We start from the raw sequence: 53,191 nt of genomic DNA on the forward strand, positions 1-53,191 counted from the left end.
AGGAGAGCATATCAATCATACAGAGTATAATGGCATTATTGAACATTTTCAGTATAATCTCAATGAAAATGAATGAAATAAATAAAAATACATGGTAACATCTTTATAAAGTAGTTAAATGTTGTAATTAGTTTAAGTCCACACACAAATTTAAGGAGATTAGGAATCAATCTATCCACAGCAGTGCATAAAATGATTCTCACCCTCGCTGTCTGTAAAGTGCTGAAATCACTGCTTTTCAGAAAAAGAAAACCAGAGACAGAGAAGGAGAGAGAGGAGAAGTGCAAGGAGGAGAAGCAGCGATTCAGAAGGACGTGTCTGCTGGGAGGAGGAGGAGGAGGATGAAGGGGAGGCTGAAACACAAAGAGTTAGTTTTTGGTAAGACTTCACAGACATTCAGGCAAATTAAAAACATTAGAAGTACCGCACGGCGGTGGTATGCCTCCGTGCCATTGGGTGTCTGTTTGTAGCAGAGGTAGAGGTTATGGGTGTTTTGTAGTGATAATGGCAATGTTTGAGAAGGTTAGTGTTGGGTGTTCACAAGCAAAACTTACACAAGATCACAGTGGCCTGACCTCTGATCTCCAATACATACTGACTTGATCTTTGACAAGCAGTGATAATGTGTGCAAAGTTTGAAGAACATTACTCAAAACATCACGCATAGAAGAATCTGGGACGGACAACCCTATACACTCCACTAGGTATGTTAAAGCGAGGACATTTGTTTGCAATTGTGTCCTAAAATTCTCTCAGATGATGACTGGGGGACACAATATTAATCCTACAGTATGTCTGTGCACCACTAATACATGTAGAGAGATGTCATACATAGGTGCAAGGTAACAAAAAAAAAAAAGCATCAATGCAACTTTCAGACAGTTTATAGTCAACTGTATTTTCATGCTCTCCTTCATTTCCGATCCTGTTTTTGTCACTTTTATTTTATTTCCTATGCGTTTCTTTACGCATAGAAAACCATGAGGGCCCCATGGCAATGGATGAAGCGAATATCAACGAGGGGGTGGAGGAGGACTCTCATCTAAAATCCACCAGAAGGCCGTCTGCAACACAAAAACACAACGGCAAAACAAAAGCAAAGTCAGAGGAAGACACAGAAAAAGATCATGTTTCCACCCAAAGCAGCAGCATCCAATCAGTGAGCTCACTCAGGTCCTCTGACGCTGCATCCCGGGCCAATCAGCGGAGCTCAGGGAGGTCTGCTGCCTCTTCCTGTGAGGGGGCAGTGCCCACCAGCGCCATGGGTCTGGCTTCAGCGCACGGCCGTCTGTCATCATGTTCAACCGTCATGGTAATAGACGAACAGCTGATGTTGAACCCAGTCAAGCCAGAGGTTGGTAGGAACCACGCACACGTAATGTACAGTAGTGTTTGAAGTACGTATTCGTATGTTCTGATGTTGTGTGAATGATAGTTTAAGATGACTGATCTATGTTAGTATTGCGAGATTACTAGTAAAGCCATGATACCATAGTTCTTCATTAGGGGTGGTGGGAAAAAAATGATTATTGATTAATCGTGTCACACAGGATTTTACCGCAAGGCGGAGCTGTCGACTAACATTCGTTACAAAACCACCTGTACCAGAACCAGCGAGCGAGCTTAGTATGCTAGTGAGACGAGAGGCGCGTGACATGGACGAAAACAAAAAACAAAACCAACCAGTCCATCCAGCGCCATCTGGGATAAAAGCGAGCGTGTGGATGCATTCTGGTTTTCATGGCAGGAGTTTTAAACGCGTCGACAGGACGGACGTGTGCAAACTTTACCACACTAAGCTAAAGTACTGTGGCAACATGAGGGCTCCGGGTTCGAACCCCGGTCTGAGCTCTTCTGCGCGGAGTTTGCATGTTCTCCCTGTGCCTGCGTGGGTTTTCTCCGGGTACCCCGACTTCCTCCCACAATCAAAAAACATGCACATTAGGTTAACTGGCTACTTTACATTGTCCCTGGGTGAGAGTGTGCGTGTGTGGTTATCTGTCTTTGCGTGTGTGCCCTGCTACTGACTGGCGACCAGTCCAGGGTGTACCCCGCCTCTCGGCCGTAGTCAGCTGGAATTGGCTGCAGCTCCGCCGCGACATAAAAGTATCTGCATTACATGATAATGTCAGTCACTGTGTATATGTTCCTGTGTGTGTGTTTTAGTTCTCTATGCCCAGAAAGAGTAAGAAGGAGGAGGAGGAGGAGGCTGCAGCTCTGCGTCTGGCTCAGCGAGCAGAGAGACGGAGGCAGGAGGTGGAGAGGAAGAGGAGGGAGCGAGAGGAAGAGGAAAGGAAGCAGCAGGAGAGGGAGCAGACGGAGGAGAAGATGAAGAGCGAGCTGGAGGGGGAGAGGAGGAAGAGAGCCGAGGAGCTCAGGTCCTACTTTCCTTCAAGGATACGAGATTAGAAAGATCAACTCCATCAAGAAAACTTAACAAATCTCAAATCAGATCCATTTTTATATTCCCTAGAATGGTCAAGCTCCCTAAAAGCCAAATCTGGACCATGATTCACCTTTCTACATAAAACCTGTTCACTGCCACATCATCAATATTCAGTCTCCCATCTCCAGATTGAAGAAGCTGGCAGAGGAGGAGGATAGGAGGAAGCACGAGGAGGAGGAACAGGAGCGTGTGAGACGGGAACAGGCTCAAAGAGAGAGGGAGAGGAGGAGGCAGGAGGAGAGGAGAAGGCAAATGGAGCGACTCCAAAAGATGAGAGAGGAGGAGGAACAAAGGAGGAAAGGTAAGAGGACAGAGGAAATAAAGAAGAAAGCAAGGGAAGGACGAGAATGGAGGGTTAAGATCTGCCCACAGTAAAAATGAGGCAGCATGTGGTAAAACTGGTCTCTGGTCTATCATTACAGTCACAAAGTAAACAAACATTTGATCAGGGTCATGACAGAGACCTTGTTTTGCCATTGGGTTGATTGTGTTAAATCGATTTTGTGTGTATGATGTAAAACTTATGTTTGAGCCACACTACATGTTTGATAAATGTTGACACCACGTTGGACTTTTGACTTTTAGTTTTGATGGCACAGTTGCACTTTTATTGCACCAATCCAGATTAGAAAAAAAAACCTATTATCCAGTTTTGCTAGTAGTAATATTATTTCTTGGAAAATTTGTTTTGTCCCCTCCAGCTGAACTGGAGCGTTTGCAGCTGGAGGAGCAAAGAAGGCAGGAGGAGGAGAACAGGAAGCTACAGGAGATGGATGAGAGTGAAAGGATAGAGTATCTCCGTAGGAAGGAGCAGGAGGAAGAGGACAGGAGGAACAAAGAGGAGGAGTGTAAGAGGAGAGAAGAGGAGGCCGCCTCGTGGGCTGCAGAGGAGGCCAGGCTGCAGGCGGAGCTGCTCACCAGGTATAAATGAGTGTCTGTCTACTTGATATGGGGCTATTCTAAATCCACATGCATTCAGATGTTACCAAAGTCTTATTGTTCTACTCCGATATTTTAGCATGTCCTGACAGAGGTTTCTATATTCCCTCCGATTAACATTTCTGGAGGAGGGAAGACTAGTTAAAATAAATTAGAAATTGTTTTCCATTTCACAGCTATTCTCTCTCTTTGTCCTCCCTGCAGAGAGATGGCACTGTTGCAGCAGCAGTTGGCCTTTAAAAGAGGTCTCGTTTTGGAGGCTGGAGGTCTGGAGAAAACTCAGGGTATCTCCAGACCGTGGATCTATTCTTATTTCACTTTGTTACAGCTACTGGGTCTAAATCCATCTAAAGCTGAAAGCACGGCCTGATGGATGAGTGGGGAAACATTTTCATTGGTGAAATGACTTATTGTGGGACCATCATTAAATCACCTGGAGCATAGTTTTCTCCATTTGTCATATCTGTTCAATTTTGTTTAAATTAAATATGCTACAAGAGAAGTTTAAAATCATATTGATCTTGTATTTTTTTTCATGTGAAGAGAGACCACAGGACAACCTCATCTCTGTATCATATTATCATTATTTTGTATTATGAGCAAAAGTTTAGAAAAAAACATACAGCATAAGTATGTGTAAGACCTGGGACCTGTACCATGAAGCCAGTTCAGCTTAGTCTGGCTTTCTCTGGGTGACACGGCCTAACACCGATGATCCTGAATAACCAGTATCCTGACGTGGGTTATGAACTGGGAAAGTCAGAGTTAACGGAGCCAGTTCATAACCCGCGACAGGATACTGGTTACTGAGGATCATCAATGTTAGGCCAAGTGATCATGTCACTTGTAATTAACACCACAGCTTCTTTCACGATCACAACCATGAACACCATTCTTAATATGACAGTGAAAGGTGTTATTGACTGAATGTGATTAAATAAATCTGTGGAACTGACTTATTTGGATCCAGTAATTTCAGTAGCATTGGGTGATACACATAAGCCCAGGGATGATGTAAGTTAACTGTAATATGTGTCATTAAGTCCTCTAATGTTACCTCCCTAGTGTGTCACCTCTACAGTGGTGAAGAGGCCTCAGGGAACAGGGCACAGCCACATTTCACACAGCTAATTACTGCATGACTCAGTGGCTACTGTGTGTCGGTCTATTGGGATGCTCCTCAAAGAAAACACCTCACACAATTGTAAGATAACCAAAAAAAAAAAAAATCTAAATGTCACAGTATTATACCGTTTCAGTCTTTTTCCCATCAGCTGTGATGACTTTTTCATTGCATCTAAATGGCAAAACATAACTGTTGTTTTTGAGAGGTTACTCGAATGTGCACTAGTCACAGTAGAATTGGTAAATGTGTTGTTACCTTCATTATCCTATGAGAGCAATTAACTCGACTCTACCACTAACCTGACTCTTTTGACTGTCAAGAGAGTCTATGGTTTTTAATTCCACCTGTACTTTTCCTGCTTTGACAAGTCAAAATGTCAGTGAAAAAGGTTTATAGTGGTGTTGCTAGAGTGTACAGCACATGAAGCAACTGGCAGATTAGTAAGTCAGAAAATGTCAGTCATTAAAGGATAAGTCTGGTGGTATTTAATAATTTGCTCCGCAAATTGCATGAAAAGACCAAAAACAGCAATAAAACTACTGCTTTAACAAGAAGCCTATTACTGCTGTGGCCCGATGTAGCTTATCTTTGCAATGAATCTCCATTATTGTCAAAAAAAAATTATTAAAAACACATCAGTGAGGCACAGTGCTGTAAGGATGATATGTGTCTTTATGGCAAAGAAGATTTTACAGGATTATACAACCTTATTTAAAAATAAAACTTTATATTTGTGACAGAAGTTTAAAAGTCGAAGAGCAAGAGGAACTCATTTTATGACAGAGTGCTCCTCTTTCCTCACCTGACGAGCTTTGCGCTCCAGGTTTACTTTTGACCCCGGAAACACTTCACCGCTTTGCTGGGCTGGTAGAAAATGCACTAGTGTTGACAGGTTTTTTATTCCCAGTTTTATCTGAAAAGAAACGGATTTGACTAACCCTCTTTCTGTTATACTGTGTGCTCAATGACGGGGGTTTGTCTAATAGGAAAACAGGATTCAACTGTATTCAATCTTCAGTCAAAGTATAAGTTAACTTCAGGTAGCTAACTACAGCTTAGATGAGTGTGAGCGAAGCTAGGAGCTAAGTAGCAAGCAGAAAACCAGCTGTTAATCAGTGAACAAGCATAAACGGTGAGTGGCACGTTTTCTTTTTCATCCTCTTTCAGACATTAACGCGAATCATTCAGCACAGTCTGACCTCTAAAGAGGCTACGGACAGACAGAAAGACGCTACGATAACGTTAGCTTTATAAACAGCTTTACAGCTGATATTGATGGGTCCGGCAACACCGATGCGACGGCGCATGCGTCGAGCTCATACAGCAAAGCCCCGGGTCGGTGCGCGTATCGCTTTAAGGAAGTCACGTGACCGATACAGGAACTGTTTCGAACTGACACTGACGCGCCAAACTGTGTTTATAAGGAAGTACATATGTCAACGGGATGCATCTGCCAAAAGAATCTGATCTTTTGTGGTTCATCGTCAAATTCATCAAGAATTATGGAGCAGCCTCGAGCCAAAAGAAAGGTTTCCGCCGTGTGGGACCATTTTCATCTCATATCGGAGCCTCATTCTGTGCCTGCCCATTCTGGGTGTTTTCTACAGCTGGAGAAGTTGTATCAAAAAAGCGTAACTGACTCAATTTCAAAATGTAGGAAACACTTATTTTTAGGAATGAAAATTTATTTAAAAAAAAAAAAAAACCCACAAGCATCCTCATTCACAACACGTTCACTTAGATTTTCATGTTATGATACATGTTCACAATATTTATTGACTGGATCTAAAAATATCAAATATATATTAAATGAAGATATGACATAATACAATATAAAATCCAATGACTTAAATTATATTATTTTATATACTAGGTAATCAACTCTGTCAGTTGAGTCTTAAGGTCCAGCAGATGTCATTATTCAGTGGCACAGTATGGACACAGTATCTTTTTTTTGGCCCATTTTGAAGCCATACTAAGTTATAACTGGTTTTGGCCTATTTTGAAGCCTTACTATACCATGACCATTTTTATGACATTTTGTGGCCAAAAAAGTTTTTGACTTTTTTTAGCCGATTTTGATGCCTTACTATACTATGACATTTTGAGGCCAAAAATTTTTTTTGACTTTTTTGTCCAATTTTGACGCCTTACTATACTATGACCATTTTTATGACATTTTGAGGTCAAAAATTTTTTTGACTTTTTTTGACTGATTTTGACGGCTCACTATAGTATGACATTTTTTATGACATTTTGAGGTCAAAAAAAATTTTGACTTTTTTTTTTACTTATTTTGACGCCTTACTATACTATGACGTTTTTTTATGACATTTTGAGGCCAAATCGTCAAAATCGGACAAAGAAAGTCAAAAAATTTTTTGACCTCAAAATGTCATAAAAAACGTCATAGTATAGTAAGGCGTCAAAATATGACAAAAAAAGTCAAAAAAATTTTTGACCTCAAAATGTCATAAAAAACGTCATAGTATAGTAAGGCGTCAAAATCGGACAAAGTCAAAAAAAATTTTGACCTCAAAATGTCAAAAAACGTGATACTATACTAAGGTGTCAAAATCGGTCAAAACAAGTCAAAATTTTTTTTGACCTCAAAATGTCATCGAAAACGTCATAGTATAGTATGTCGTTTTTTTCGGACAAAAAAAGTCAAAAAAATTTTTGACCTCAAAATGTCATAAAAAACGTCATAGTATAGTATGTCGTTTTTTTCGGACAAAAGTCAAAAATTTTTTTTACCTCAAAATGTCATAAAAAACGTCATAGTATAGTATGTCGTTTTTTTCGGACAAAAAAAGTCAAAAAATTTTTTTACCTCAAAATGTCATAAAAAACGTCATAGTATAGTAAGGCGTCAAAATCGGACAAAAAAAGTCAAAAAATTTTTTGACCTCAAAATGTCATAAAAAACGTCATAGTATAGTAAGGCGTCAAAATCGGACAAAGAAAGTCAAAAAATTTTTTGACCTCAAAATGTCATAAAAAACGTCATAGTATAGTAAGGCGTCAAAATATGACAAAAAAAGTCAAAAAAATTTTTGACCTCAAAATGTCATAAAAAACGTCATAGTATAGTAAGGCGTCAAAATCGGACAAAGTCAAAAAAAATTTTGACCTCAAAATGTCAAAAAACGTGATACTATACTAAGGTGTCAAAATCGGTCAAAACAAGTCAAAATTTTTTTTGACCTCAAAATGTCATCGAAAACGTCATAGTATAGTATGTCGTTTTTTTCGGACAAAAAAAGTCAAAAAAATTTTTGACCTCAAAATGTCATAAAAAACGTCATAGTATAGTATGTCGTTTTTTTCGGACAAAAGTCAAAAATTTTTTTTACCTCAAAATGTCATAAAAAACGTCATAGTATAGTATGTCGTTTTTTCGGACAAAAAAAGTCAAAAATTTTTTTTACCTCAAAATGTCATAAAAAACGTCATAGTATAGTAAGGCGTCAAAATCGGACAAAAAAAGTCAAAATTTTTTTTGACCTCAAAATGTCATAAAAACGTCATAGTATAGTATGTCGTTTTTTCGGACAAAAAAAGTCAAAATTTTTTTTGACCTCAAAATGTCATAAAAAACGTCATAGTATAGTATGTCGTTTTTTTCGGACAAAAAAAGTCAAAAAAATTTTTAACCTCAAAATGTCATAAAAAACGTCATAATATAGTATGTCATTTTTTTCGGACAAAAAAAGTCAAAAATTTTTTTGACCTCAAAATGTCATAAAAAACGTCATAGTATAGTAAGGCGTCAAAATCGGACAAAAAAAGTCAAAAATTTTTTGGACCTCAAAATGTCATAAAAACGTCATAGTATAGTATGTCGTTTTTTCGGACAAAAAAAGTCAAAAAATTTTTTTACCTCAAAATGTCATTAAAAACGTCATAGTATAGTAAGGCGTCAAAATCGGACAAAAAAAGTCAAAAATTTTTTGGACCTCAAAATGTCATAAAAAACGTCATAGTATAGTATGTCGTTGTTTTCGGACAAAAAAAGTCAAAATTTTTTGACCTCAAAATGTCATAAAAAACGTCATAGTATAGTAGGTCGTTTTTTTCGGACAAAAAAAGTCAAAATTTTTTTTGACCTCAAAATATCATAAAAAACATCATAGTATAGTATGTCGTTTTTTCGGACAAAAAAAGTCAAAAAATTTTTTGACCTCAAAATGTCATAAAAAACGTCATAGTATAGTAAGGCGTCAAAATCGGACAAAAAAAGTCAAAAATTTTTTGGACCTCAAAATGTCAAAAAACGTCATAGTATAGTAAGGCGTCAAAATCGGTCAAAAAAAGTCAAAAAAATTTTTGACCTCAAAATGTCATAAAAAACGTCATAGTATAGTAAGGCGTCAAAATCGGACAAAAAAAGTCAAAAATTTTTTTGACCTCAAAATGTCATAAAAACGTCATAGTATAGTATGTCGTTTTTTTCGGACAAAAAAAGTCAAAAAATTGTTTGACCTCAAAATGTCATAAAAAAACGTCATAGTATAAGTATGTCGTTTTTTTCGGACAAAAAAAGTCAAAATTTTTTTTGACCTCAAAGTGTCATAAAAAACGTCATAGTATAGTAAGGCGTCAAAATCGGACAAAAAAGGTCAAAAAATTTTTTGACCTCAAAATGTCATAAAAAACGTCATAGTATAGTATGTTGTTTTTTTCGGACAAAAAAAGTCAAAAAAAATTTTGACCTCAAAATGTCATAAAAAACGTCATAGTATAGTAAGGCGTCAAAATCGGACAAAAAAAGTCACAAATTTTTTTGACCTCAAAATGTCATAAAAAACGTCATAGTATAGTATGTCGTTTTTTCGGACAAAAAAAGTCAAAATTTTTTTTGACCTCAAAATGTCATCAAAAACGTCATAGTATAGTAAGGCATCAAAATCGGACAAAAAAAGTCAAAAAAATTTTTGACCTCAAAATGTCATAAAAAACGTCATAGTATAGTAAGGCGTCAAAATCAGACAAAAAAAGTCAATTTTTTTTTACCTCAAAATGTCATAAAAAACGTCATAGTATAGTATGTTGTTTTTTTCGGACAAAAAAAGTCAAAAAATTTTTTGACTTCAAAATGTCATAAAAAACGTCATAGTATAGTATGTCGTTTTTTTCGGACAAAAAAAGTCAAAAATTTTTTTGACCTCAAAATGTCATAAAAAACATCATAGTATAGTATGTCGTTTTTTCGGACAAAAAAAGTCAAAATTTTTTTTGACCTCAAAATGTCATAAAAAACGTCATAGTATAGTAAGGCGTCAAAATCGGACAAAAAAAGTCAAAATTTTTTTTGACCTCAAAATGTCATAAAAAACGTCATAGTATAGTAAGGCGTCAAAATCGGACAAAAAAAGTCAAAAATTTTTTTGACCTCAAAATGTCATAAAAAACGTCATAGTATAGTATGTCGTTTTTTTCGGACAAAAAAAGCTCAAAATTTTTTTGACCTCAAAATGTCATAAAAAAAGTCATAGTATAGTATGTCGTTTTTTTCGGACAAAAGTCAAAATTTTTTTTTACCTCAAAATGTCATAAAAAACGTCATAGTATAGTATGTCGTTTTTTTCGGACAAAAAAAGTCAAAAAATTTTTTGACCTCAAAATGTCATAATAAACGTCATAGTATAGTATGTCGTTTTTTTCGGACAAAAAAAGTCACAATTTTTTTTTACCTCAAAATGTCATAAAAAACGTCAAAGTATAGTAAGGCGTCAAAATCGGACAAAAAAAGTCAAAAATTTTTTTTTACCTCAAAATGTCATCAAAAACGTCATAGTATAGTAAGGCGTCAAAATCGGACAAAAAAAGTCAAAAAATTTTTTGACCTCAAAATGTCATAAAAAACGTCATAGTATAGTATGTCGTTTTTTTCGGACAAAAAAAGTCAAAATTTTTTTTGACCTCAAAATGTCATAAAAAACATCATAGTATAGTAAGGCGTCAAAATCGGACAAAAAAAGTCAAAAATTTTTTTGACCTCAAAATGTCATAAAAAACGTCATAGTATAGTAAGGCGTCAAAATCGGACAAAAAAAGTCAAAAATTTTTTGGACCTCAAAATGTCATAAAAAACGTCATAGTATAGTAAGGCGTCAAAATCGGACAAAAAAAGTCAAAATTTTTTTTGACCTCAAAATGTCATAAAAAACATCATAGTATAGTATGTCGTTTTTTCGGACAAAAAAAGTCAAAAAATTTTTTGACCTCAAAATGTCATAAAAAACGTCATAGTATAGTAAGGCGTCAAAATCGGACAAAAAAAGTCAAAATTTTTTTTGACCTCAAAATGTCATAAAAAACGTCATAGTATAGTAAGGCGTCAAAATCGGACAAAAAAAGTCAAAAATTTTTTGGACCTCAAAATGTCATAAAAAACGTCATAGTATAGTAAGGCGTCAAAATCGGTCAAAAAAAGTCAAAAAATTTTTTGACCTCAAAATGTCATAAAAAACGTCATAGTATAGTAAGGCGTCAAAATCGGACAAAAAAAGTCAAAAAATTTTTTGACCTCAAAATGTCATAAAAAACGTCATAGTATAGTATGTCGTTTTTTTCGGACAAAAAAAGTCAAAAAATTTTTTGACCTCAAAATGTCATAAAAAAACGTCATAGTATAGTATGTCGTTTTTTTCGGACAAAAGTCAAAATTTTTTTTTACCTCAAAATGTCATAAAAAACGTCATAGTATAGTATGTCGTTTTTTTCGGACAAAAAAAGTCAAAATTTTTTTTGACCTCAAAATGTCATAAAAAACGTCATAGTATAGTAAGGCGTCCAAATCGGACAAAAAAAGTCAAAAATTTTTTTGACCTCAAAATGTCATAAAAAACGTCATAGTATAGTATGTCGTTTTTTTCGGACAAAAAAAGTCAAAATTTTTTTTGACCTCAAAGTGTCATAAAAAACGTCATAGTATAGTAAGGCGTCAAAATCGGACAAAAAAAGTCAAAAAAATTTTTGACCTCAAAATGTCATAAAAAACGTCATAGTATAGTAAGGCGTCAAAATCGGACAAAAAAAGTCACAAATTTTTTTGACCTCAAAATGTCATCAAAAACGTCATAGTATAGTATGTCGTTTTTTTCGGACAAAAAAAGTCAAAATTTTTTTTGACCTCAAAATGTCATCAAAAACGTCATAGTATAGTATGTCGTTTTTTTCGGACAAAAGTCAAAAATTTTTTTTACCTCAAAATGTCATAAAAAACGTCATAGTATAGTATGTCGTTTTTTTCGGAAAAAAAAAGTCAAAAATTTTTTTGACCTCAAAATATCATCAAAAACGTCATAGTATAGTATGTCGTTTTTTTCGGACAAAAAAAGTCAAAAATTTTTTTGACCTCAAAATGTCATCAAAAACGTTATAGTATAGTATGTCGTTTTTTTCGGACAAAAAAAGTCAAAAATTTTTTTGACCTCAAAATGTCATAAAAAACGTCATAGTATAGTAAGGCATCAAAATCGGACAAAAAAAGTCAAAAAAATTTTTGACCTCAAAATGTCATAAAAAACGTCATAGTATAGTAAGGCGTCAAAATCAGACAAAAAAAGTCAATTTTTTTTTACCTCAAAATGTCATAAAAAACGTCATAGTATAGTATGTCGTTTTTTTCGGACAAAAAAAGTCAAAATTTTTTTTGACCTCAAAGTGTCATAAAAAACGTCATAGTATAGTAAGGCGTCAAAATCGGACAAAAAAAGTCAAAAAATTTTTTGACCTCAAAATGTCATAAAAAACGTCATAGTATAGTAAGGCGTCAAAATCGGACAAAAAAAGTCAAAAAATTTTTTGACCTCAAAATGTCATAAAAAACGTCATAGTATAGTATGTCGTTTTTTTCGGACAAAAAAAGTCAAAATTTTTTTTGACCTCAAAATGTCATCAAAAACGTCATAGTATAGTAAGGCATCAAAATCGGACAAAAAAAGTCAAAAAAATTTTTGACCTCAAAATGTCATAAAAAACGTCATAGTATAGTAAGGCATCAAAATCGGACAAAAAAAGTCAAAATTTTTTTTGACCTCAAAATGTCATAAAAAACGTCATAGTATAGTAAGGCGTCAAAATCGGACAAAAAAAGTCAAAAAATTTTTTGACCTCAAAATGTCATAAAAAACGTCATAGTATAGTATGTCGTTTTTTTCGGACAAAAAAAGTCAAAAAATTTTTTGACCTCAAAATGTCATCAAAAACGTCATAGTATAGTATGTCGTTTTTTTCGGACAAAAAAAGTCAAAAATTTTTTTGACCTCAAAATGTCATAAAAAACGTCATAGTATAGTAAGGCATCAAAATCGGACAAAAAAAGTCAAAAAAATTTTTGACCTCAAAATGTCATAAAAAACGTCATAGTATAGTAAGGCGTCAAAATCAGACAAAAAAAGTCAAAAAAATTTTTGACCTCAAAATGTCATAAAAAACATCATAGTATAGTATGTCGTTTTTTTCGGACAAAAAAATCAAAAAATTTTTTGACCTCAAAATGTCATAAAAAATGTCATAGTATAGTAAGGCGTCAAAATCGGACAAAAAAAGTCAAAAAATTTTTTGACCTCAAAATGTCATAAAAAACGTCATAGTATAGTATGTCGTTTTTTTCGGACAAAAAAAGTCAAAAAATTGTTTGACCTCAAAATGTCATAAAAAACGTCATAGTATAGTATGTCGTTTTTTTCGGACAAAAAAAGTCAAAATTTTTTTTGACCTCAAAATGTCATAAAAAACGTCATAGTATAGTAAGGCGTCAAAATCGGACAAAAAAAGTCAAAAAATTTTTTGACCTCAAAATGTCATAAAAAACGTCATAGTATAGTATGTCGTTTTTTTCGGACAAAAAAAGTCAAAAAATTTTTTGACCTCAAAATGTCATAAAAAACGTCATAGTATAGTATGTCGTTTTTTTCGGACAAAAAAAGTCAAAAAATTTTTTGACCTCAAAATGTCATAAAAAACGTCATAGTATAGTAAGGCGTCAAAATCGGACAAAAAAAGTCAAAAAAATTTTTTGACCTCAAAAAGTCATAAAAAACGTCATAGTATAGTATGTCGTTTTTTTCGGACAAAAAAAGTCAAAATTTTTTTTGACCTCAAAATGTCATAAAAAACGTCATAGTATAGTAAGGCGTCAAAATCGGACAAAAAAAGTCAAAATTTTTTTTGACCTCAAAATGTCATAAAAAACGTCATAGTATAGTATGTCGTTTTTTTTGGACAAAAAAAGTCAAAAATTTTTTTGACCTCAAAATGTCATAAAAAACGTCATAGTATAGTAAGGCATCAAAATCGGACAAAAAAAGTCAAAATTTTTTTGACCTCAAAATGTCATAAAAAACGTCATAGTATAGTTAGTCGTCAAAATCGGACAAAAAAAGTCAAAAAATTTTTTGACCTCAAAATGTCATCAAAAACGTCATAGTATAGTATGTCGTTTTTTTCGGACAAAAAAAGTCAAAAAATTTTTTGACCTCAAAATGTCATCAAAAACGTCATAGTATAGTATGTCGTTTTTTTCGGACAAAAAAAGTCAAAAATTTTTTTGACCTCAAAATGTCATAAAAAACGTCATAGTATAGTAAGGCATCAAAATCGGACAAAAAAAGTCAAAAAAATTTTTGACCTCAAAATGTCATAAAAAACGTCATAGTATAGTAAGGCGTCAAAATCAGACAAAAAAAGTCAAAAAAATTTTTGACCTCAAAATGTCATAAAAAACATCATAGTATAGTATGTCGTTTTTTTCGGACAAAAAAATCAAAAAATTTTTTGACCTCAAAATGTCATAAAAAATGTCAGTATAGTAAGGCGTCAAAATCGGACAAAAAAAGTCAAAAAATTTTTTGACCTCAAAATGTCATAAAAAACGTCATAGTATAGTATGTCGTTTTTTTCGGACAAAAAAAGTCAAAAAATTGTTTGACCTCAAAATGTCATAAAAAACGTCATAGTATAGTATGTCGTTTTTTTCGGACAAAAAAGTCAAAATTTTTTTTGACCTCAAAATGTCATAAAAAACGTCATAGTATAGTAAGGCGTCAAAATCGGACAAAAAAAGTCAAAAAATTTTTTGACCTCAAAATGTCATAAAAAACGTCATAGTATAGTATGTCGTTTTTTTCGGACAAAAAAAGTCAAAAAATTTTTTGACCTCAAAATGTCATAAAAAACGTCATAGTATAGTAAGGCGTCAAAATCGGACAAAAAAAGTCAAAAAAATTTTTTGACCTCAAAATGTCATAAAAAACGTCATAGTATAGTATGTCGTTTTTTTCGGACAAAAAAAGTCAAAATTTTTTTTGACCTCAAAATGTCATAAAAAACGTCATAGTATAGTAAGGCGTCAAAATCGGACAAAAAAAGTCAAAATTTTTTTTGACCTCAAAATGTCATAAAAAACGTCATAGTATAGTATGTCGTTTTTTTTGGACAAAAAAAGTCAAAAATTTTTTTGACCTCAAAATGTCATAAAAAACGTCATAGTATAGTATGTCGTTTTTTTCGGACAAAAAAAGTCACAATTTTTTTTGACCTCAAAATATCATAAAAAACGTCATAGTATAGTATGTCGTTTTTTTCGGACAAAAAAAGTCAAAAATTTTTTTTACCTCAAAATGTCATAAAAAACGTTATAGTATAGTAAGGCGTCAAAATCGGACAAAAAAAGTCAAAAAATTTTTTGACCTCAAAATGTCATAAAAAACGTCATAGTATAGTATGTCATTTTTTTCGGACAAAAAAAGTCAAAAAATTTTTTGACTTCAAAATGTCATAAAAAACGTCATAGTATAGTATGTCGTTTTTTTCGGACAAAGAAAGTCAAAAAATTTTTTGACCTCAAAATGTCATCAAAAACGTCATAGTATAGTATGTCGTTTTTTTCGGACAAAAAAACTCAAAAATTTTTTTTACCTCAAAATGTCATAAAAAACGTTATAGTATAGTAAGGCGTCAAAATCGGACAAAAAAAGTCAAAATTTTTTTTGACCTCAAAATGTCATAAAAAACGTCATAGTATAGTATGTCGTTTTTTTCGGACAAAAAAAGTCAAAATTTTTTTTGACCTCAAAATGTCATCAAAAACGTCATAGTATAGTATGTCGTTTTTTTCGGACAAAAAAAGTCAAAAAAAATTTTGACCTCAAAATGTCATAAAAAACGTCATAGTATAGTAAGGCGTCAAAATCGGACAAAAAAAGTCAAAATTTTTTTTGACCTCAAAATGTCATAAAAAAACGTCATAGTATAGTATGTCGTTTTTTTCGGACAAAAAAAGTCAAAATTTTTTTTGACCTTAAAATGTCATAAAAAACGTCATAGTATAGTATGTCGTTTTTTTCGGACAAAGAAAGTCAAAAAAATTTTTGACCTCAAAATGTCATAAAAAACGCCATAGTATAGTAAGGCGTCAAAATCGGACAAAAAAAGTCAAAAATTTTTTTGACCTCAAAATGTCATAAAAAACGTCATAGTATAGTATGTCGTTTTTTTCGGACAAAAAAAGTCAAAAATTTTTTTGACCTCAAAATGTCATAAAAAACGTCATAGTATAGTAAGGCGTCAAAATCGGACAAAAAAAGTCAAAATTTTTTTGACCTCAAAATGTCATAAAAAACGTCATAGTATAGTATGTCGTTTTTTTCGGACAAAAAAAGTCAAAATTTTTTTTGACCTCAAAATGTCATAAAAAACGTCATAGTATAGTATGTCGTTTTTTTCGGACAAAAAAAGTCAAAATTTTTTTTGACCTCAAAATATCATAAAAAACGTCATAGTATAGTATGTCGTTTTTTTCGGACAAAAAAAGTCAAAAATTTTTTTGACCTCAAAATGTCATAAAAAACGTCATAGTATAGTAAGGCGTCAAAATCGGACAAAAAAAGTCAAAAAATTTTTTGACCTCAAAATGTCATAAAAAACGTCATAGTATAGTAAGGCGTCAAAATCGGACAAAAAAAGTCAAAAAAATTTTTTGACCTCAAAATGTCATAAAAAACGTCATAGTATAGTATGTCGTTTTTTTCGGACAAAAAAAGTCAAAAAATTTTTTGACCTCAAAATGTCATCAAAAACGTCATAGTATAGTATGTCGTTTTTTTCGGACAAAAAAAGTCAACATTTTTTTTGACCTCAAAATGTCATAAAAAACGTCATAGTATAGTAAGGCGTCAAAATCGGACAAAAAAAGTCAAAATCTTTTTTGACCTCAAAATGTCTTAAAAAATATCATAGTATAGTATGTCGTTTTTTTCGGACAAAAAAACTCAAAATTTTTTTTGACCTCAAAATGTCATAAAAAACGTCATAGTATAGTATGTCGTTTTTTTCGGACAAAAAAAGTCACAATTTTTTTTGACCTCAAAATGTCATAAAAAACGTCATAGTATAGTATGTCGTTTTTTTCGGACAAAAAAAGTCAAAAATTTTTTTTACCTCAAAATGTCATAAAAAACGTTATAGTATAGTAAGGCGTCAAAATCGGACAAAAAAAGTCAAAACATTTTTTGACCTCAAAATGTCATAAAAAACGTCATAGTATAGTATGTCATTTTTTTCGGACAAAAAAAGTCAAAAAATTTTTTGACTTCAAAATGTCATAAAAAACGTCATAGTATAGTATGTCGTTTTTTTCGGACAAAGAAAGTCAAAATTTTTTTTGACCTCAAAATGTCATCAAAAACGTCATAGTATGGTATGTCGTTTTTTTCGGACAAAAAAACTCAAAAATTTTTTTTACCTCAAAATGTCATAAAAAACGTTATAGTATAGTAAGGCGTCAAAATCGGACAAAAAAAGTCAAAAAAATTTTTTGACCTCAAAATGTCATAAAAAACGTCATAGTATAGTATGTCGTTTTTTTCGGACAAAAAAAGTCAAAAATTTTTTTGACCTCAAAATTTCATCAAAAACGTCATAGTATAGTATGTCGTTTTTTTCGGACAAAAAAAGTAAAAAAAATTTTTGACCTCAAAATGTCATAAAAAACGTCATAGTATAGTAAGGCGTCAAAATCAGACAAAAAAAGTCAAAAAAATTTTTGACCTCAAAATGTCATAAAAAACATCATAGTATAGTATGTCGTTTTTTTCGGACAAAGAAAGTCAAAATTTTTTTTGACCTCAAAATGTCATAAAAAACGTCATAGTATAGTATGTTGTTTTTTTCGGACAAAAAAAGTCACAATTTTTTTTGACCTCAAAATGTCATAAAAAACGTCATAGTATAGTATGTCGTTTTTTTCGGACAAAAAAAGTCAAAAAATTTTTTTACCTCAAAATGTCATAAAAAATGTCATAGTATAGTATGTCGTTTTTTTCGGACAAAAAAACTCAAATTTTTTTTTGACCTCAAAATGTCATAAAAAACGTCATAGTATAGTATGTCGTTTTTTTCGGACAAAAAAAGTCACAATTTTTTTTGACCTCAAAATGTCATAAAAAACGTCATAGTATAGTATGTCGTTTTTTTCGGACAAAAAAAGTCAAAAATTTTTTTTACCTCAAAATGTCATAAAAAACGTTATAGTATAGTAAGGCGTCAAAATCGGACAAAAAAAGTCAAAAAATTTTTTGACCTCAAAATGTCATAAAAAACGTCATGGTATAGTATGTCGTTTTTTTCGGACAAAAAAAGTCAAAAAAAATTTTGACCTCAAAATGTCATAAAAAACGTCATAGTATAGTATGTCGTTTTTTTCGGACAAAAAAAGTCACAATTTTTTTTGACCTCAAAATATCATAAAAAACGTCATAGTATAGTATGTCGTTTTTTTCGGACAAAAAAAGTCAAAAAATTTTTTTACCTCAAAATGTCATAAAAAACGTTATAGTATAGTATGTCATTTTTTTCGGACAAAAAAAGTCAAAATTTTTTTTGACCTCAAAATGTCATAAAAAACGTCATAGTATAGTAAGGCGTCAAAATCGGACAAAAAAAGTCAAAATCTTTTTTGACCTCAAAATGTCATAAAAAACGTCATAGTATAGTAAGGCGTCAAAATCGGACAAAAAAAGTCAAAATCTTTTTTGACCTCAAAATGTCATAAAAAATGTCATAGTATAGTAAGGCGTCAAAATCGGACAAAAAAAGTCAAAAAATTTTTTGACCTCAAAATGTCATAAAAAACATCATAGTATAGTATGTCGTTTTTTTCGGACAAAAAAAGTCAAAAAAAATTTTGACCTCAAAATGTCATAAAAAACGTCATAGTATAGTATGTCGTTTTTTTCGGACAAAAAAAGTCAAAATTTTTTTTGACCTCAAAATATCATAAAAAACGTCATAGTATAGTATGTCGTTTTTTTCGGACAAAAAAAGTCAAAAAATTTTTTTACCTCAAAATGTCATAAAAAACGTTATAGTATAGTAAGGCGTCAAAATCGGACAAAAAAAGTCAAAAATTTTTTTGACCTCAAAATGTCATAAAAAACGTCATAGTATAGTATGTCATTTTTTTCGGACAAAAAAAGTCAAAAAATTTTTTGACTTCAAAATGTCATAAAAAACGTCATAGTATAGTATGTCGTTTTTTTCGGACAAAGAAAGTCAAAAATTTTTTTGACCTCAAAATGTCATCAAAAACGTCATAGTATAGTATGTCGTTTTTTTCGGACAAAAAAACTCAAAAATTTTTTTTACCTCAAAATGTCATAAAAAAACGTCATAGTATAGTATGTCGTTTTTTTCGGACAAAAAAAGTCAAAAAATTTTTTGACCTCAAAATGTCATAAAAAACGTCATAGTATAGTATGTCGTTTTTTTCGGACAAAAAAAGTCAAAAAAAATTTTGACCTCAAAATGTCATAAAAAACGTCATAGTATAGTATGTCGTTTTTTTCGGACAAAAAAAGTCAAAATTTTTTTTGACCTCAAAATATCATAAAAAACGTCATAGTATAGTATGTCGTTTTTTTCGGACAAAAAAAGTCAAAAATTTTTTTTACCTCAAAATGTCATAAAAAACGTTATAGTATAGTAAGGCGTCAAAATCGGACAAAAAAAGTCAAAAATTTTTTTGACCTCAAAATGTCATAAAAAACGTCATAGTATAGTATGTCGTTTTTTTCGGACAAAAAAAGTCAAAAAATTTTTTGACTTCAAAATGTCATAAAAAACGTCATAGCATAGTATGTCGTTTTTTTCGGACAAAGAAAGTCAAAATTTTTTTTGACCTCAAAATGTCATCAAAAACGTCATAGTATAGTATGTCGTTTTTTTCGGACAAAAAAACTCAAAAATTTTTTTTACCTCAAAATGTCATAAAAAACGTTATAGTATAGTAAGGCGTCAAAATCGGACAAAAAAAGTCAAAACTTTTTTTGACCTCAAAATGTCATAAAAAACGTCATAGTATAGTATGTCGTTTTTTTCGGACAAAAAAAGTCAAAATTTTTTTTGACCTCAAAATTTCATGAAAAACGTCATAGTATAGTATGTCGTTTTTTTTCGGACAAAAAAAGTCAAAAAATTTTTTGACCTCAAAATGTCATAAAAAACGTCATAGTATAGTAAGGCGTCAAAATCGGACAAAAAAAGTCAAAATCTTTTTTGACCTCAAAATGTCATAAAAAACGTCATAGTATAGTAAGGCGTCAAAATCGGACAAAAAAAGTCAAAAAAATTTTTTGACCTCAAAATGTCATAAAAAACGTCATAGTATAGTATGTCGTTTTTTTCGGACAAAAAAAGTCAAAAAATTTTTTGACCTCAAAATGTCATAAAAAACGTCATAGTATAGTAAGGCGTCAAAATCGGACAAAAAAAGTCAAAAAAATTTTTGACCTCAAAATGTCATCAAAAACGTCATAGTATAGTATGTCGTTTTTTTTTCGGACAAAAAAGTCAAAATTTTTTTTGACCTCAAAATGTCATAAAAAACGTCATAGTATAGTATGTCGTTTTTTTCGGACAAAAAAAGTCAAAATTTTTTTTGACCTCAAAATGTCATAAAAAACGTCATAGTATAGTAAGGCGTCAAAATCGGACAAAAAAGTCAAAAAAAATTTTTGACCTCAAAATGTCATAAAAAACGTCATAGTATAGTATGTCGTTTTTTTCGGACAAAAAAAGTCAAAAAATTTTTTGACCTCAAAATGTCATAAAAAACGTCATAGTATAGTAAGGCGTCAAAATCGGACAAAAAAAGTCAAAAAATTTTTTGACCTCAAAATGTCATAAAAAACGTCATAGTATAGTATGTCGTTTTTTTCGGACAAAAAAAGTCAAAATTTTTTTTGACCTCAAAATGTCATAAAAAACGTCATAGTATAGTATGTCGTTTTTTTCGGACAAAAAAAGTCAAAAATTTTTTAACCTCAAAATGTCATAAAAAACGTCATAGTATAGTAAGGCGTCAAAATCGGACAAAAAAAGTCAAAAAAATTTTTGACCTCAAAATGTCATAAAAACGTCATAGTATAGTATGTCGTTTTTTTCGGACAAAAAAAGTCAAAATTTTTTTTGACCTCAAAATGTCATAAAAAACGTCAAAGTATAGTAAGGCGTCAAAATCGGACAAAAAAAGTCAAAAATTTTTTTGACCTCAAAATGTCATAAAAAACGTCTTAGTATAGTATGTCGTTTTTTTCGGACAAAAAAAGTCTAAAAAAATTTTTGACCTCAAAATGTCATAAAAAACGTCATAGTATAGTAAGGCGTCAAAATCGGACAAAAAAAGTCAAATTTTTTGACCTCAAAATGTCATAAAAAACGTCATAGTATAGTAAGGCGTCAAAATCGGACAAAAAAAGTCAAAATTTTTTTTGACCTCAAAATGTCTTAAAAAACGTCATAGTATAGTATGTCGTTTTTTTCGGACAAAAAAAGTCAAAATTTTTTTTGACCTCAAAATGTCATAAAAAACGTCATAGTATAGTATGTCGTTTTTTTCGGACAAAGAAAGTCAAAAATTTTTTTGACCTCAAAATGTCATAAAAAACGTCATAGTATAGTAAGGCGTCAAAATCGGACAAAAAAAGTCAAAAATTTTTTTGACCTCAAAATGTCATAAAAAACGTCATAGTATAGTATGTCGTTTTTTTCGGACAAAAAAAGTCAAAAAATTTTTTGACCTCAAAATGTCATAAAAAACGTCATAGTATAGTATGTCGTTTTTTTCAGACAAAAAAAGTCAAAAAAAATTTTGACCTCAAAATGTCATAAAAAACGTCATAGTATAGTATGTCGTTTTTTTCGGACAAAAAAAGTCACAATTTTTTTTGACCTCAAAATGTCATAAAAAACGTCATAGTATAGTATGTCGTTTTTTTCGGACAAAAAAAGTCAAAAATTTTTTTGACCTCAAAATGTCATAAAAAACGTTATAGTATAGTAAGGCGTCAAAATCGGACAAAAAAAGTCAAAAAATTTTTTGACCTCAAAATGTCATAAAAAACGTCATAGTATAGTATGTCATTTTTTTCGGACAAAAAAAGTCAAAAAATTTTTTGACTTCAAAATGTCATAAAAAACGTCATAGTATAGTATGTCGTTTTTTTCGGACAAAGAAAGTCAAAATTTTTTTTGACCTCAAAATGTCATCAAAAACGTCATAGTATAGTATGTCGTTTTTTTCGGACAAAAAAAGTCAAAAAATTTTTTGACCTCAAAATGTCATAAAAAACGTCATAGTATAGTAAGGCGTCAAAATCGGACAAAAAAAGTCAAAAAATTTTTTGACCTCAAAATGTCATCAAAAACGTCATAGTATAGTATGTCGTTTTTTTTCGGACAAAAAAAGTCAAAAATTTTTTTGACCTCAAAATGTCATAAAAAACGTCATAGTATAGTATGTCGTTTTTTTCGGACAAAAAAAGTCAAAATTTTTTTTGACCTCAAAATGTCATAAAAAACGTCATAGTATAGTAAGGCGTCAAAATCGGACAAAAAAAGTCAAAATCTTTTTTGACCTCAAAATGTCATAAAAAACGTCATAGTATAGTAAGGCGTCAAAATCGGACAAAAAAAGTCAAAATCTTTTTTGACCTCAAAATGTCATAAAAAATGTCATAGTATAGTAAGGCGTCAAAATCGGACAAAAAAAGTCAAAAAATTTTTTGACCTCAAAATGTCATAAAAAACGTCATAGTATAGTAAGGCGTCAAAATCGGACAAAAAAAGTCAAAATTTTTTTTGACCTCAAAATGTCATAAAAAACGTCATAGTATAGTATGTCGTTTTTTTCGGACAAAGAAAGTCAAAAAAATTTTTGACCTCAAAATGTCATAAAAAACGCCATAGTATAGTAAGGCGTCAAAATCGGACAAAAAAAGTCAAAAATTTTTTTGACCTCAAAATGTCATAAAAAACGTCATAGTATAGTATGTCGTTTTTTTCGGACAAAAAAAGTCAAAAATTTTTTTGACCTCAAAATGTCATAAAAAACGTCATAGTATAGTATGTCGTTTTTTTCGGACAAAAAAAGTCACAATTTTTTTTGACCTCAAAATATCATAAAAAACGTCATAGTATAGTATGTCGTTTTTTTCGGACAAAAAAAGTCAAAAAAAATTTTGACCTCAAAATGTCATAAAAAACGTCATAGTATAGTATGTCGTTTTTTTCGGACAAAAAAAGTCACAATTTTTTTTTACCTCAAAATATCATAAAAAAACGTCATAGTATAGTATGTCGTTTTTTTCGGACAAAAAAAGTCAAAAATTTTTTTTACCTCAAAATGTCATAAAAAACGTCATAGTATAGTATGTCGTTTTTTTCGGACAAAAAAAGTCAAAATTTTTTTTGACCTCAAAATGTCATAAAAAACGTCATAGTATAGTAAGGCGTCAAAATCGGACAAAAAAAGTCAAAATCTTTTTTGACCTCAAAATGTCATAAAAAACGTCATAGTATAGTAAGGCGTCAAAATCGGACAAAAAAAGTCAAAATCTTTTTTGACCTCAAAATGTCATAAAAAATGTCATAGTATAGTAAGGCGTCAAAATCGGACAAAAAAAGTCAAAAAATTTTTTGACCTCAAAATGTCATAAAAAACGTCATAGTATAGTAAGGCGTCAAAATCGGACAAAAAAAGTCAAAATTTTTTTTGACCTCAAAATGTCATAAAAAACGTCATAGTATAGTATGTCGTTTTTTTCGGACAAAGAAAGTCAAAAAAATTTTTGACCTCAAAATGTCATAAAAAACGCCATAGTATAGTAAGGCGTCAAAATCGGACAAAAAAAGTCAAAAATTTTTTTGACCTCAAAATGTCATAAAAAACGTCATAGTATAGTATGTCGTTTTTTTCGGACAAAAAAAGTCAAAAATTTTTTTGACCTCAAAATGTCATAAAAAACGTCATAGTATATTATGTCGTTTTTTTCGGACAAAAAAAGTCACAATTTTTTTTTACCTCAAAATATCATAAAAAAACGTCATAGTATAGTATGTCGTTTTTTTCGGACAAAAAAAGTCAAAAATTTTTTTTACCTCAAAATGTCATAAAAAACGTTATAGTATAGTAAGGCGTCAAAATCGGACAAAAAAAGTCAAAAATTTTTTTGACCTCAAAATGTCATAAAAAACGTCATAGTATAGTATGTCGTTTTTTTCGGACAAAAAAAGTCAAAAAAAATTTTTGACCTCAAAATGTCATAAAAAACGTCATAGTATAGTAAGGCGTCAAAATCGGACAAAAAAAAGTCAAAAAATTTTTTGACCTCAAAATGTCACAAAAAACGTCATAGTATAGTAAGGCGTCAAAATCGGACAAAAAAAGTCAAAATCTTTTTTGACCTCAAAATGTCATAAAAAACGTCATAGTATAGTAAGGCGTCAAAATCGGACAAAAAAAAGTCAAAAAAAATTTTTGACGCCTTACTGTACTGTGACATTTTAAGGTAAAAAAAAATTTGGACTTTGACCGATTTTGACACCTTACTATAGTATGACGTTTTTTATGATATTTTGAGGTCAAAAATTTTTTTGACTTTTTTCGGCCGATTTTCACGCCTTACTATACTATGATGTTTTTTATGATATTTTGAGGTCAAAAAAATTTTTGACTTTTTTTGACCGATTTTGACGCCTTACTATACTATGACGTTTTTTATGACATTTTGAGGTCAAAAATTTTTTTGACTTTTTTTGTCCGAAAAAAACGACCTACTATACTATGACGTTTTTTATGACATTTTGATGTCAAAAAAATTTTTGACTTTTTTTGTCCGATTTTGACGCCTTACTATACTATGACGTTTTTTATGACATTTTGATGTAAAAAAATGTTTTGACTCTTTTCCACCGATTTTGACGCCTTACTGTACTATGACGTTTTTTATGACATTTTGAGGCCATTCTACAGTATGACTTTTTTACTATTTAAGAAAATCATTACACATAATTTTGAAAAACTTTTTATTTTTCAGTTTCTACACTTTTTCATTCATACATGCATGGAAAACATGCAAAGTAAAAAGTAACATAACAAATGTAAGCAACAAAATGAACCAGAGCCAATTGTTTTCACTTCAAAATTAACAGTTTCAAGTCATTATATTAGGTTTACTGCAGCATTCCATTATATCACTCAGTAATTAGCTTTAGAAAAATCATCTTCTATGCTTTTTCAGGTGTCAAACAAGCTTGCTCCAGGCTAAGAGTTTCTCCAGCAGCAGAAAATGTGCGTTCTGAGGGTGTGGATATTGCTCGCATACTGAGATAACCTGCTGGCAAATCAGAAAGCATTGGCAGACAGCCCTCCATGCCTATACATATTTTACATCGTGCACTGTTAGCATCAGTGCTGCTAAAATGGATCCACGCTCTAGATCTTTTCCGCATTTTACACGGATTACGGTCGGAAGAATGCGCGCGACGCGACAGCTTCGCCTGAGCTAACAAACGTAGCTGACAGCATCGCCACAGCGGGAGCTCCGCCTGGATCTCACTTGAACGCACCACAGAGCAGAGTTTGCTCTGCTTTGAGCTGCATTACCATGACGTGTAATTGTATTTTTTAGTGCTGTGTAGACAGTTAAATTAAGCGATATAACTGTAGACAGTGAGCTGAATTACTAAATTGCACTTCTAAACTGCGTGCAGGTAAAACTCTGAAGAGCCTTCTCCAGCTGTTTTGGGATCACAGGTCTTTTTAAAATGGATGTCAGCATTGCTGTGTCACTGATTCGAGGCCAGATGGGCACCGTGGTTGAACGGGCCGTGAATGGAGCGGTGGAGACGGTTCTGGCGGAGATGCTCAAAGTGGTTGGAGTCAAATTTGAGGAACTGAAAGCCCAGGTGGCGCTGATGAAGAGGGACATCACGGCACTGCAGAGGGAGAAAGCCCTAAAAGAGAAGGAGAATGACAATATTAGAGCCAAGCTGCGTTACACCGAGCTGAAACTGAAGTACTACAGGCAGGGGGTGGAGGAGGAGCTGCAGCAGAGAGCCTCTGCTTCCACTCTGGTCCGCATCCACCCGTCCACCTTCTCCCAAACACAGAGAGGTGATGCAAGCCTTTCTCCTACTGAGACTTCGCCATCATACTCAGTTCAGACCAGGACCGCTGAGGGAGCACCGACGAGGAGCAGTCAAGGTAACAGCCTCTGAAATGACTGACCTCTACTTCCCTTCTGCTCCACTGAGTCTTACTTCTTTCTATGTTTGTACTCCCAGAATTAATCTCTTCACAAAGCACAACCTCGCGTACCATTAGAGTGCGCTGTCATTCAGATGTGGGATTTGCGAGCTCCGACTCATCTGACCTGCTGCTGCCTGTCTCACTCTCTGTGGACGCACCTTCAGAGTCTCTGGACAGCAGCACAGGTACAGAGCTAACGGGTTCAGGGGTGTGATGATTAATGTGTGCTGCATGCTTCACTACTTTTGTTTTTTCCCAGCACTTCTTTTATTTTCTTCTCCTGCCGTCCTCGTTAAATGAGATTTGAATAGTCTGGTCGTAGCCTAATGCAGGACGAAGGCAGAAATACATTTGAAATTAAATTAAATTAAATTTCCAAAGAGCTTACTACGGTAGCGTGGCGAGAAGAAAAACCATTAACCGGCAGCCAACCAGTCCATCCATCCATCTGGGCTAAAAGCCAGCGTGTGGATGCATTTTGGTTTTCAGGGCAGGAGTTTTAAACAAATCGACAGGACGTACGTTGTCTGCAAACTTTGCCACACTAAGCTAAAGTACTGTGGCAACATGAGGGCTCCACGGTCGAACCCCAGTCTGAGCTCTTCTGTGCGGAGTTTGCATGAGTTTTCATGCTTCCTGTGCCTGCGTGGGTTTTCTCCGGTTCTCCGGCTTCCTCCTACAATCCCAAAAAACATGCACATTAGGTTAACTGGCTACTTTACATTGTCCCTAGGTGAGTGTGTGCGTGTGTAGTTATCTGTCTTTGCGTGTCGGCCCTGCTACTGACTGGCGACCAGTCCAGGGTGTACCCCGCCTCTCGCCGTCGTCAGCTGGGATAGGCTCCAGCTCCGCCACGACCCTGACGGATCAAGCGGTATAGAAAACGGATGGATGGATGGATGAGGGCTCACATGTCGCGCTTCCATCCAGAGAGGCTGTGTGGGCTAAAAGAGAAGTTGAGTAATTCAGCAGCTGACTTGTTGTAATGGTGCATGGGAGTGAGGTGTATGTGCATTCACAAAGTATCAGTGCATATTGCACCGATAAAGGAGACTGAGCAAATGCCGTGTTTATGCAGTTCTGTTCTGTCTCACAGAGCGAGACACTGCAGAGAGCGTGGGCGCTGTTGTGGCCCCTCCTCCCATCCAGGCCCCGAGTCTGGATCCAGGGTCCCCAGATGTTTCCACACAGGCTGATAGCTCCACACTGCCCTCCTCTGCTGCACAGGTGACCACACACATGCACACCTCACTGGAGTAGACATCCCCCTTGAGGCAAATTTGTGATAATGTGTAATATAAATAAAATGTGACATGACCTGATTAAATCAAATCAACAGAGAACATACTGTACTGAAACAAAAAACACTAAAAGGTCACCTGAACAGTAAAATATAAAACTGATGCTTTGATGCCTCTCATCACAGTCCTGGTTGTCTGTCACCTGTTGTGATGCAGGTGAAGCAGGAGCAGCTGCAGCAGCAGGAGGAGGTGATCTGTATCAAGGAGGAGCCAGAGGAAGAGCAGGAGGTGATGGCCACCTTACTGTTGGACTGCCAGGTGAAGCAGGGTCATCTTTCAGAGTCAGAGGTGAGGCTAGAGCCGATTGTTTTTGATTTTATCAGCAGTAAAACGGCAGTCTGTGGTATCAGTAGCCTCTGAAAATAAGAGACAGTGTCTTTATTCAAGCTTTCCACAGTCAAACAGGGAAAAATATTTCTTCTCCCAGCTCTGCAGCCACAGGACAGAATGAGCTCTGATTTAGCAAAGAAAGGTATCCTGGAAAACTGAACTAACTGAATTAAAAACACTTCATGTCAAGATAACTCACCATAAGAATGCACTGAATATGACAGACTGTACAGAACAGTCTGTGCATGAGAGTGATACCTTTTGATTGTTCCTCCAGGCTCAGAGTTCAGTGACAGAGTGGTCAGATCTTCCAGCAAGCCAGAGAAATCACACTGCAACTCTCAGCTCAGCCGGGCCAAGCACCTGTGAGTGTGTGTGTGTGTGTGTGAGTGTGGGCAGATGTCCTGCACAATGATCTGGATTTATACTGCGTGGCAAAGGTCGAGAGCGAGGGAACATGCATTTGCAGTGTTTATGCAGAGATATGGTTCCCCTGCTTACTTAATATGTTTGTCAGCTTGTCATCTGTGTGTAATTTCATTTGTCAAAAAAGCCCTACATTTTTTTCTGTGTGTGTGTGCGCTCTCAGACTTGACGGTTCAGCCACCAGCCTCCCTGCCAGCGATGGGGAACTTACCGTCCGGCATCCCACCTCGTCAGGCAGTGCGGCCGTGGGCTAAAGACCTTAGCCTTTATGAGGAATACAAACTGCGCAGGAATGAACTCCGCCGGCGAAGTCTCAACAGACGCAGAGAGCTGGAGAAAACGTTGCCTCAGCCGCTGCTGGCTGACCTGGTAAGTCAAGCATACAGTGTTCAGGACTCCCTCCTTATGGAAATATTCTAAGTGCCTTCTTTCATTGATCTATATTTAATGTAAAATATGATGTTCATGTTGTGTTATAGGTGCGAGAGCGTCGAGAAAAGACCAGACTGAGGGTGGCCAGATGGAGGGCCAAAAGGAAACTCCAGGCCTGTCTGAACCAGGCTCAGGTCAGTAATGACTTTGTCTTTTTTTTTTTTTATCACAGCAAGGAGGACATATTGTGGAGTAAGACAGTGATTTTGTCCCTGACTCAAAGAAGTGTCCTATTTTAGTAGAAATTTCTCTGTAGGACATTTTCAGGTCTCATTCTGGTTGGACATATATGAAAATTATAAATTCTTTGTGAGATGTTATTATGGACTCACTCAACTTTAGCTGAGTGACTGCACTTAACTTCGTAAGTGATACCTTCACTAACACCACAGCAGCAGATCCTACTTAAGGTTTCATGGTTAATACATTACCTAATTGCACAGCGTGCACTACATGGCTCAGTTTTGAATAATTAACAGGTGAGCTGCTGCCCACAGACCTCGTTGTTACTCACTAATTAGGACTCTGTAGAAGTCTGAGTTACATTAAAGTATCATGTACACAGAGGGAACCTTCTGTCATCCCTATAATTTTCGTCTTGCTCATTTTAGGCTCAGAGTGGAGCTGCAGGTCTTTCTCAAACTGCCTTTCCCATCAGCAGCCAGCATCAGGAGCTCAGAGCATCATGTGGTAAGATTCAGCACCATTCACCAATTCACCATGTATCACACAGACAGAATACAGGAGCAATTAAACAATGTCAATGCCAAGAGAATAGTTTTAATTTTTTTTTTTTACCATCGCCTCTAATTTCTTGAATTTTCCAGGGAGGGAACTCTGTAAAGGCCTGTTTGATGGGAGGGCTTCGAACATTACTGGTGTATACAAGCCTTAAACTGCTTCAGAAAATAATATAAACTATATGTAGTTATTGTCTGGTGTTTGTCAGGTCAAACGGACACACTACTATTTTGGGAGCGATAGTAGATTCTTTTTTTGGATTAAACCTGCTAAACCTTGTAACTAGACACTTATTAAGACAGTGTGTAATTAAAGGGTATGGAAACTAAGTTAGTTTGTTGATTTAATGAAAAATGATGGGTGTACCTCCAACGTTGCCACTTATCACTTGCTTTGTTTTTACCCAGTAAATTTTCGTCATGTGTTTCAGCTTCCACCTCCACGCCTCAGCAGAGACAGAGCTCCACACTGCCTCAGTCCAGCAGCTTCCTCAGCAACATGTCAGCAGCAAACGGCATGTCCACCTCTCTCCCCTTCATAACCTCCTCCTCCTCCTCGCTGCTCCTGAGAGGTCCCAGCGTGACTTCACATCAGCGTACTGTGACATCAACGTCGTCCTCCTCCTACCCCCAGGTCAGCCTATCACAGCAGAGTATTTCTCTGACGGACGCAGATATCTTACAGTGAGATTTCAGAATTGTGAATTTGCACCGAGAGTTTAAGAATGTATTTGTCGAATGTGTCACAGCCTTGATGTTCATGAGGGCTCAGAACTAATCTGCAGAATGTTGTTGGCTTTAGAGTTTTGTTGATCAAAACTATGGCGAAAAATATCAGTTTACAACCTGTCTGAAGTTAAAGTAAACATAATCCGTGAAAACAAGAACTATGATAAAATGTATTTCGTTTTTGTTAAAAACTAAATAACGTGAAAAAGTAAGATAAGTAAGATAAATGATAACGTTAAGAAGCACATTGTATTCTGTGTCTGTCAGTAATCTTACCTGTTGTTCATGGAAGGAACACATTATCACCTACATTCATCCACAATCCACTGAGTATTAGATAAGAAGCAGCGACAAAACAGCCAGGAAACACATCCAGCCTAGCAGCTGTGCATCTATAAAAAGATAATGATAATGTAACTTCATCAATTTTCTTTCAGTCGTATTTTTCGTGTTGACGTCAGAAGCATTAAGTAAGTTCCAGCATTAATGTCGGCCATCGAGCGTCTGTAACTTCCTCTAGATGTTCGCTAAAGTATATCAGTATATTATTATGTTTCAGCGTCTCCTCTGGAGTTAAACCCAGACAATGAACAGTTTTAAAAACAGAGCCTTACACGCTAAAACTTAGGTCACTTCTTTACTGAGCATAGCATCAGTTACAGGTAACATCAGAAGACCAAAACAGTCACTGTAGACTCATACATAAAATGTAAATTATTCAAATACAAACATTTCAACAACATTCAGAATGTTATACAAACCTGTTCTTCTATAAACATAAATGATTGTAATTTGGCACTTTGGATTTAAATGTATATAAGTATGTGTGTGTGTATGTAGAAATCTTCAGTAAGGTTGTGTTATCTCTCCTGTACATGTTCAAGGTTGATGTACTTTACAACTAATTTTTTAATTTGATTTCAAAGTTCCTTTGTAGCACTACTACACTGTAAGAGGCAGGGGGTAAAATCCACAGTCCTCATTTTGGGTAAAAATGCAAACTGTTGTTCAGCTGAAGCAGTTGCTGTGAGTCAAATCAAGTCCATATTGTCATGGTTTTTATTAGCATGTGTCCCTGTGGTGGCTTAGCAGGGAAACACTGTCAATAAGTAAATTTTGTGGGGGAAAAAAAGATTCTAAATTTGGAAAAAAAAACAAAACAAACACTCAGCTCAGACAGCTGGAGTCTCACATTAGCTTTGGCTCAACAGAAAGCATTTTTGCACAGATGAGGACATTTCCTACTGTTTAGTGGCACAACAAGGGGATCTCCTCACAGCCAGTAGCCTGTCGAGAGGAGAAATGATTGCAGTGATCAATAACTCTTTCAACGAGTATGCAAGTATTATATTATACTTGAAAAAAACCTTAACCTACGCCTTAAAGGCTAAGTCTGGTGATATTCTACATTTTTGTTATTGTCAATATTTGGCGTTTTCCCTACGGCTCTCAGATTTTTGAACAACTGTTATTCAAACGAGTGAAAAGCTGCACTGGATGCATGTAGTCCAGGTAGGTGTGTGTGCGTGTGTGTGTGTTAGTTATCCATTGATTATCTTCTGAGAGATGGCTCCTGGCAGTGTGTAGAACAGCAGGGCGAGGAACAGCACTGTGATGAGCAGGACCAGGGCGATGATGATGTACTTCTTGTAGCTTCGCCACACCAGGTGGAAGAAACACTTGAATGGGTTGACAAACCACGAGAAGGAGGTGTCTGGACGGCTGGGGAGGGAGACAGTGACCTTTAAAAATCCTGTACCTGTCGGGTTCTACTTCAGACATGACATTGTCTTCTTATCGAACTGCTGCTGCTACAAATACAAATCATTTAACAAACCTACCCAAATGTCAGAGTATTCATTTAAAAGTCAAAATAACTTTGCATTTGTTTCAAGAGAATACTTACTTTGGTTTCGGAAGCGGCTCCGGCTCCTTGCGGGCTCGCCCAACGGGATTTTTCTCCGCCTCCTCGGCCGTCACAAGATGGAACTCCGCCTCCACTTTCCCCTGATGGATGCAGAGCACATGGCACACCTGTCAGTGCTGAGTCTGTCTGTGTCACTTGATTTGTACAGTCAGTGGTGGAATGTAATAAAGTATTTGTACTTCGTTACTGTACTTAAGTATTTCTTTACGTATCTGTACTTAAGTAAAAATAATAATGCATACTTTTGATTTAACTCCATTACATTTTGCAGCAGTTATCTGTACTTTATACTCCACTACATTTCTACAATTGATGCCGTTACTCGTTACATGTTATGAACGTAATTTCATCAAAATCTTGCATGAAAAGAAATAAACTGGTTGCGTTGAGGCGTTGTTTGCCATTGCCAACCAATCAGGTGTCTCTGTTACCTCCACTGATGGCAGAGCGCGCATTAGCAGCACGAGCTAGTGGACTGGCCTGATTCCGGCGATAAAACGGATACGGTGGTGGTGAAGGAGACGCGCCTCCCCTGCCTCTGCGACCGTGGCTGTGGTGCCCCTGAGCAAGGCACCGATTCACCCCAGCTCCCCGGACGCCTCACTACGCAGCCCCCTGCCCCAGCGTCTCTAGTGCATGTGCATGCTTGTGTGTGTGTTTCGTGCACTTGGTGCGGGTAAAATGCAGAGAGTCATATCAATAAAGTAAAAAAAATAAAAATAAAAAAGTGGCACAGGCGTGAGTACTTTTACTTTAAAAAATACTTTAAAGTAAATTTAAAAGTAAGTACTTAGTACTTCCACTTTCACTTGAGTATATTTTTTGCGGGATATTTGTACTTTTACTTAAGTACTAAGCTTCAGTACTTCCTCCACCACTGTGTACAGTGTGTGTGTGTGTGTGCACCGTCAGCTCTCCGGATTTGCTGAAGGGCCACCAGCCTCTCGCTCTCTTCTGCTGGTAGATGGAGATTCTCTCGGTCCCGTCCGTCAACATGTCCACCTTACATGCCTTGGCCGTTTTTGCCCCCCGAGGGAAACCATGGAGGTCTAATTCCACAGTGCCTACAAGCGAGTGCACACAAACACACACACAATCAGTCTAATGTACAAACACAGATACACATGGAGAAGCAGTGGCACACGCTCACCTAAGAAGTCGTCGGAGGACAGCGTCTCGAAGTCCCAGACCTGCAGGATGAGGATGGCGGGAAGCTTCTGCTCTGTTTTATCCAGAGAGAAAATGCTCTCTCTCTTCTTCACCACTACTACCTGTGAGCGAGAGAGAGAGGAGAGTATAAACATCCTTTATCTTCTAGAGCAGTGATCATCAACTGGCGGCCCGCGGGCTACGTCCGGCCCGCCACAGTTTTCCATCTGGACCCTCAGCACATGATCAAAATCAGAAAACAGAGTTCAAACATGAATATAGCTATTGATATGACCCAGAAACTACTGAGATTGAGCCAATTTAGCAGGAGTGACAACCTTTAATCCTCTGTATAGACATTCACATCTGCTAATCAGCGAGGAGTTCGAGCAGCTTCGCCTGCTGCGCCCGTTCACAGCCGACGGCTGTACAACACTAAAACAAAAACAAATCTTCCTTTTAAACTGAAGTGTTGTTTGTGACTTATTCTGTCTACATTTAAGAATGGAGACAAATTGGCAGTTCTCTTCTCTTCTCTTCCACACGACGAATCGTTTTCAAATCATCAAACTTTTTTTTTCACAAGCTGTTGTTTACGTTTTTTTCTTCAACTTCAAGTAACCTATCAAAGTTTTCAGTCGAAAAAGAAAAAAAACAAGAAAAGATATTTAACCCCGAAGAAATTAAATAAAAATAATAATAAAAACGACAGTTGCCAGAAGCGTCGCTCCGTAGCAAATACGACAACAAGAAGCCCGTGATCAAACGATAAATCCGAAAATAAAACAGCGAGGCTCCAATACTCCATACCCACTCTGGGTGTATGGGAGAAATTGCATTAGGCCTCGGACACCAACGTCTTGACGCCGGGCTTGACAGCTGTCAGGCTTACGCTCAAACAGTCCTCCAAAGCCTGGTTCCACAGGCGGTTCCTCTCACGTGTTTTAATAAAGTTCATCTTTGAAAGCGTAGTTCTGCAGATTTAAGTGTGCCGCAGTCTTGGGGACATGCCAGGTGTCAGCACCACGGAGAGCAGCCCCCAAGTCACTGGCGGCCTGGAGATCAACAAGCTCACTTTGAACAGAGGCCTCGCAGTCCCACATCATTACCGATGTGGGACTGCATTAGCAGAAAAATCTCCACCTGGGCTGATAGTGACAGGGTCACGAACAAACCTAATAACATCCCTGGAGATGGGAAAAGTCATCAAATGTGGTGGAGAAGTTCTCCCTCAGCTGTGTGACGGATTTCTGCATCCTCTCAGTGACGTGGCTGCGACCCGCCGCCCGCCGCGCGTTAAAATGCAGCAGCCTCCCAGACATCGATAACGACCTGAGCTGCTAGGGACTGTGGACCGTACTAACTTGGGCGCAGCAGGTTTGAATCTGTCAGTACCTTCTCAGCAGGCAGGTAGTTGAAGGGGAAGACGAAGCGCCAGTTGAAGTTTCCTTCTCCCGTCAGAGAGTTGTAGTGGACGTCGGTCTCCTGTCGGTCGTCCTCTAAACCTTTCAGCCAGCTACAGAGAGAAAGAGAGAAAGAGAGAGAGAGAGAGAGAGAAAGTAGCTATGTTAAATAGAGATATTTTTCAGTTACAGCATATGGAAATAATTGTGCGCAGGCTTACAGGTTGCATGTTGTGGTACGTGGTTATGATGTATATTTTCACGCCACATTATGTATTAATATCGTTCCTTTAATGTACCAACAGTAATTTAGGCCATGACAAATATGGCAGTGACTAATTTATTTGCTTCAGAGGTATATAATGATATATATAATGATTTTTCAGGCAGATGCCACATTTCCATGAAAAGATGCCTTCAATTTAGTTATCAGCTGTAACCATATGTGCTGAGCAGGAAGTCTTACAGTTGAAAAATAAACTTGCTGGTTCTCTCTGGTGGACAAACTGATAAAATGTCAACGCTCAGGGGCGGGCTGGGGCCGGAATTCAGCCCTGGAGCTTGGTTTGGAGAGGCCTTTTATCCGGTCGCACGACGGACGCAAGTGGAACTGTGATTTTAACATGAATACTATATTTGTAATATTAAATCTATCTAATGATATACAGTCAGTAGTGTACTAAAGTAGTGTACTAAAGTAAGCTACATATGCTCACACATACTGTGCATACTCAAACACTATATTTATTTAAAAATTAAAACTACTGTGTGTGTGTGCGCGCGCGGAGAACAAAGACAATAAGACTGGCAGAACTCTGTTCAATTTCTGATATATTTGGTAGCATGAAAACATGGAAAAGAACATGCTTTGTGTGTTGCTTGCATGTGGTTTTGGTCAAATAAAAGCAATTAAGTGTGTGTGTGTGTGTGTGTGTGTGTGTGTGTGTGTGTGTGTGTGTGTGCGTGCGTGCGCGCGTGTGTGCGTGCGTGTGTCTGTCTTCTTTTTTAATACCCCGCTCGTCTTTCTTGTTTTCTTTTGACAGTTTGATGACTGACTGACTGACTGAGCGGCTGAGCCAATCACATTTCAGTAGGAACAGGGATCAGCTCAAATTAGGAGGGGCCGCTCGTACCCACCCCACCCCCGCCCCCTTAATATGCAAAATATTAGTTTGACCCAGTCCAGCGGTGCGGAATCATCCCAGTCTAACGTTACGTTCCACTCTGTGCCACCTGTGGCTGCTCTGTGCTGCGGTACACTGATGCTGCATTTTATGGGGTAAAAAAAACGTTCCGACAAAAAAACAGACCGGCCGTTCGGGAAACCTCCCGAACCTCCCGATGGCCAGCCCGCCCCCGGTCAACGCTGCTTCTCAAAACCTAAAACATGTTGGAACTGCTGCCGTGCAATTTCTGGTTGCTTCTCAGCCAACACATACGTCAATACTGATGTATCTGTGATCAGATAATACCTGTTTAACAAAGAGGGAGCTTGTTATTACCCTTTGACGTAGATATCACTGGACTGTTGACCGGTCAGGAAGTTACTGTCCTCTAGAATCACATCCTCTGTGTTCCAGATGATGATACGCAGCTCGTACCTGAGCACACACACATTTAGGTTTTAGTTTTCCTTCTCAGAAAAAAAAGAAATTGTCTTATCAACAGAGACAGCTCTCACCCTTTTGGTTTTCGAGGTGAAATGTCCACTGGAGGTCCAGGATGAGGCAAGTCCATGGGAAACATGTCGACCCACATCTGTACCTGACCCTACACAGACAGACAGACAGACATTTGTTGAGAATTTTATTCTGAAGGAATTAGGCTGAAAGTCATTGCTGTCGCTGCTAGTGGAAAACCCACAATGCTTAAAGGCACATACAGGTTCAAGCCTGATATAAATTATGTTTGGGTGAGCTGATGTCATAGCGTACCTGGTCAATGCCGGGCCGAGCTTTGTTAAACAGGGTTCTGGTTTCGATGTGTTCTGGTACCAGCTTACATCCCACAACTGGAATCTCAGCCCAGCGGTGCAGGATCTTCAGAGACAAGTGCTCATAGGACTCCACTGGCTCGTCTGGGACATGTGCACACAACATTATCACTGAAGTAAAATGAAGATTTAAAAAGGAGCCTGCTGTCGTCTGCACCATGTAGGCTCAGGAGTGTGGTTTAAATCTTAAAGAACAACAGAACTTTCAAACACTGGCCAAATATTTCAAGGGATCTAAATATTCTGATGAAAGAAAATGAAAGTTTTCATTTTATTTTCCTCAGAACATCAGTAAGTTCAAAAGTGAGCTTCAAAATACAGCAGCACCACTTCTGGGAACATGTGAACAACATGTCAGTGTTTGATAATTAACTCCTTGTTATGTCCTTGATATGAAATACAGATGTGTATACAGATGTGTTACGTCCCAATAACAGGAGGCACAAATATGACCCTCGATCACTGCTCATTGATTCATATGAAGACAGAGAGGAAGCTACAGTTGTAAAATGTAAATGACAGCTTAAACAACTTACTGAAGACCTCTACCACTTCAGATGTAGACAACCCATATCTCATACCAAGGGCAAGTCTGTGCAGCGTACCTTCATGCATGAAGACTGTTTTGCCGGTGAAGACTTTGTCCCCCACAGTGATACGTCCTGGTCTGAAATGAGGACCGTCCAGACTGTTCTCTCTGCACAGCTTAGACAGCAGCTCTGATGGCTTCAGACAGTCTCTCCAGGCATTATAACCCTCACTGACAGACAGAAGGGAAGAGCAGGCACAGAAGCTCATTTTCGTGTTGTCATTATACAACTTATAAAGTTTGAAGAAAAGCTTTGGATAAGTTTCTCCAAACGCGACAGTCTTTTCTCCTTTAATTGACATTGTTCAGATGAAAAACGGCACCAAATAAGAGCAGAATGATCCTAACGTGTAAAAATAACTCAAAATCAGGCTGAGGGAAAGCAAACGGCCACACGTACAGACTGTACTCAGTCGGGAGTCCACAGGTGGCTCTGTGTCGGCTGTAGAATCGGTTCTCCAGGTCGATGCGAGTCTCTCCTATCAGGTCGTCCCCTCCCACCAAGTCAAAGTCATAGATCAGCACCGACAGCAGGGACTCCTGAGGAAATGTTACCTGCATCTCAAAAGACCTGGAAGAAGGAGAGCCAGTGTGAGAGGTTCTGATTCAGAAACATGGGGCTCAGCTGTTTTAGTCAACCAGTTATTTACCTTCCAAACACAGGGTTTAGCTGTTTGGGAATGTAGTTGTCTCTGTCTCTGATTTCATTTTTGCCAAGACGAACAACAATGTATGGGTCTGCTTTCCCATCCTGGTCGGCTGGGTGCAGGTTAGATGCCTGGGGAGAGAGAACATTTATAAAATCACACTAAGAAAACGTCTGAAACCTCTAAGACTGAACAACATTTAAAAACAAGGTCCAGAACAGAGCAGGACTCACAGAGACTATGTAAACCCGTATGAGGACTTGGACCGGGCTGTTGGGAGGGATTCCTCTGCTGACTCTAAAGAGCCCCGTGTCCGCAACTTCATCCCAGTCCTCTGCCTCTTCCTCAGTGAGCTTATACAGGCAGAATCGCCCCTGAGGAGAAGCAGAAGCACGAAGAAGACAGAGGAAGATGTGTCAGTGGTTCTCAGGACACAGTAGCACCTACAGAGGACAATCAACCTTATTGTCTCACCTTAAATTTGCCAACGAACCTCTCCTCAGCTCCCCCGTCTTCCTCATTGGCCTTCCCTCTGAACAGCTCGTATGTGTTCACCCAGTCATCAAATGGCCCAAACTCTGCCTCCAGCTCCTTGTTGAACAGCTGCAGAAAGCAGGAAGTTAACAGCATCGCTCCACTAAACTTCTTATATCTGTTTATCAGACATAGATCAATACCAAAATACAATGCTTGATAAAAAAAAAAAATAGGGGTTAAATTATGCACATGTACAGATTTGTTTTTTTTGTTTTTTTTAAATCTGATACATACATGAGATAGTTTGCAAAAAATCAAATAAATACTGGGTTTGTTAAAATTTCATTATGAACATCTAGTGTGATAATAGTTTCTTCTGTGATCTGATTGGATGGGCAGTGTTTGCAAACTTCCAAACACAGGGTTTAGCAGGGTTTAGTACCTTTAGTGTGGCTAATTTAGTAGGTACACCAAGATGTGGGTCCACGGCTCCTTTTCCTTTCTGCTTTTTCCTCTTGTCTCCATCTGAGGACGTGCTGACTGATGGAACAAACGAGACACGTTTTCAGCTGAAACACTGACACAAAGCACAGCAGCGTGGATGTGAAGGAACGGTTAAAAATGTATTTGCATTGTGATGACGCAGTGACTCAGTCAGTTTTTTACTAACATAAGAAACTCCATGCTCCAAAGTGTCACACAAGTGATGTCTCCGATTTAAACCAAGTTCCCCTCATCTCCAACAGAAGAATGAAAAAAAAAATCCCTGCTAGCTCATCCAAGTACCCTCTTTCATTTGTTCCCATTTTATGCTTTGCTCTTAGGAGGCATTGTCAGAAATCTTTCACCTTCTGGTAAAGTGGCAACCACGACTTTGTAACAGCGGCAGCTGTGGGGCAGATCATGCAGTGACCGAACCAAACAGCAAGTGTATAAAACAGAGCAACATCCTAATTAAGCCAAAAACAGAGCTGCCTACGTCTGTGTACAGGGCTGATCCACAGAAACCAAAAAGTTTCAATCAGGCCAAACAGAAAATTTCCTCCAAGCAAGTTAAAACAGGTTAACAGAGGCTTATGCAAGCTTTAAAACGCTGCATTTCCCTTAATCACACAACTTTTTCAGTCTTTGTCCTTACCCAAAGAGTCTATTCCATCGCTGAGCAAGCTGTGGTACGGCAGAGCTGCAATACACAACAATGTGTGTGTGGGTAAGGGGCAAAGTGCTGGGTAACCCTTTGCAAGACTAAAAGACAAAAGAAACGCAGCTAAATCTTTGTTTTGTTTTTTTGTGGTTGGCAGATAAGTTTGCATTACAGCCATCATCTGGTTGAGAGTGAGTCTGGCACAACCTGATTACTCTACTGACTCATCCGTTTACACTGCCATCTGTTCCCTCCTTACTTTGAGCTACACCTGGGCTGTTCAAGTTCCCTTCTGGTTTACTGGCCAAAAAAAAAAAACATCCCAGTGTGGCACATTTTGTGTTTGAATAGGGAAAAGGGGCATCCATGAAAAGGCAGCCACAGGGCTAAAGGGGCAAGACATTGGTTTAAAAGATGAACAAATGAAGTCCATCTTCATCATGTGTTTTGACACATAATGACAGCATCACTCACACCCCAGGGAGGCATGATGTCTCATGAGAGGGGTTCCTACCTTTTTCAAAGACCTGGGGGAAAAGGGAGCTGTCCTTCTGTTTGGCCTGGAACACAAACATACGTGCAAATTATCACATTTTAATTATATATTTCAGAGTTTCTGCAAGAAAACTCGTCAATCGGAGCTACCTGTTTCTCCACAGACGCGTAGTATTTGGACCACCAGTCGATGACGCACTCTGCTGATTCATCAGCGATGGTCCGCCTCCTCCGCTTGGTGGAACGACCACGAGTGCTCTTAGCGCTGCTCTCCTGGATTTAACCCAGAGAAACATGCAAATAGTTAGAGTTAGACAGTGGTCTGTGAGAGTCCACTGTTGTTCCATGTACACATGCAGTGACTTTCACCTTCTTCTTCCTGGGTTCTTGCATTGGGGTGGGCGGGGCTGGAGGCGGGACATCATCCTCCATGGTGATAAGGAAATCCTGATTTGTTAGAGCTACATTGGAACTGGTCTCTCCGGAATACTGCGACAGTCCTGTTGGACAAGAGACAAAGACAAAGCATGAAACGGGGCAAGACAAAGACTAACGTGAGTCTGTGGCTCTTGTGTTGTGTGGCAGCTGCTGTCGGCGTTGCTGACCACACACACACAAATACACACTGTCATTACCCTCAGTGCTTTGTGGCTCTGGTGGCAGTGCAGGTCCAGGGGTACATGTGACTTTGGGCGGTTTGTGTGTCTGCATGGGAGCAGGCAGGGGTGGAGGTGGAATGTACTTGAAGGCCTTGAGGTTGTTGATGATGTGGTTTCCGACCAGCGTGCTGCGACCGAAGGCCCGCCAATCAACAACCGTGATACTGAGAGGAGGATGGAGGTGTTCGTTCTCTGGCAACTCCTACAGGACAATGCACAGTGTTCTCCATGAGTTATCCAGGGACGCCAAGGACATTACATATTACACTGCATGTATGACAAAGTATGTGGACACCTGAACATTACACCCATATGTGATTGTTGAACATCTCATTCCAAACCATGGGTATTAATTTGTTGCTATAACAGCCTCCACACTTCACAAGATTTTGTGGCCAAAACTGTGGCCACAAAGTCACTTTTATCTATCATTGTAGGCAGGTGGTGTCCACATACTTTTGGCTTACTGATAGTAGAATGTGTTGAATTCAGGAAGTTTTGTCAAGGTGCACGTTATAAACATTGTATTGGTCTTACCAGCTCAATGGCATCAACCAGCATGGTGAAGTTTGGGTTGGCCTTGTACTTCTGAATGACAGAGGAGCGCAACGTTTTGCCTGCACACTCTATAAAGACCTTGAGAGCGAGAGAAAGAGTTAATTATTTAATCTGTTGAGTGTTTCACCTTCTGTTTTTTCATAATCTCTGTCTTTTCAGTCTTATCCCAACTGTACTTTTGTTAAAAAGGGATATATCACGTTAAAATATGCACCGTCACAGAAACCGAACCCTAAAGTCGGACAGAGCTTGTTCAAATCTCTCGTGTTTGTGTACCTGTGGCCGATCAACAGACAGGAACTGAACCTTCTTTAGCTCCCGCAGACCCCAGAATAACACCTGGTGAGTATAAAAAGACTAATGTCAGCCTCATCTTTTACACAAGACCATAAACATTGTTATCCCACATATGCAGGTGACCAAACCTCCAGCCTGTAGGTGCTGAGAACCGGTCTGATGTTGGCAGGAACCGTGTAGATGCCTCCTTCCTGTTCCTCTAACGGTGGCAGATCGTGATCTCCTGACTCTGAGATCTGCACAGTCAGCGCAATGATAATTCTTCACGATCAGTACTTCATTCTGAGTTCTTCATTATTGTTTCATTGTGTTGTTATCATAATGGAAACTGATTGATTATGCAGCAGAAAAACTATGTGACTGACCTGCAGCAGTTCAAATGCAGCCAGCAGGTCTCCTCCTGCCTGGCTGCCGCAGTGCAGCGGGCTGTATTGCAGGGTTGGAGGTATGTAGGGGTCAGATGATAACCGCACCTCGGGCACTGCTACCGTGGCTCCCAGATACTCTGCCTTCCCCTATAAATGGCAGGTTACAGGGTGAGATCAGAGAGAGGAGGTCATGTGTTCAACTCAGAGCAGCCAGATGATCGACAGCTGTGATTAAACCAGTACCAGCGCGTCGTCGTCGTACACCTCGATGAGGATGCGTGGCGGCTCCTGCTTGATGTGCTGCAGATCTCCGCTCAGCACCAGGTGGCTCATCTGCAAACACTGATTCCATGTAGGACTGAGAGTCTGACTGATGATCTGACAACAGAACACACACACACACACAACATAAAGACACACATAAACAAATCAGATGTGACACAGGTGGAAACCACAAATCAAAGATTCATTCATTCATTCATTCATACTGTTTCACACTGTTCCTTAGCTCAGTGGCCACATCACCACTCAGATGCACTTCAGTGTGGATGTACAGCAAGTGAACGTACATGTGCCGAACACTGCTAACACACACACACACACACACACTTACATTGGTGGTTTGGCTGTGTGAAAGGAAGGTGACGCGAGCGAAAGGATCAGACAGGCCGGAGTTGTCGGCGGCGATCAGACCGCGAGCCTGATACATGTGGCACCTCAGCTGGAAATGATGCTTCTCTGGAGACACACATACACGCGACATTGGAGGTCTGGAGTGATTTTAAAGGGCGCATTCACCGAAATCATAAAGAAAACAATGTAGTTCTCCAAAACTGGTTTCTAGTATAACTAAATGTTCTGTTATGTAATTGTGATGTTCCAGATTTGACCGAAACCTTTGCTGTAAATTGTACAGAACTTAGAAATGATTTTGACAACATCTTCTTTCAGTGTCTGATTTCTGAAGCCAAAAAACTGTACATTTCAAAGAACGTCACCACAGAGAAAAGGGGGATTTTAATAATCAGTTTCATTCTCACCTTTGTGGCTCAGGTATGTTGGAGGGCTGCTGGCATCAGAGCCCCTTGTGGCTGGACTGAATCCAGCAGGCAGGTCATCCAGCATGTGGCTGGACTCTGAACAGGTTCCGAACCACAGATACACATCCAGCTTTGCTTGGACTGACAAGCCTGCAACACGCTTCCCTGGAGGCTGCAACACACAGACACACACACACACACACACACACATACTGTATCTGTTCTTCTCTCTCAGCCTTCCTCTGCTCAGAAATAATTTAGTTCTAAGTCGTGTGTTTATGTGTTCACCTTCAGAAACAGCGTTATTATCTTGCCACAGTGGATTCCTCTGGCTTCCTCCCTGCTGGAGAACAGCAGGTCTCTGGCTCGGACCCGAGCGTACGCAACGCGCTTGTTATTGCTTAGCATCCACACAAACACGTCTGGTACTGTGTGCTGGGGCTGTACAAGGACGTACAAGGCAAATAAAGAAAACAGCAATGTCTTACACACAAATTGATGTACATGAAACACACACACACACAAGGTGAGTCCTGTACCTCCTCCACGAGAAAGCGTAGTCTCTGTGTGAGTTTTGTTGCGTCCTGCAGCATTTCTTTCACACCACCAGCTTTCCTCTTCCTCTCTCCCAAGGAATAGGCCTCTCCGATCATACTCTCCTGCAACGCGCGCACACACACACACACACACACACACACCCACACCCACACACACACACACACACACACACACACACACACACACACACATACAGCTGTGATGCCTGATTCCTGGACCCAGACTGAGCAGAATCTTTTACATTTAAATAAATGTTTGCAGTGTGTGTCTGTGTGTTCGTGTGTATCTCAGGTTTTCCCACCAGCTCCTGTGTACACATGGTGAGGCGTTTCTTATCCAGCTGTGTCAGGTAACTGGACTTTAGCTCTGCTTTCAACTTGGCCTCTGCTGCTGCTATGAAACTCCTGTAGGAAAAAACACACATTTAACACACACACGTGAAAGATGAAGCTTAATGAATCCAGAGCGACCATGGGGAGGTTTGCCCTGTCTCTACGGAACAGGAAGCCGTTGTTCAGTCATTAACAGTCGCAGTGATTGTGTTAATGGATTTGTGTCCTCACTATCAACAACATCGGCAAAAACAGAAGCTGTCAATACCTGGCATCCATACAGAATTCTTTAAGGACGATTTTCAGCTCATGCTCCGCCCCAGGATCTGACCTCTTGTGTAGCTCTGTCGCACTGGCCACACCCTCCTCCTAAAAGAAAAGAAGAGAAATATTTTCTTTTACTGGGACGGCTGTGGAAACTGTCCTTAGGGTTATCAGGCAGGTTTTTGAGAGCCAGATCCTTCACAAACTGTTTCATAAATCCACGCTGCTGTAGGAGATACTGTAGTTTGGATTAATTGTGGATTTTCACTATTTCAGCTACATTAGGTGAGTCACTGTACTGTTTTAAATTCCTGCACACATTGTGTAGATGCACAGATCGATAGTTTGGTCAAATTATACCAGTGACGTCGTTTGTATCTGCTGACGTATCTGAAAAAAAAACACAAGAGAGATGTTTTCACACCCTCTCTAGCCAATCAGTGGATTTTTCAAATTTCTATAGTGGAGCCAGAGCAGAGTGAAAATATGAAAATAGCATGTCATGATATTTATAGTGTGTGTGTTTTTGTGCACATACAAACAGAACAGCGATATTCTCCAGCATATTGGAGTTGTAGAGTCTGTAGGTTCTGTCCTCCCAGTGACTCAGCACACTGATACACGGCCTCTGCTTCTCCAGGGGCAGATACATGCAGTACCTAAATGTACACACACACAAGTATACACACAATGAACTGGGGGATTTCAAGAAACACCGTACTGCAGTGTAATGTGAGCTAGAAAACACGTCTGTTCACAGAAACTGAAAGACACTTTGACTGTATCACTGACCATCCAGCTACAAGCTGAGGGAAAATAAAGACTAAAAACCTTCTGTTCCTTTCTTATTAGATTCAACAACATTAAATATCATCTCATCTCTTTTCTTAAATGTTGATGTGACTAAACCTGCTTCCTTCGACAATGAGTGGTTTTTCTGGAGGCGTGGTGGACTTAGAGCTCAAGGCGGTGTCCTGAGGGTCTCTGGGTAAGAGGGGGGAAGACGGGGAGGTTGAAGGGGAGCTCAGAGGGGAGGAGCCGAATATGTCACTGCTGTCTGGGATGTCCAGCACTCTTCTCCTGCGAGGGACAGCAGGACTGACACTCATACTGGGCTGGCCTGCAGACTCTAAGGAATTTCCGTAGTTACCTGAGAGAACAGATGAGGGTTTCTTCAGGTGTCACCAGCCATATAAATACAAAACGTTAAATCTGTTTTTGATATGTGACTATTGTATTGTATTACATTATTTCACGTGTGATACGTTTCTACTAAAAAAAAAAAAAAAACACTTTTTTGGCGACTCACCCATGGAGAACTCGAAGCTGATTGGTCTGTCTCCAATCTTTCTGTCAATCATGGTGGCTTCAAACAATGCGCCAAACAGCAGGAAGCTCTCCTTGTCGGCATTCAGCTGGACACAGGAACATCACCATTTATTCATTTACCTAGTCTCCCAGTCTTCTCCATAGCAAAGACTCATGGGTACTGTAGTATTTCTAGCTGTTTGCTGTACCACAAAGGTGTGGGTCAGAAACTTATTTGAAACATGTATAACAACGAGTGTGATCTAAGCATATAGTAAAAGTTTACTCCACTGTGTTTCTCTCTTACCCCCGGAGGAGACTCCACAGGCAGGACCTCTGCTCCCACAGCTTTTCCTTTGTCGTCATCAGCAGCTCCTCCTGCTGCTCCTCCCGCTCCTCCTCCTCCTGCAGCTGTCTTACCATCCTTCCCTCCGCCTTTTCCTGCTTTAGCGTCCTTCAAGGGCTTGACCATTCGGCTGAGTTTGGACTCTGAGCCTGTCCCTCCTGACAGGATCTCCACTGCCAGCTCCATGTAGACCCGCCCTCTGACACCAGCAAGATTTGGACAGACGTTTTTGTTAGTAAGTTATTTGCTAATTATTAATCTATGCATTTTTTGTTACGATGAACATTTTTGGGTAATTATCATCTTTTAAAATCAACCTGTATGACACGCCCTCTCCGATGCCCTCATTAAGTTCCACGGTGTCATCACCCAGTGAAAAGTTTCGGGCAGAGCCGTACAGGTTGATCCAAGCTGGGCCAAAAGTTGGTAAAAACCCTGGAGAAAGAGAGAAAGAGGGAATAAGATGAAGAGGGAATATGAGGAATAAACAGCAATCGCCACAAGACATTCGCAACCATATGATTCCTGTCTAACCTCACTTCCCACTTCTATGTAATTCTCTTCTCCCTAAACTCTTTCCTCTCACCTTCTATTCCTTCATTACTTTCTTCTCTGTTCCCATCCTTCCCCGCCATCTCTCCTTACCTCTGTCACCATCCTGTTCGTTGGAGATGCGTTTCAGGTCTAAGTAATGGGTTCCTATGGCAACATCACTCATGCTTCCCTCATCCCAGACCTGTGAGGAGAGAGAACCCAGAATAATGTGACATTTCTACCGTGTATAATGTAGAGTGAGTATATATTGAAATATGATGTATTTTTTAAGTTTAAATGAGTCAGCCCCGCCCCTCCCACATAATAACGTTCAGACCTGGATCTTCAGTCTCTGACAGAGAGGGGGGAACATCTCTGTGAAGACAATCTGTTCGTTCCACACCGGGTCTGCTGTGGACTTCTGAGTGGATGTGCGACCCTGAGAGGTGAGGTAAGGAGATATGAAGACAATCTAGACTCACCCAAAACAGCTTACACTGAATTCCAAAGCATACAATCCTCTCAAGAGACAGCACCAGTGGACCTGGCTGTTAGAGGCAGTTTTAGAGCTAATATTAAAAAAAAAAATCATCATACAATAGTTGATAGTTAACTCACCACTTGTTTGAAGAAGCTGACCACTACATAAGGGTCTATAAGTGCGGTGTTGTCTCCTATGAAGGCCTTGGTGACGTTGGCCATGATGCTGGAGTTGTTGCGGGGAAGGCCTTCAGCTCGATACACCTTCACACAGAATCGAGCCCAGGGTCGTTCAGAGGGAAAACCCTCTGGTATCAGCAGATTCCTGAGGAGAAGATCATCACAGCAACACACAAATATATTATATCCCAGTCAAAACTGATGAATAAAGCCTTTTAACTACCAGCTCTACCAGTACCACCCCAAGACAAAGCTAACTATAGCAAGATTACACGTTTAAATCCCCATAGATAAATGTTCAGATAAAGTGGGGACAATCCAAAACAACATTTAGGAAAAAAAAAATTGGTGTCATACTTGTCTATCTGCTCTTCAGCATCACTTGCTTTTGGACCTGGTTGCATGGCATCTCCCTTTGCTGAGACGCTGATGTCACACTTGACATAACCTTTGACCCCCGTGCTAATGTCACCTGGATTGGTCAGCATGGCCCACTTATTGACAAACTGGTGACCTGAGGGAGCAAGAAAGAGACAGGGCTGTAATCAAGCCATCACCGAAAACTGAACTTAGTGGCCGCAAACGTGGACATGGTCGGCAGCAAGCTGTTACCTGGCTGACTGTAGACTGTCCACACATCCAGCTTAAAGGAGCCGATACAGAAACTCCTCAGCATCTTAGAGTGCATCACCTGGAGAGAAACAGAGGCACAATGATAGATCACAACCTTGAAACTAATAGGGCACTCAAAAATCCAATGACCCAAAGATCAAAGGTTCAGCAACCACACAAACACAATGGAAACACAGACAGAAAACACACAACATGCCTGAGCACAAGCTAAAACAAGGATAAAGTTTTTTATTCCAAAAATCTGAAGAACCAATCAACGACATCTATTTATGAACCACTCATCTGACCTGTATACTCACCGTTAGCTTGATAACTTTGTCGAAGAAGACGTCTTTGTGGGCAAAGAAGTCAAACACGAAATACTAATGGAAAGAAGAGAGGAGGATGACAGTCAGCAAACTCACACATACACAGACAGTAAGACAGTTCGTTAGGTCATCTTAATTTATTCTGACCTCATTGTAAAAGGGAGCGTTGGTTCCTTCTTTGACTGTTGTCTGTTTCTTCTCATCACCAATCTCAATCACCACACTGGGGTCAATGTTTTCCCCCACCAGCTGTCGGGCCTCTGTGATGTTAATGGCAATCTATGAGACAGACAAAAAAAAATGTGACAAGGATTTTATCAAGATTTAGTTGTAATTAGGCCTAAAAAAGACTCCACATATTACTGACACGTCTCATACTGCAGAGCAGTGCATTGTTATTGTTAGTTATTTTGTGCATAATTTTCCTCCATATAAAATATTTTATATTAATTTTAGATAATTCAAAGTTTATATTTTTCTTTCTTGATTATTACACTTAGTACTACACATTCCCTAGAGAACTGCTGATGTACATTTAATCTTGCAGTTAAAACAATATAAAACCCAAATATGAACCATTACTGTGTGCACTGTTGTTATGTTACCTGGAAGCTCTGTGGTTTTCCTTCACTGTCCTGGATGCGAGTTTTGAGTTTAGACCTGAGGAAGTTATCATAAATAACAGTTTATTAGTGAGCTGCTGTAAATACACAATAAACTGTCAAGTGCTGATTTATACTTTTAATACTGTATACAATTGTTGTTTAGTGTGCAAAAATATTTCCAACCTCTTATTGTTTGGTTTTATTCTGGATCGGACTGCAGAGGTTCCTGATTGATTCTCAGGGTTTTCTCCTTCCAGCAGAGGAGACTCTTCAGAAAGCACCTCTGCCTCATTGTCTGCAGACATAAACACAAAAATACACACACACACACACACACATGCACTGACTTTATTTTGCATGTTAGAGAAATGAAGTCAATAAAACCCGATAGAAATAATCTCAAAGACCCATCTAACTAAACCTACTGTGTGAGATTGTGTGCAGAAAATGTTCAAACCACAGAAGAAAGCGACCATCTTAAAACCAGATGTTTATGAGCACACTGTTTAAACACAGACAGTTACATCCTGTGATGAATGATGTTTTGTGTTTTCCTGGAAAACCTGAATTACTCATAATGATTGTGACTGTATACACACTGTCCAGTATTCAACATGTGACTGTTTGACAAGGGTTAGTCTCACGCACAGTGATATAACAGGGATAATTACTCTACTGTACACTGTAAATACAGCTACGAATGTGAGAGTGTGTGTGTGTATTTGTTTTCCAGGCCTTACCCATGGCTCCCTTGTTTGCCAGGACCAGGTCTGTGTTGACTTTCTTCTTCTTCTTCATTTTCAGGCCAAACATCATCTTGGCCTTTCTGCTCACAGAAGAGTACGACTTTCACTTAATCGCGTCTTATTTTCAACAATCATCTGTTACAAATGACATATGTAACCACAATGCAGCCGGTAAGTATTAGTAGAGTTGCATACAAGGATGACTTAGCTTTAAATGTGTTTGCGGGTTTATACATCCAAACTGGGTCAGTACCCTGGGCTCAGTCAACATGAATATCACTTGCTGACGACCAGACTAAAGCCAACCTCCCTAAGGTGAAAGCAGCTGCAGTTCAGACCTTGTAGTTTGTTACCTGAGAAGATATCAAGTGTCTTCTGATGTCGGTGGGTCAGAGGCCGACTTAGGCCTAATATTTAGCACAACGATTCTTTGTTTGTTTTCATTTTCCAATTCAATTTCACAATACAGCTCACAACTTTTTATTGTCAGCGTTCAAGGCAGCAGACAGTGCCATTTACCTCATTTTACAGGAGATCAGAAACTACATTTCTAATGCTTCTATCATTTGTGTTGAATTTGCTTTTCCCTGAATTCTGTTTTGTGCCCTGCTTCTCATTTAAATGTAAATAAAACAAAAAGTTGTATGTACATGTATATACAGGATGACAGCACGTCTTAAAGGGGAAGAAAAAAGGCAACAGTGGAAAACATCGTGACTTCATAAAAAGTCTGTCTCTTCCTGGAAGTGGAAATAATTTAAATAATTCTGATTAATTGCAAACCAAGAAGCAGTCTCAGAACAGAGCGGCTGAACAGTTAGGTTTCTTCATCTTCTTTGATTTGTTTCTTCATCTTCTTTGATTTGTTCATGCTCAAAGATGGATAAACTATCATGTTATGTCACTGGCATGAAAATGTGTGAACACAAACACCAGCTTTGCTGATGGAGCTGAATTGTAATCAGTTTTTATACCACAAACAATTTACATATAATACAGCAGTGATAATGTTCTTTTAAGGACCAATGGAATCTCACTGCTACCAGATTAAGTGCCCATCATACTGACTTTAGTCCTCGGTTCTTTTTTTTTTTTGCTTAGCTTAACTAACATGACCTACACGAGTAAGACACCAAGCTGAGTTAGATGTCTATGTGTGTATATAACATTTTTTTGCCGGTAAACTGAAAACAGGAAAAAATACACTTTTAACTGAAATCTTATGTGTAAATGCTAAGATTGCTAAATGTAACACAGGTATCATTTAAAACTGTCAGTTAGCTGGAATGAAATATTTAAAAAAAAGACAATGCTTTTAACCGAAACTGCTCACCGCCGCTGGGTTGCAGGACTCTCCAAAGGATCCATTCTGCTGAAGTCCAGAGAAGTTTCCTTTTTCTACTAACAGTCACTAGGAAGGTTCAGGACCTTCACTTTACAACAGAAAACGAAGTTCTGCTTCAGTGAATTACATCTGGTTGCTTCTCTGACCAAATCTAAACAGTGCAGCATGCTATCATCACCCACTGTTCTGGATTAGTGGTCCTGGGTAACTTCCTGTGCCAAATTATCTTCTCTGCTCAACCAAATTTGCTGCCTCTTTACAGCCTTTTCTTCTCTAGAAGTGCCCTTATCATTTGACATGACTGTACAGTAAATAAAGACTTATCCAAACATCCTTCAGCTCATTCTAAAGAACAACCTCACTCTCTACACCTGCCTCCTCATGCCCAAATAAATGAACTCGACCCAGTCTCAGCTTTAAATACTGCGCTCGTGGATTAAACCTGACTGTCCAGCTCATCTTCTTCCTCCTTGTTCTAAAGAAAATATTTTAATCCTATCTCTCTCCATGTTTAACTGGCTGTGGTTCCAGTGGCTCAGGTTCTTTAGAATGCTGTGTTGGTTTGTGGTTTAGGTAAAGGGACCTGCCCTCCTTACCCCATTTACGTGTTACTGACATGTTTGAAAAAGCAGTGCACGTCACTGTCTAAAGTCGCCTTCACTGTCAAAGTGTTGTCATGAGAGGAACTGAAGTGTTCATAACTGCATGAAGTATTAAAATATGACTGACTTGTGCAGGCTACAGGGGGATGGAGATGAGAGAGGAAGAGCAGGTCCTGCTCACCCTGCACAGGACAGGATTTCACTGATATCACAGTGAAACCTATTGGCTCAATTTAACAACACAAACCCAACAAAGCAATCTCAGTTTTTGGACCTCAGTTTTTCTAAAGCCATGGTGCATGGCTAGCGCAGTAGGCAATACAAGGGGAAGGCTATGCTGTGTGTGTCGTTGCACATATTTGATTGGCCAGTGTAGTGACAATGACGCTGAATTTGGTTGCAGAAAAAGTTGAACCAGGTTTAAAAAATTGCCAAAGCTTTTGCTGTATCAGCACAGTGGTCTCACTGAAATGAACAAGGAGGATGCATTGATGCATTTTTTTTTACATTTTGTTGTGGTAATCAAACCACATGTGTGAGCACAGTCTGAGACTTAACATTCCTTCAGTTTAGGTTAGAAGATTAAAAAAAAAAAAAAAAAAATGTAAGCATTGCACAGAGCAGGTCTCCTACCTTGGTTTGGGATCCATTCCTGTGGTCAGGACTCAGCGTCACTCATCAGCTCCTGCAGCTGGACACACAGCGCTGCATCCTGTCTGCAGGAGTTGGCTCAGAGTCAGAGTTAGACGTTAAGACAAAGTTTTGAATAACAGCCTGACCGAGTGATTGGTGGCTCAACTGTTTGTTCAGAGGATGAAGTTGTAAAGCAGAGGGAGCATGGGGCTGACCTGCTGAGTTCAAGAGCCAGAGGGTGTCCAAAAATTGCCAACTTTGATTTTTTTAACCTTTTATCCTAATGTATTGCTCTATTATTTTTGCTGTTTATTGTATAGCTTCTTTTATATTATGTTTATGTGTTTACATTTAGTAGTAGTAGCAGGTTTTGCAGTATTGAATAAAAAATTTGTCCACAGACATACAAACATTTTGCCATGATGGCCAGCTGTAGCTGGTGATGACTGTATTATTAGATGTAGATTTGTTATTTTTTCTCATCATTTGTTGTCAAATAATCCAGTGATTCTGTTTTGACTGGTTATTTAACATGATGTTGACTCCAAAAATTATATTAACAGTAACAGTGACAGTAACATTCATGACTAGTAACCTCTGCCTGGTTAGATGACCTAAAGAGCAACATTAAGATGAAGTGAAGCAGAAGTGTTTATCTGATATATATGAGTGTTTGTGTGAATGAGTGCATGTAGACTGGTAGTTATGTGACCAGGATGTATGAAACTGCCAGAGCAAACAAATCCTCCCCTGGTAAACAGAGCAGTCAGCCCCAGCTCACACCCTGTCAGTCACAGAGGATCAGCAGACACTCACCCGTCATCACAGCTGCTGTCGAATCAGCTGACAGAGTGGACATCATGTACCATTATATATCAGCTTAACCAGGTTCACATTACAATATGTCCAACATTTCTGACCAAACTAAATGCACACAATTCAATACACTTTGGTTTGTCATACAGTCAGAGAACAATATTTTTGATTTTAAGTTGTACTGAATCTCCGGTAACCAAGATACGAGCGTATCTTCAAAAGGAAAATTGTGTTTTTGCATTTTCCATTTCTCATTTGTGGTTGTTACACTGAAAACACCACACTGTGTGTGTTTCCAGGAAACAACCTCTGGTCTTTGTTGTATAGTTTACAGGTGAATACAAAAGAAAAAAAAAATCACACCATTCAGAGTAGACATTTAACAGTAACTGTGAAGGTATTACACTAATGAGTATTATGAAAACATAAAATGAATACTACATTGACATAACATACAGCAAACAGAATATTACCCTATTATTATCCCTTATTATTATCCATCTGTCTCATGTCAAACAGTCACGTTAATAATTGTCCAAGACAATTATTAAGAAGATATTACCAATCCAGATTTTGTATTTGTAATTTCCATTGTATTAGCTCAGTATTACCCCATTCTTCCAACAATTTAACCCCTTATTACCTTTTTTATTGATTGTAATGTTAAGGCCTACCTTTGTATTTATCC

At 37.8% G+C, this 53,191-nt stretch overlaps 2 protein-coding genes across 7 annotated transcripts; one reads left to right on the forward strand and one right to left on the reverse strand.

The window, feature by feature from the left end:
- Window positions 1–5,367: 5,367 nt before the first annotated feature.
- si:ch211-67e16.4 lies at window positions 5,368–30,899 on the forward strand. Of its 4 annotated transcripts, none has more exons than XM_041057246.1 (10): window positions 5,368–5,643; window positions 25,572–26,064; window positions 26,145–26,294; window positions 27,188–27,336; window positions 27,567–27,698; window positions 28,018–28,105; window positions 28,330–28,535; window positions 28,646–28,732; window positions 29,210–29,288; window positions 29,770–30,899. In XM_041057246.1, the coding sequence occupies exons 2-10, from the start codon at window positions 25,626–25,628 to the stop codon at window positions 30,024–30,026; spliced, it is 1,587 nt and encodes a 528-aa protein (XP_040913180.1). In that variant the 5' UTR covers window positions 5,368–5,643; window positions 25,572–25,625; the 3' UTR covers window positions 30,027–30,899. The 4 variants fall into 4 exon arrangements, with proteins under 4 accessions (XP_040913180.1, XP_040913178.1, XP_040913179.1 ...); XM_041057244.1 differs by having other exon boundaries at window positions 29,215–29,288; XM_041057245.1 differs by having other exon boundaries at window positions 27,206–27,336; window positions 29,215–29,288.
- Window positions 30,900–30,979: 80 nt separating this feature from the next.
- fer1l6 (fer-1 like family member 6) lies at window positions 30,980–51,945 on the reverse strand. 3 transcript variants are annotated; one of them, XM_041057237.1, is made up of 46 exons: window positions 51,688–51,945; window positions 49,102–49,187; window positions 48,545–48,656; window positions 48,362–48,416; window positions 47,904–48,035; window positions 47,748–47,810; window positions 47,428–47,506; window positions 47,173–47,329; window positions 46,774–46,960; window positions 46,493–46,594; window positions 46,267–46,357; window positions 45,939–46,056; window positions 45,583–45,820; window positions 45,277–45,382; window positions 44,877–45,117; window positions 44,506–44,626; window positions 43,972–44,072; window positions 43,673–43,775; window positions 43,353–43,472; window positions 43,102–43,254; window positions 42,814–42,985; window positions 42,387–42,511; window positions 42,017–42,151; window positions 41,771–41,920; window positions 41,534–41,641; window positions 41,385–41,447; window positions 41,088–41,186; window positions 40,527–40,752; window positions 40,261–40,391; window positions 40,042–40,164; window positions 39,911–39,956; window positions 39,391–39,435; window positions 38,695–38,792; window positions 38,250–38,378; window positions 38,009–38,149; window positions 37,779–37,906; window positions 37,529–37,699; window positions 37,145–37,299; window positions 36,481–36,623; window positions 36,228–36,316; window positions 36,049–36,147; window positions 34,539–34,659; window positions 33,145–33,265; window positions 32,901–33,058; window positions 31,974–32,074; window positions 30,980–31,789 (listed from the first exon to the last, which is right to left on the reverse strand). In XM_041057237.1, exons 1-46 carry the CDS (start codon window positions 51,702–51,704, stop codon window positions 31,609–31,611), a joined length of 5,640 nt encoding a protein of 1,879 aa, XP_040913171.1. In that variant the 5' UTR covers window positions 51,705–51,945; the 3' UTR covers window positions 30,980–31,608. The 3 variants fall into 3 exon arrangements, with proteins under 3 accessions (XP_040913171.1, XP_040913170.1, XP_040913172.1); XM_041057236.1 differs by lacking the exon at window positions 51,688–51,945 and adding an exon at window positions 50,441–50,911; XM_041057238.1 differs by lacking the exons at window positions 39,391–39,435; window positions 51,688–51,945 and adding an exon at window positions 50,441–50,910.
- Between the last annotated feature and the right edge of the window lie 1,246 nt (window positions 51,946–53,191).

The sequence above is a fragment of the Toxotes jaculatrix genome, chromosome 15 (genome assembly GCF_017976425.1).
Source record: "Toxotes jaculatrix isolate fToxJac2 chromosome 15, fToxJac2.pri, whole genome shotgun sequence".
In the NCBI taxonomy this organism is placed as follows: Eukaryota; Metazoa; Chordata; class Actinopteri; family Toxotidae; genus Toxotes; species Toxotes jaculatrix.

Excerpts from the sequence above, each read along its gene's own strand:
- si:ch211-67e16.4 (XM_041057244.1), top strand. The coding sequence starts at position 25,626 with ATGGATGTCAGCATTGCTGTGTCACTGATTCGAGGCCAGATGGGCACC. Across the intron at positions 27,337-27,566 it reads TGCCCTCCTCTGCTGCACAG|GTGAAGCAGGAGCAGCTGCA; the intron begins GTGACCACACAC and ends GTTGTGATGCAG. Across the intron at positions 27,699-28,017 it reads GTCATCTTTCAGAGTCAGAG|GCTCAGAGTTCAGTGACAGA; the intron begins GTGAGGCTAGAG and ends TTGTTCCTCCAG.
- fer1l6 (XM_041057236.1), bottom strand. The coding sequence starts at position 50,475 with ATGGATCCTTTGGAGAGTCCTGCAACCCAGCGGCG. Across the intron at positions 45,383-45,582 it reads CTGTGGAGTCTCCTCCGGGG|CTGAATGCCGACAAGGAGAG; the intron begins GTAAGAGAGAAA and ends TCCTGTGTCCAG. Across the intron at positions 43,776-43,971 it reads GAATTCTGTATGGATGCCAG|GAGTTTCATAGCAGCAGCAG; the intron begins GTATTGACAGCT and ends TTTTTCCTACAG.